The following is a 53,782-nucleotide window of genomic DNA, read 5'->3' as shown; positions in this document are numbered from 1 at the left end:
TTTATGCCGATTTTGGGTGCTTCTGGGGCCCCTGTTGAGTGTCTGTGTGTGAGGTTTCCCCTGTTTAGTGACCAGAAAGGTGCATTAGAAACAAGTTGAAAAAAACTGAAAAAAATGACATACTAACCCCTTATGATGTCTGTTTTGTTTTTTAAACATGTAGTGTGTTATTATGGTTGTTTTGTCTCAGTTTTGTCTCAGTATAAGTGTTGTGCTGCTATTAAAGAAAGGCGTGTTGGGTAAATAAATTTGAAGACATGAGTGCTGTCTTTTCGTTTGAGTTAAATTTCCACTTTATTTGGTGCTGTTAATACATCCAGTATCATCCTGTCATGTCTTTTATATTTCCTTCAATAACCATCATGGTAGCATATGTCAGACGTAATGCTGATTAATCGTGCTTAATTCATTTGATTGCTATTTGTAATCATTTGACAGCCCTAAAAATAGACAATAAAGTATTTTATATTCTTGAGAAAAGAATGAGATTTCAGTTGAATTTGACACAAAGTAAAGCGCCTGACATCATCACTCTTGTTGCTCGCCATCTTTGTTGATGACATTTTTGAAGAGCGCGATCAGCGGCCTCTGGCTGTGCTCGTCCCAACCTTTCATGAAGCCGCCGTAGCGTTTGGCGGCCGGCGGGGAGCCCCAGCGGAAGTGCTTCATCTTATAGGTGCCGTCTTTCTTCTGGTAGACCCCCCCTGAGAGATGCTGCTCATCCTCCTCCGGCTGCTCATCCTCGGCCGGTTCTCGCCTCCTCAAAACCTGCTTGGACTCCTCTCCCACATCGTTGGCGATGTACACTTTGATGGGGCGGCGTTTGAGGCCCACCGGCTTCCCCCAGCGGAAATGCTCCATGGAGTAGGAACGCTTGGAAAGAGGCAAAGGAGGCGGAGACTCAGGAGAGACCAGTTGCAGGTGAGCGTCACCCGGGACCAGCGGCCTCTCGGCACTGAGGTCGGCACGGGACAGCTGCATGTAGTCCTGGGGGGGAAGAAGGTGTCAATGACCTTTCTGTCAATTTGTTCACTCTCATCATCAGTAAAATGTAATATTATGTAATATTATGTAATATTACATGACGTCCAAATGAATAAATATTTGGGAAACCCTGGTGTTACCATCGCACTGTTCTCTGACTGGACCTCCTGACAATTGGGATTCTCCCAGTACTGACTGGCAGATCCCGTGGCCACGCCCACCAGCAGCGCCGCCACCAATGACCAAGTAGGACACATTCTCCTGCCGTGAAGATGTGATGGGTTATTTACACAGCAGTAAAATACCAACTTACATCTAAAAGCAGATGAAAAAATGGACTAATAAGCTATGAAAACACAGCAATTGTAGTTTTGAACAATAATAAAATACTAACAGCTTTGGTGAAGCTACATTTATTGAAGATAAACTTCTTGGATAAGCGTGGAAACGTAATAAATAAATGCCAGTGAAGTCAAATCCTAATGAAAAGACGCGTCAGGGAGACTCACCCGCTGTTCCACTCGAGCTGAAGCGTATGGATGAAGACGATTTTTGGTAAGACTGTCAACGCGGAACCCTTCAATTTATATCCTCGCCATCCAAGGACACACACACGATGACGTCATGCCTCCATTTTCCCCTTTTGATGCTTGCAATCAAATTAAAGGTCAGCCAAAATCCTGCAGACACACAAACATCTTCATGGTCAGCGTGGTCATCACAATAATTGGTACAGTGACACGCATGTGGTTGACTTTTCATAAATAATAAGTAAAGTTTAGATATTAGATTTACTAGAGATGCAAAATATATATTTTTATGTTATGAATATGATGTAATAATTCCCTCATATCAGCACCCCTGATTTTCATATATATATTTTTAACATGTTTGTTCTTCCACAAACATTGCAACTTATATAAATAAAATAAATAACCGCACCGGAAGGTTGTACGTTCCATGAAATGTCAACGTCGGTCTGCAAAACAAGAAGATTAGCACTACAGCGTCACCTCGTCACACCTTCCTGTCGCCTGTCCTCCTCGCCGCCGCACCTGCTCCGTGTCACATGGACGCTCGGCCGCAGTGGACAAAAGAGGACGCGTCCCCGATGAGTCCAAAGGTCAGCGATGAAAACAAATACATCAGCAGTGCTGAGCCACGTTTTCTCTATCCTTTCTATTAAAAGCACATTAAAGCACACAAGGCCACAATGAAACTTCCTTCTTGGCTTTTCTGCATCTAATGGAGCATCTGGAAGGTAAACAGGACGCTAGCTGCCATTAGGGGGGCCTTGAACGTCCATTAGGTCCCGACGGAAGAACAAAACTAATAGCATGATGATGACACACACGGGGGTCAGCAAGTTAGCCCGCCAGACTCAACTAGTGTGGTAAACATGTACAGGTGTACCTTCAAGTACAGGTGTACCTTTGTCTTTGGTGTATTTAGCACAGCCACGGGACGACATATAATCTCATTAAATGTGCTCCGATGCAACAATCCCCTGAGAGGATTGTTGCGATGAGATGAATGCACGCACGCCCAACGCTAACACGGCCTCATGCGTCTCCGTGCACACACAGGTAGGACTGTTACGCTTTTATTCGTAGTATTAGTCAGAATTACTTGAAATCAATAAAGTTGTACATCTAGCCCGGGTTCGGTCCCCACTGAGTGCGTCCTGTGATTGACAGCTGTCCAGTATCGGGTGTACCCCGCCTCTAGCTCAAAGTCTGCTGGGATAGGCTCCAGCTAAAGTACGCTTGAACAGGATAAGCGGTATAGAAAATAGATGATTAATTTACAGGGTTTACCTAAAGTCGGGACACCTAACTTACAGTGGTATGAAAAAGTATCTGAACCTTTTGGAATTTCTCACATTTCTGCATAAAATCACCATCAAATGTGATCTGATCTTTGTCAAAATCACACAAAAATGAAAAAACAGTGTCTGCTTTAACTGAAACCACCCAAACATTTCTAGGTTTTCATATTTTAATGAGGATAGCATGCAAACAATGACAGAAAAGAGAGGAATAAGTAACTGAACCATCACATTTAATATTTTGTGGCAGCAATAACTTTAACCAGACGCTTCCTGTAGCTGCAGATCAGTCTGGCACATTGATCAGGACTAATCTTGGCCCATTCTTCTTTACAAAACTGCTGTAGTTCAGTCAGATTCTTGGGATGTCTGGCATGAATCGCTGTGTCTGCTTTAACAGAAACCACCCAAACATTTCTAGGTTTTCATATTTTAATGAGAATAGCATGCACACAATAACAGAAGGGGGAGGAATAAGTAACTGAACCCTCTGCCTAAGGAGACTTAAAGAGCAATTGAAAGCAATTTTTACCAAACAATTTAAGTCAGGTGTGTGCCCAATCACTGATGAGTGGCTTAAAGCTGCCCTGCCCTGATGTGCACTGTGCATTGTCTGAAGACCTGCAATCAAGAATTGTTGATTTGTATAAAGCTGGGAAAAGGACCGGAAGGCATTGCAGAGAGTAGTGAAATCTGCCCAACGCATTGCCGGAGCCCCACTTCCTGCCATCGGGGACATCTACAGGAAGCGTTGTCTCAGGAGGGCATCATAAATTGCTAAGGACTCATACCACCCAGCGCACAGACTGTTTGCCCTCCTACCCTCAGGGAGGCGCTATAGGAGCTTACGGACAAGAACCACCAGGTTCAGGAACAGCTTTTTCCCAACAGCTGTCTCCTTGTTGAACTCTGCCCCCCTTTGCCCACCCCTTCCACTACTTACATCCCCCCGCTGATCTATAACCCCCCCTCAATCACTTGATTGCACTACTTCATTGCACTATTGTACATATTACTGTAATATCTTGTTGCATTCATAGATCATACTGTTTATAATTTATATAATCTGCAATAGCCATACTCTAGTCACTTCATTGCAATACTTTACATACTGTTATTATATATTGTCACATCCATACTGTTTATAATCTGTATAATCTACAATAGCCATATTATAGTCATTCATATCCCTGTACATATCCTCACTGTATTATAGTCATAGCCTGTTATAGTTTTTTATCTGTCCATTTTTTCTACATTTACTTACTACTAAGGTATTTATAAAATTGCACTTCTGGTTGGATGCTAACTGCATTTTGTTGCCCTGTACCAGTGACATGAGCAATAACAATAAAGTTGAATCTAATCTAATTTAATATAAAAAACATCTCTAAAAGTCTGGATGTTCATCAATGGACAGTCAGAGAAGTTGTCTACAAATGGGGAGAGTTTGGCACTGTTAATTCTCTCCCAAGGAGTGGCCGTCCACCAAAGATGACGCCAAAAGTTCAGTGCAGAATACAGATAAAAAAAAGAACCCTAGAGTGTCTGCTAAAGACTTCCAGAAATCACTGGCACAGTGCAGTATCTCTGTGCACACATCAACTATATGGAAAACCAAGAATGGTGTTCATGGGAGGACTCCACAGAGGAAGCCACTGCTGTCGAAAAAAAAACATTGTTGCTTGTTTAATGTTCGCAAAAAGGCACTTGGACACTCCACAGAAGTTTTGGCAAAAATATTTTGTAGACTGATGAAACCAAAGTTGAATTGTTTGGGAGGAATACACAATGTCAAAAATGGAACAGCTCACCAACATCAACACCTCATCCCCACCGTGAAGCATGGTGGAGGATGCATCATGGTTTGGGGCTTGCAATCATTAATGGAAAAATGAATTCAAAAGTTTATCAGGATGTTTTGCAGGAAAACCTGAGGCCGTCTGTAAGACAGTTGAAGCTAAAAAGAGCCTGGATGCTGCAACAAGACAATGATCCAAAACACAGAAGTAAATCAACTTCAGAATGGTTTCAAGAAGAACAAAATACACGTTCTGAAGTGGCCAAGTTAAAGTCCTGACTTGAACCCCATTGAGATGCTGTGGCATGACCTCAAGACAGCAATAAAGTTGAATCTAATCTAATCTAATCTTCATGCCAGACATCCCAAGAATCTGACTGAACTACAGCAGTTTTGTAAAGAAGAATTGGCCAAAATTAGTCCTGATCAATGTGCCAGACTGATCTGCAGCTACAGGAAGCGTCTGGTTAAAGTTATTGCTGCCAAAAGGGGGGGGGGGGGGGGGGGGGGGGGGCACAAAATACTAAAAATGATGGTTCAGTTACTTAATCCTCCCCCTTCTGTCATTATTTGCATGCTATCCTCATTACAATATGAAAACCTATAAATGTTTGGGTGGTTTTAGTTAAAGCTGACACTGTTTTTTCATCTGTGTGATTTTGACAAAGATCAGATCACATTTGATGGTGATTTTATGCAGATATGTGAGAAATTCCAAAAGGTTCAGATACTTTTTCATATCACTGTATTTATTTAATAAGTTTTTTTTCTGTATTATTCTTTATACTGTATTATAAATACTTCCACTATGTTTAATTATCTAATTGTACAACATCCATCATGTACCAACACTGACATCGGTTGTTAACTGAACATTCTGCAATTATAGTATGTGTGCAAGTCAGTTCGCACACTTCCGTACATTTTGAGTGCAAAATGTGGCCCGCAGGACACCAGTTTGAGGCCCCCGCCTTGATATGAAAGTTTAATGTTAGTGCGGCCCGCGCAAGTTTGATATGGATGCTGTATGGTATCATGTACCCAGAAAAAATTATTACGTTTGATTAGTGTTCATGTTAAAGGTTAAATAACTGTTAATAGTTATTCTCCCTATCCATGTGGAAGTGGTAAGTTTTTGGCTATTTAAGTTTCAAGGAAATAACTTGAAGGCTACCGTTTAGGTCGTTAGCTCTCTAGTTTGCGAGTTAGCATGTGTCTCAAGACCCTGCAGTTGCGCAATATGTTGTAAATAAAAAGAGTATAAATGTGACTATAGTCGTGTTTTGTCATGTCTACAGGGCTCTAATAATGCTTCGTTCATTTTAATCTGAAAAAAATAATTTGTCTACCCACCAACTATATGTGGTTTCTTAAGTTTTTATTATTTGCTGTTTTATTATTATTATTATTATATTTATTTATTACTGATTGATTGATTTTCTTTATTCTTGATTTGTTTATTTATTTTTCATCTTGTTTTGTGTAGAAAAATAAAAAGTAAGATATTTGAGAACAGTGGAATGTTTTATCAGAGCTTTTATTGTAGAAAATTGGAACCAAAGCAAAGTTTTTTTTTATTTTTTGTTTTTAATAAATGCGTTTTTTTGGTGTTTTTTGGAAAACCTGATGCGGCCCAGTCTCACCCAGACCTGAGCTCCAGTGGCCCCCAAGTAAATTGAGTTTGAGACCCCTGACTTAGACTGAAGTGTGTATTTGTACACTTCCTGCAGTTCAAAGGTCAAGCTAAGAGGATGAAGGTGAGAGACTTTCTTGTAGCCATGGCCCTGCTGACTGGCCGTCATGTCCAACTTGCATCTGGTTCTGATTGGTCAGACGTTGGACACGATGAGGACGTCCATGCCAACACTCTTAGAGAAGCAGATGTAGAAGGGGCAGACCTACACCAGGACAACAATGAGGATGCAGACTGGCATCCTTCTCGTGTCCTTGAAGAGACCCCCACAGACATCCACCGAGAGGGCTGGTTGGACACAGGCAAACCCAACCCACCAGGTCAGCCTGGCACCTTTGCGGTGGCAGACTGCGATGAGCACAGCAGCCAGCTAACTTCTGAGGGTCACTGCAGACTGAGAGCAACGCTGCCCCCGATGGGAAAGGGGCAGAAACGCTGCCCCGACATGTTTCGCTGCTCAGATGATGTTTCCTTCTGGCTTCGTGAGAACCAGAATCGCAAGGAGCAACTGAAGGAGCTGAGGGAGACCATGTCGGAGCTGCAGGAAGAGCTCAGGAATCACAGTCATGGACTCCAGGTCCTGGAGATGCAGGTAATATTTGTTATACGGATGCCCAATAAGCCCCGGGTGACCCTGCAGGCTAACAGGATTAGATAAGTCTCTCTTGGTGGCTCCTGCACATTCACACGCCCCACACACCGTGACACAAGTCTGTTGGCTCCAAGAGGGAAGAAAGCGCTCGTCCAAGATGGACCTTCCACCAGCGTTTGCGCCCACTGGAAGCGCGGCACGATGAGGCCAGAGCACTGCTGCACGTGCACGCAGAGCTGCTGCATGAGCTGCAGGCACACGTCCACAACTTGTCGAACGATGTTCGCCACATGAGCGCAAGAACGGGCTGCACGGCCAACGACATCCACTCCCGCAGGCCGCTGGGCTTGAGGGACACTTTGGTGCCAGGTACATGTGACCAGACAAATTATCGAGAGCAGTATCACGTTACTTAGCGTAATCTGGGTGTCTCCTGCAGACAGACATCATGTGTCCATGTGTCCATCCGATTGTGCGTCTTTGTATCTCAGTGGTGTGCGACATTCCGGTGTTTACACCATGGTCCTGTCACCGGGTGCAAGTGTGCCAGTCTACTGCGACATGGAGACAGAAGGTGGATTTAAAGTGAATGCAGTATCGATACACCCACAAACACCCAAAAAAGGAACAAAGAACATTTCTGTTCCTACTGAGTGTTCAATGTGCCTACATGAGGTTCTGAGGGTTCTGCGTGTCCACCAGGTGGAGGTTGGACGATGCTCCAAAGGCGGCATGACGGCTCGTTGAGCTTCAACCGCGCCTGGTCCGAGTACCGCGAAGGCTTCGGTCAACCCAGGGGAGAACACTGGCTGGGCAACCAACAGCTCCACCTGCTGACCAACCAAGGCCACTACAGCCTCCGCATAGACATGCAGGACTGGAGCCACGCCCACCGCTACGCCCTCTACAACAACTTCAGGTCTACAGACACTTTCACAACATTACATGAAACAGGAAGTGAGTGGTGGGCTGCACGGCAGTCAAGTGGTTAGCGAGTGTAGCGTGCAGACCTCACAGCTAGGAGATCAGGGTTCAAGTCCACCCTCGGCCATCTCTGTGTGGAGTTTGCATGTTCTCCCCGTGCATGCGTGGGTTTTCTCCGGGTACTCCGGTTTCTTCCCACATTCCAAAAACATGCTAGGTTAATTGGCCACTCCAAAATTGTCCATAGGTATGAATGTGAGTGTGAATGGTTGTTTGTCTATATGTGCCCTGTGATTGGCTGGCAACCAATCCAGGGTGTACCCCGCCTCTCGCCCGAAGACAGCTGGGATAGGCTCCAGCACCCCAGCGACCCCCGTGAGGATAAGCGGTAGAAAATGAATGAATGAAGTGAGTGGTCACCACAGGAGGGAGCAGGGCGTTACAGAGACGATGGCGTGATTACCTTGCAGGGTCGAGGATGAGGAGAACCAGTACCGCCTCCATGTGTCTGGTTTCAGCGGGACGGTGGAGGATTCTTTCGCTTGGTACCATGACCAGCACGACTTCAGCACGCCAGACACAGGCAACGTGTGCGCCGAAATCAGCCACAGCGGATGGTGGTTCCACCAGTGCTTCCACGCCAACCTCAATGGTGTCTACTACGAGGTGAATTCAATATTTGATACGTGAAAAGTGAAGAACATCAATACTCACACGACATCTGCTTGTCCTCAGGGAGGTCGGTACTCTCTGAAGGCTCAGAACCTGCTTGGCCCAGACGGCATCGTCTGGTTCTCCTGGAAGGATTCAGACTTCTACTCCCTCAAGGCTGTCTCCATGATGATACGACCACACAACTTCAGGTCGCGAGTGTCTCCATAGCGAGGGAAAGCTCAGGACAAAGCTTCCATGGGTGCTTCACAGCAGGTTGTTGGTGGAGGTGTTTGAGAGGCCCCAGAAAGAGGCCCTGTGGTACACCTCAAAGTCTACCGGTAACAGAATGTATTTGTTCAATGTGAACAACGCTGTCACGCATTTCCCTTGTCATCGTTATCTTTATCTGCAAGCTTACAAGTTATCTGCATCATAAACAAGAGAGAGGCGTTATTTCTTTACAGGTTTATTTAGTGACCGTAGCAGGTAAGGAGCCACGCACCTACAAGGACTGAGGGGGATGAGGAGGTGCTCTTAGCCACCAAACGTGCACAAGAGAATTTCTTCAGAAAGTCTTTACAGACGAAAGGGAGGGGGTGTTTATGTGGGGCGTTCCCTGGGGCGGGTGACGTACTGCCACCACAGAGGGGGAAGGTCGCCCTCCTGGCGGGCTGGAGGGAGGGCTTCAGACTTGGGCCCACCGGCTGGAGTCTCGGCCTGCAGCTGGGCCACCTGGAAGCAACAATGGGAACACATTTGATGGCCCGCTCGTTAGCTGACCAGAGGGATTCTACACCCTGGAGATTCCCACCTCTTTATCCCAGCTCTGCATCCTCAGCTTCTTCCACTCCTCCCTCTTGGAGAAGTAGTCAGGGTACATGGCCTTCTCTGATGGGTGCCACTGATCCAGCACCCACTCAGGAAGCTTCAAGAACAAAATAGAGACATTTTATCTACAAATATCAAGGTGCCCGATGTTCCCACCCTTCTTTTTTGTTTGTTTTGTTTTGTGTAAGATTCTGTGATTATACACTACCGCTCAAAAAATTTGGGATCACTTGGAAATTGTTTTGGCCAGTCTGAGATATGGCTTTTTCTTGGCAAGCCCGCCATGAAGTCCAGCATCCTGAAGTCCAACATCCTGAAGTCGCCACTTCTCTGTTGATACTGACACTGGTGTTTGACAGGTACTATTTAGTGCAGCTGCCAAGTGACGACCTGTGAGGCGTCTTTGTCTTAAACTACACACTCTCAGATATTCGTCTTCTTGCACAGTTGTGCATCGTTTTTCTGTCCTTGTTAGACCCAGTTTGTGCTCTCTGAATGAAATAGTTAACAGCATGGTTTTTAGTTTTAGATTTTAGTTTAGATTTTTAAATGGGTTTTCTAATAATCTATTAGCCTTATAAAATTATCAACTTGGATTAGCAGCCATACCAGGAGATTGATGCAGAGGACTGACAGTTGTTGATAGTAGGCCTCTATGCAAAAATGCAGATCCTTCTTTGAAAATCATCTGATTAATTTTAATTGTTTGTGAAATTGAAAAAAAATGTTTGTGAAATGCATGAAAATGTGTTTTTCTTTGGAAAGCAAAGAAATTTGCAAGTGATCCCAAACTTTTGAGCGGTAGTGTATGTGTGGAAAAAATCCCTCACTGAATTGGCAACTGCTCTGGCGTGGAGAAGGGGTAGGATTTAATAAGCTTACCTTCTTCCTGCTCCTTTTCAGACAAGTGTAGCAATGAAGTGTATATTGTATATGTGTACATGTGATGTACATGTAACATTATATTCATGTCTGAAATAAATTAAAAAAGACAGAACAAATAGACTAACGTAAACTTGAATTTCACTTTGGTTGAATTTGTATAATGAAACTAAACTAGGTGTGCACGATAATTATCAGAACAATATGAGGGAATTTTGACATCATACTGATAAATCAGTGCTGTTTCTTACATTTTTTCAGCTAATTTACTAGCACGAGTGGGTCAGAGTGTAATGCCTACTGCCATCCCGCAAGGCCAGTCTCACCTTGTAGCACTCATAGCGCTCGTAGGAGGTACCCCCAGGAGAGTCAGGGAAGATGTATGGCTGTGGATGCTGCTTGTCCCAAAACTCCTCCTCTCCCGCCTTCAGCATCATGGTGGCCTTCATCATGTCTTTTTCATTCTTGTTTTCGTCAAAGCGAGCACGCAGCAGGCAGGCATAGAAGCGATATTTGTCCCTAAATGGCAAAAGCACACAAGTTACATTGCTTTTAAAGACAACAGCAACAGGAATATGCATATGTATGATATCAAAAAAATTGCTTCCAATAAATAATTCTAATAATTGAGATCCTTATGTCAAGAAAATGGGCTGCACAGCGATCGAGTGGTTAATGCACAGGCCTCACAGCTAGGAGACCCGAGTTCAATTCCACCCTCAGCCATCTCTGTGTGGAGTTTGCATGTTCTCCCCGTGCATGCGTGGGTTTTCTCCGGGTTCTCCGGTTTCCTCCCACATTCCAAAAACATGCTAGGTTAATTGGCGACTCCAAATTGTCCATAGGTATGAATGTGAGTGTGAATGGTTGTTTGTCTATATGTGCCCTGTGATTGGCTGGCCACCAGTCCAGGGTGTACCCTGCCTCTCGAACGAAGACATGCTGGGATAGGCTCCTGCACCCCCATGACCCTTTTACCCACAAGCGGTAGAAAATGAGTGAATGTCAAGAAAATACTTTCACTAAAAGGGAACTGCTTTATGCCTTGTGGAGGCTAACCTTTAGCATTTGTATCTACATAAGGAGCATACACCAGCCAATATGTCAAGCGAATTGAAAAAAAAACATGAGTTTATTGTTGGAAGCACGGAATACAAGTCAAAGTTGGATTGTCCAGTCTGACTCGAGCAACGAGTGACCCGGCTAGCAGTTAGCTTAGCTATTAGCTTAGCTGCATTAGCAAACACAGAGCGCCGGCTAACTCCGCAAACAACTATCATCCCCTACAAAATAAGAGATCCTACCGAAAGATACACCACGACTCAAGGTGTCTCAAGGACTTTTTGTAGAGGCGCAGCACTTTTTGCTGGTGAGTTAGAAAGGCAGAGGCCATCCTTGGTGTCCTCTGTCACCTTCTAGCCGAGCGAGGCGCAAAGCATTCTGGGATTTTGTGGCTTGACATGTTTTGACCGTAATCCTGACCTCAAACGCGCAACATGAGTCTGAGTCTGGAGTTAAATGTTTGACAAACCAATTCAGGCTAGAGTTGCTATGAAATTATACTGACCCGAGTTGTTTGTTTGTTATGTTTACGCAAAAAACAGGGCAAACTAGGTGTTTGTTAAAAGAAGTGTCACCCCTTCTTTTATTATACTTACGGTATTCCCACACTTATGGTGCTGGTAAGGGCTGCATGCATTCTTCTTTCCCGGAGCAGAACTCTCTCAACTATGGCACAGCACAAATTCATCGGTAAGATAGACGTTTTGGGATAAATAAAACATAAATAAAAAGGTGATCGGGCTTTAAGTAATGAGCTCAGCTTGCGTAGTTTGTCTGGGGAGCTAATGGTGTTAGCAACTGTGTGGAGCACTGCTGCCTTGTTTTGGTGTCTTGCAGGTCCTGATTGATAAATTATATTTATCAATCTTATTTCAGACTCCAACTGCATTTAAAGCCGGATGCGAAAGCCCAGAGAGTAAAGCAATGCAATGCTGATTTAAATATACCTGTAGTATCAATTATTAATGTGCTGTACATTATGCACAGTTAATGTCACATACTGTAATTGAAAAAAAAGTATATCCATGACAGATATTGGCGTGAATCTGACGGCTCCAATGTTCCGAGGACTCTACAGAGACAAGCGGAAACACGACGGTGAGCATCTCCTTCCTGACTTACCTCTCCACTTTGCCTGAGAGCACCTGTGTCGTGTTCCTGTAGATGACTTCGATGACATCATCGACAGAGCTGTCAAAGCTGGCGTTGAAAAGGTGCATCCGTCCATTCAACCCCTCTCATGTCTAGAAAACCCAACCCCCTCCCTGCTGTGGTTAATGTGTGTCTCTTTCAGTTCATGATCACGGGAGGAAGCCTACAGGACAGCAAGGAGGCCCTCAAACTGGCTGAGACCAGAGGTAACCGTGACGACCCAATCCACGAGCCTTATGTGATCCGTACTTTATCCTGTCGCCATTGCTCCTTCAACACAGACAACTTCTACTGCAGCGCCGGCTGCCATCCGACCCGCTGCGGCGAGTTCGAAGACGGCGTAGCCTCGGAGTACCTCTCGGAGCTGAAGCGTCTGGCGATGGAGCACCGAGGAAAGGTGGTCGCCATCGGAGAATGCGGACTAGGCCAGTGCAATACAAACATTTTCATGGCTGACGTCGTGCATGAAAGTATTCACTGCGTTGTTTTTTTCCGCTTCAGATTTTGACAGGTTAGAATTCTGCCCCAAAGAGACTCAGCTCAAGTAAGTCTCTGCTGAAGGTGTACCATCATAAAGAAAGTGGACAAAGCCAAGCCTCTTTGCAGGTACTTTGAGAAGCAGTTTGAGCTGGCGGAGGAGACCAAGCTGCCCATGTTCCTCCACTGTCGCAACGCACATCAGGACTTTGTGGGTGAGTCATAGCCGCCTGGGTGAGGCCTGGGTGTGTCTCGTTGGCTGAGCGAGTCTTTGTTTCCAGACATCATGAGGAGGAATCGAGACAGATGCGTGGGGGGCGTGGTGAGTAGACTGATGGTTTGAGTGGAAATACAATATTTACATTTCATTTAATCTATTACCGTATTTTATGGTCTACAAGTCGCACAAGGCCAAAAATGCATAATTATGTAGAAAAAAAACATACATAAGTCACACTGGAGTATAAGTCACATTTTTGCAGGTAAATTCTAACATTTGTAAAATAATAATAAATAAAAAACAGGCTGAATAGGTGTAAGATATGCTAACACAATGGTTATTCAGCTACACAAAAAATAAAGATGAACAGAAAAGGTGTCCAGTGTTTATGGAACATAAACCGTTTTTTTTTCATTTATAAGTCGCTCTGGCGTATAAGTCACAGGATCAGCCAACCTATGAAAAAAAGTTACTTATACTTATAGGCTGGAAAATACGGTATTTATTCATGATGATATATGCTAATTGAATAGTACAATTCAATTAAACATGACATATTTAATAGTTAATTTAATTTGTAGAAGGATTCCTATAGAATTGTATTTTAATTGCATATTTAAGTTATATTATAATTTAATGTAATTTGTGTAGAGCAAGTAAATATATTAAGGATAAGTGAATAAATAAAAACAGGAGTAATCATGCACATACAATTCACAGTTGTTTTTTTTATAATGAGCATATATAGTCTGCAGTGTTAAGGAAAAGAAGGAGATAAAAATGTTAAATAAGTTAAATAATACAAGAAAAAATTGGAACAAATAGAAAAATAAATTATAATAAATAAGACATTCAATTACTGTAAAGAAAAATGCATTAACAATAAAATAATAAATAAATAAATAAAAATACAAATGGCCAGAAATGCACAATCCTTAGCTGATGAGACAATAATGGATGGTCTGTGAAATATTGAATTATAATCCATTGATGACGAATGCAAGCTGCAATTTGTTTTTCCACTTTGAAGTCAAATCCTCTGTTTAGGTTCACTCGTTCGATGGGACCGAAAAGGATGCCGCTGCCCTCATCGACCTGGACCTCTATATCGGAATAAACGGATGGTGGGCTGGGACGTGGTTTTCCAAGGCACCGTGCCATGTGCAACAATGAACATTCTGTCATTTTCACTTTCAGTTCCTTGAAAAGTGAGGCCAACATTGAAGCCATGAAGTCCATTCCCACTGAGAGACTCATGATAGAAACTGGTGCGATATCTCCTGGAGGGCAAATCTCTCCAATCTTTGCATCTGGTCACGTGTCTGTCTATATGTCGCCGCCGCCAGATGCTCCATGGTGTGGCGTGAAGAACACGCACGCGGGCGCCAAATACATCAAAACAACTTTCCAGACTAAGAAGAAATGGGAGGCGGGGCACTGCCTGAAGGACAGGAACGAGCCGTGTCACATCATGTGAGTGGAACCTTTGCAGATCACGTCACCTGTCACTGTTAAGTCAATACCGACGTATTTTATACACGCCGACGTCTTTATACACGCCGACGTCTTTATACACGCCGACGTCTTTACACACGCCGACGTCTTTATACACGCCGACGTCTTTATACACGGCGCCGTCTTTATACACGCCCCTCAACACAAACAAGCAAGTATGCCGAAAGTGACTTCTTAAGCGGTAGCAACATAAAAGGCAACAAAACAAAGCTTCCCACCACAAACATACCATAAAACGGGGGTAATAAGGGACCATTTTTGGGGTAATAAGTGACAATTTTCGGGGTTAATAAAGGACAATTTTCGGGGTAATAAGGGACAATTTTTGGGGTAATAAGGGACAATTTTCGGGGTAATAAGGGACAATTTTCGGGGTAATAAGGGACAATTTTTGGGGTAATAAGGGACAATTTTCGGGGTAATAAGGGACAATTTTCAGGGTTATAAGGGACAATTTTCAGGGTTATAAGGGACAATTTTCAGGGTGATAAGGGACAATTTTCGGAGTTAATAAGGGACAATTTTCGGGGTAATAAGGGACAATTTTCAGGGTAATAAGGGACAATTTTTGGAGTTAATAAGGGACAATTTTCGGGGTAATAAGAGACAATTTTCAGGGTAATAAGGGACAATTTTCCGGGTTAATAAGGGACAATTTTTAGGGTAATAAGGGACAATTTTCAAGGTTAATAAGGGACAATTTTCAGGGTAATAAGGGACAATTTTCGGGGTGATAAAGGACAATTTTTGGGGTAATAAAAGGACAATTTTTGGGGTAATAAGGGACAATTTTTGGGGTAATAAGGGACAATTTTTGTTTTAGGGTCATAAGGGACAATTTTCAAGGTGATAAGGGACAATTTTCAGAGTTAATAAGGGACAATTTTCGGGGTGATAAGGGACAATTTTTGGGGTGATAAGGGACAATTTTCGAGGTTAATAAGGAACAATTTTCGGGGTGATAAGGGGCAATTTTTGGGGTGATAAGGGGCAATTTTCGGAGTGATAAGGGACAATTTTCGGGGTGATAAGGGACAATTTTCAGGGTGATAAGGGACAATTTTCGAGGTTAATAAGGGACAATTTTCGGGGTGATAAGGGGCAATTTTCAGGGTGATAAGGGACAAATTTCGGGGTGATAAGGGACAATTTTCGGGGTGATAAGGGGCAATTTTCAGGGTGATAAGGGACAAATTTCGGGGTGATAAGGGACAATTTTCGGGGTAATAAGGGACAATTTTTGTGTTGCTTTGTGTTGTTTTTTTCAAAGAAGCATAAATCGTTCAAAAAACATTTTCCCAAAAATTGTCCCTTATTACCCCGCTATCCCTTATAACCCCGTTTTACGGTACTAAAATTTTCACATATGGGGGAAAAAAAAAACTCCACACGAAGATAGACTTCATCCTGACAGTCAACACCCACTGAAAGATTCAGTCTGCAGCGTAAATCCAAACGGAACAGTCCAAAATGGTCTGCGTTCCTACAAAGTCCTCCTCCTTTTTGGACATGTTCCATGGTGAAAATAAGCCATACCGTGTTGTTTCTTGCAGACAGGTTCTGGAGGTCATGGCGGCAGCCAGGGAGGAAGACCCTGCAGAACTTTCCGGCGCCATCTACAACAACACCATCCAAGTGTTCTTCTCATCCACTTGATGACAACAAAGCTCCGGTGGACTTTGGGAGGCGAGCCGTGTGCTGACGTGATGGACAAAGCAAGAAAGTGAAGCGTTTTAATGCATATGCACATTTATTTCAATAAATATCGTCTTAAATTCAAATGCATTTCACTGCAAAGAGACACAGGAAAACACGGCAACAGGAGTTTTGGTCTTGAAAAGTCCACAGAGCTTCTTCAGTGCAGTCCGGTCACTCAGAGGTAGAACTGGATTGGGGGTCCGGTTGGCTAGTTGATGATGATGACATAATGTTTGCGGCGGCTCCCAACACCCATGTCTGTGGAAGATGCTGTGGGGAATCATCAATGTCCTGTTCTAGAAGTTCTTGTCTATTCACATTTGGACCGCAGTATCCATTTCAACCGCAACTGGGAAGGAGAAATGAGTCTCTGAAGGATTTCCTAGGCCACAGAAGACCAAAGAGGGGTTGCACGTGGTCTAGGACAGAGTGATTCCAATTCCAAAGCCAAACACGGCACACAGCGTCATGGCCAAGGGGAAGGAGATCCCCCAGCACGTATCACGAATCTTCCTCCGCGTGCACGAGCTTGTCCCCACCGTGGCCCTGGGCGGCACGTTGGCCTGCTCCGCCACCATCTTCATCCTGTCGGAGAGCGTGCACAGGTTCATTTTGACGTCCTCCCACTCCTGCCGCAGCGTGGCCATGCCCTGAGCCTCTTGGCGGAGCCTCCTTGACTCTTGGCGGAAGACCTTTATTTCTCTTTGAATCACGTTGTTGACTTCCTGGCGCAGGGTCTCCAGGTCCCTTTGTGTCTGCTCCCTGATCTCCAGGCGGAGAGCCTCCATGTCCTGCGGGTTCATTCCCAAGTTTTTCTGCACCTCTTGGCGGAGATTCCTGGCTTCTTGGCGGACCACCTTGGATTCTCGATGCGTCTGGGTCACAGCATTCACCACGTCCTGGCGGAGAGCCTCGATGTCCCTCTGGGTCTGAGCGTTGATATCCTGCACGTTTTGGCGGAGGGCGCTGAATTCTGCCATGGCCTCAACCTTCATCGTGGCTTCCATCCTTCTTCTCTGCGACAACTCTAGAAGAAACCCTGCGTGTTTTCTGTGTGTGAGCACATCTTAGCTCCTTCAGCCTGTAGTTGAGAGTCAGGCAAAGTCCACGACCAAAGGCGAAACACATGATGAGCCGCTGTGTGATGTCATGTCACAGACATGTTGTCATGGCAACCACAGCTCTGGCTCGCTAGTAGCATAGTAACATGCATGTAATGAGACGGTATCCCCCTTTTTTTTTAAATACACCAGCTTGTCCCATGAACACGCCATTAACACACTTTCTATTATTAGCTTTTGTATATAATCTCAATGTAAAGTTGCGTGATACCATATGCTGATTTATATCAAATATTGGTCCAATATTAACAAAAAAATATATCTGCCTGCTTCTAAAATCCCACATACTGCGTATCAGTACTGAAATATCAGAGTAATATTTCTTTATCTTATGTGGTGTAAAACTAAGACAGGAACAACAACATACAGTGAAGAAAATAAGTATTTGAACACCCTGCTATTTTGCTATTTCTCCCACTTAGAAATCATGGAGGGGTCTGAAATTTTCATCGTAGGTGCATGTCCACTGTGAGAGAGATAAACTAAAAAGAAAAATCCAGAAATCACAATGCATGATTTTTTAACAATTTATTTGTGTGATACAGCTGCAAATAAGTATTTGAACACCTGTGTATCATCTAGAATTCTGACCCTGAAAGACCTGTTAGTCTGCCCATTAGAAGTCCACCTGCACTCCATGTATCATCCTGAATCAGATGCACCTGTTTGAGGTCGTTAGCTGCATAAAGACACCTGTCCACCCCATACAATCAGTAAGACTTTAACTTGTAACATGGCGAAGACCAAAGAGCTGTCCAAAGACACCAGAGACAAAATTGTACACCTCCACAAGGCTGGAAAGGGCTACGGAGCAATTACCAAGCAGCTTGGTGAAAAAAGGTCCACTGTTGGAGCTATCATTAGAAAATGGAAGAAGCTAAACATGACGGTCAATCTCAATCGGAGTGGAGCCCCATGCAAGATATCACCTCGTGGGGTCTCAATGATTCTAAGAAAGGTGAGGAATCAGCCCAGAACTACACGACAGGACTTGGTCAATGACCTGAAAAGAGCTGGGACCACCGTTTCCAAGGTTACTGTAGGTAATACACTAAGACGTCATGATGTGAAATCATGCATGGCACGAAAGGTTCCCCTGCTTAAACCAGCACATGTCAAGGCCCGTCTTAAGTTTGCATATGACCATTTGGATGATACAGAGGAGTCATGGGAGAAAGTTTTATGGTCAGATGAGACCAAAATAGAACTTTTTGGTCATAATTCCAATAAGCGTGTTTGGAGGAAGAAGAATGAAGAGTACAATCCGAAGAACACCATCCCTACTGTGAAGCATGGGGGTGGTAGCATCATGCTTTGGGGGTGTTTTTCTGCACATGGGACAGGACGAGTGCACTGCATTAAAGAGAGGATGACTGGGGCCGTGTATTGTGAGATTTTGGGGAACAACCTCCTTCCCTCTGTCAGAGCATTGAAGATGGGTCGTGGCTGGGTCTTCCAACACGACAACGACCCGAAGCACACAGCCAGGAAAACCAAGGAGTGGCTCCGTAAGAAGCATATCAAGGTTCTAGCATGGCCCAGCCAGTCTCCAGACCTGAACCCAATCGAAAATCTTTGGAGGGAGCTCAAACTCCGTGTTTCTCAGCGACAGCCCAGAAACCTGACTGATCTAGAGAAGATCTGTGTGGAGGAGTGGGCCAAGATCCCTCCTGCAGTGTGTGCAAACCTGGTGAAAAACTACAGGAAACGTTTGACCTCTGTAATAGCAAACAAAGGCTACTGTACCAAATATTAACATTCATTTTCTCAGGTGTTCAAATACTTATTAGCAGCTGTATCACACAAATAAATTGTTAAAAAATCATGCATTGTGATTTCTGGATTTTTCTTTTTAGTTTATCTCTCTCACAGTGGACATGCACCTACGATGAAAATTTCAGACCCCTCCATGATTTCTAAGTGGGAGAAATAGCAAAATAGCAGGGTGTTCAAATACTTATTTTCTTCACTGTATTTAAAAGCACAAAATGAGTAGCGACCCACCGTCGGCGGGCGAGTGGTTAGCGCGCAGACCTCACAGCTAGGAGACCCGGGTTCAATCCCACCCTCGGCCATCTCTGTGCGGAGTTTGCATGTTCTCCCCGTGCATGCTATATGTGCCCTGTGATTGGCTGGCCAGCAGTCTCGCTTTGGAATGTGACCACCCGCTAACCTAATAATAATACATTTTATTTGTATAGCGCTTTTCAAAATACTCAAAGACACTTTACAGAAGAATGGCGTTGAATAAAAGCAAGAGTAAAAGATACAACATTCATTCGTTAATACACAGTTAAAACATGAGAAAAAGCGGAGTCAGGAGGATGAGGAGCAGACATGAGGCAAAGGTCCAATGACATCACTGTGTGGTTCTGTGAGACCCACAAAGTCAGTCAGGACAAATCCTCAAGTCCGCTTCATCCATGCATGCACATGGCGATATATGGAGGCCGGCAAAATCATCCAGTTCATTGGCATTCATTATTATTTATTTATAGTGTGATTTTTCTTGTCACATTTTAGCCTGGTGAGATCTTTCCTGGTGACGTTTTCTCCGGGTACTCCGGTTTCCTCCCACATTCCAAAAACATGCTAGGTTAATTGGCGACTCCAAATTGTCCATAGGTATGAATGTGAGTGTGAATGGTTGTTTGTCTATATGTGCCCTGTGATTGGCTGGCCACCAGTCCAGGGTGTACCTTGCCTCTCGCCCGTAGACAGCTGGGATAGGCTCCAGCATCCCCCGCGACCCTCGTGAGGATGAGTGGTAGAAAATTAATGAATGAATGTTTGATGTGGCTAGCGTGCGTGCGCATGAAGTAACTCATTCGGACAAATATTTACATTAGCACTCAATAAATATTCATAACGTCATCAAATCTGACCTTTATGCGATCCCAAATAGTATCAGCATTCAGGCGCAAATACGAGGTGAAAGAAAAAGAGGGAAAATACAGTAGAGTCGAGGGTTGGAGGATTGTCGCTCTATTCTGGTTCTACTGCTAGTAGTGTTGTAGTAGTAGTTACGTTATATTTGATAGATTACGTTATAATTGTTAGTCAAATTCTACTTTTGTTCCAGTTTTAACTCCAGGTGTGATTAAACTGGCTAAATCGACGTTTAGGGTCGATCGACTGCATCATAGCGTCTGTCTTGAGAAGCAGAAAGCGGTATCGGTTAGTAAAAAGGATATCGTGCACCGCTACTTCCTAGTCTTCGGCAGAACCGGACCGCTTGGTGAGCAAACCGTTTTAAGACGTTCACAAATGCCCCCTCCCCCGAAAAGTTCAAAACATGCACACAGCATGCCAACTTGGAGGTAGCCGTTAGCTAGCAGTTAGCGTTGCTTGTGTTAGTAAACAGTCATTTCAAAAAAGGGGCTGGTAGTGTCGGACAGAAAGTCATCACTCTGCCGTCAAAATATCTGTCCGGCAAAAGTGCCTTGAGGCAGGAAGTGAGGTCACTGCCTGGCCATGAGAAGACATCAGTGTGTCCAGTGTGTGTTATGGCCACCCATTAGGAGCGCGATGCCGAGCTAGCAGGGTGCGCCGCCTTTTCCTCGTCATCGCCGATGAATAAGAGGGGGAACATTCCCAAAATGCAGCCGATGAAGACGCCGATGGCTTTACCCTGCAGGGGAACGGAGAAGGGTAGTGGATCGTTTCGGACAGTGGCGGCTCGAGTTCTGCAGCCTCACCGAGTGCGAGCTGACCCTAGTCTGCCACATGTCCGCCTGTTTGGGGGTCAGGTCCGGAACCTGCATGCCCAGTTTGGACGCCAGGGCCTCCACGTAACCTGCTAGGCTGCAAACACACGCTGTGGAGATGCCAGGGAAACACACACACATACACATACTGTCCTCTTACCCAAGACCCGCCAGGTCTGACACCAGGTTCCCCAGGGCGGCAGCTGAAGACACACAAAGACAAACTCTAAATATTCTAAAAAGATCTCGAGAACATCTCAGCACGTTCTCCTAACAGGTTGAATTAATCATCACAGCAGCCTCATTTGCACTTTGCAGATGGTAACCATGGCAACAGAATGTCAAGCGGCGCACCAATGAGACACGGTGATGACCCTCCAGGCCAGCAGGGGGAGCTCGTCTGACAACGTGTGATGATTTTGAAAGTGCAGGTTCTTACCAGCCATGGTGGAAATTCCCAGCGTGACTCCGATCGAAAGCTCAATCTGCGTTCCCTGCAGGGAGAAGGAAGGAGGGCAACGGTCAACCGACAGGTGGGACACGGCGGTCTAGTCACTTACGGCTGAGATCATGATGGCGTTGTCCAGGAAACCGAAGCCGACGAAGGGAACGGCATTGTGGAATATGACTACATGAAAGACATGAGACGGTTTTACTCATGTTACTGCAACATGCTACACTGTGTGTTTTTGTGTGTACACGTGTAGCCCACCATATCGTATCTGGGCTGCGGTGGGGGGCGAAGTCTCCAGAGTCTCTGAGGAGGACAAAATAAAGTTTTTGGTCACAGTAGATCCTCAGGGGTAAAAAAAACAAAGGATTTAAATGAGAATCAATAGCAGATTTCAATCAATTGTATGTGATAAAAGCAAATAATGATATTATTTTGATGATACTGTGAACATTTTTAAGTATTAAGTATCAGTATGGGCAATAATAGTCGTATATTTGAATATGTAGTATTGTCCACTATAAATAAGTACTTACTAAAGGAATAAATGAAGTATTGGCAAGAGTAAGATGATTTGATGTTTCCACTGACTCACACTTTAACGTGACCATTGCAGTGACCAATCACGACTAGTTCACGCCAAGACCACGCCCATTGGCCCCAAGAAGCTCCGGTAAAAAGAAAGGAAGTGACCTTTAACCCGAGACGCACCTTGAGCAATGGCGATGGACTCAAAGTTTTGAAGCTCTTTTAGCAAACATGTCCTCTCCCTGGCCTGGAGGCGGTAGATAAACTCCTTGGCTCTCTTGGGGGAGTTCAGCGGCTCCCTCGGCTCGTTCCTGCCGTGAGTTCCCATTAGACGACGGGGAGTGTGTCGCCTTCCTCCCGGCAGCCTCGGTGCCGTCGCGCCCAACGATGCCGCCGGTAACTTAGAGCCGAGAGCTCGGTGCAGACACAACTTGAGCATGGCGGACCAAAAAAAAACAACAAGGACCTGTATAAAATGTTACAATATATCTTCCAGCGGCACTGCCTGAACAAAGAGTTTAATGCTGCTCTTCAACAAGAAGAAATCGTTGCTGGTTAGCAGCAGGAGTTTGTTGAAGTGAAGAACCGTCAAGTCAGCTAGCATCACATTTCCGGGCCATTTCAAAATAAAACTAATTACTTCCGGCTTCGTCACAACAACGATGTATTGAGGTGAGTGCGGAGGTGGGCGATACATGTTACTGTTTTTCAAGATCCTTGAGTGATTTAGTGAGTTTTGCCTTTAAGTAGTAGATTTTAGAGAAACTAAACAATTTTAATCAACAAATACATTTGAGAATAATATATACATACAATAAGAGATATTTAACAAACAAAAGTACAATTATTCCCTTGCGTTATTAGAGCCATGTAGACAGGAAATAACACCCCTATAGTCACTTTAACACTCCTGCTATTCTTTGTTTACGCCACATTGCTCAACTGTAATGCACAGGCTACGGGATCAGTGGAGGGACACACAAGATGGCCATGGCTTTCAAAATAGTAAGCAAGCCTCAAATGTATTTATTTTAAACATAAGCCAAAAACCTAACCACTTCCACTCAGGGTGGGAGGGCATCTTTTTTTGCTCTCTCAAACAGTGTCAAGGTCATGTAATGCCTCAATGTGACCAGAATACGCATGACTTGTATTCAAGTTGTGTTTTGACTAATAATCATCCTTGCGATGGAAAAACATGATATAGTGAAGGAGTCATAATAGAACCAGGATCATTCCAGGCTGAGTCATGTGGGGGAACCGAAACCTTGACATGTTTGAATCCCACCAGATCTTGTGACACCCCATAGATATGACAATAACTATTAGTGTATCGTCCCATGCAAATTGTCTTGTGGGTGATATTCAAAGAGGAGACATGGACAATATCAAATGTGATTTTAATTACAGCCATTAAAAAGAAGAAGAAAAAAAAAGACAGCTTCCAGCCTTGTCAAAAAGCTTTCCGCACAATTGTCTTCTTGAGCCGAAGTCCCTCTCAGTGCTGTTTGGCCGACCCAACGCCATACTTTGTGCTTAACGCCTCAGAACCAACGGATGAAAAGTGCTGCTGCATCTTCTTCTACACAAATACGTTAATCGCTCTAGCAGCATAATTCTCACTTTGCCCGACACAGTAGTTTAAGCCTGGAAATTAAAGTAGTACTATTCTCGCAGGCCGACAACGGGACCCTGAGACTAAACGGTCTGGACCTCGGTAGAGGTCACCTTCAGCTCCTTTGGTGAATTCTGGCAACACAAGCATGATTAACACACACACTCTGCTTTCCTCCCTCTCAACACAATCAATCACATGACAGCATGTTTTAATTTATTTGGGGAAAGCGCTTATCAAAAGTACCTCTTATCAGAACCGGACTAAAGACTGACTGAGAACGTGTCAGCGTGTTTGCTTTAATTACATGTACAAGAACGTACATAAATGCAGGCACGGTCACACAAGAGACCAGTAGGCCATCATCAAGACGCTTCCGCTTCACTCCGATTGGCCGAGAAGGGGACATGTGACACTACCTGAGCTCCGGTCCATCAGCGAACGCATCATTACAGCAGACTTTTTTTTTTATACAATCAAGACATTCTTTCAAAATGGACTGTGTGTCCGGCTACGGGTTCCTGTGTCCATGTTGGTGCAGAACACACTTGTGGAACACGACAGAACCCTACGCTCTGGAGATGTGCTGAAGTTTCCTTTTAAAAGTGACATGGAGCAGCGTGGCGGCGCAGGAAGAGAACGTGCAAAGATCAGAACGAACGGGTTGGTCGTCACCACGCAGCTGTCACACACGCGCTTTAAATGGATGGTTGGGAATTTTTGGACATATCCGACATCCCCGTCAGCGGTGCGTCCCGTTAGTCCTGGTTGTTTTTTTTCCGTGTGCTTGGTGGGGTTACTTGTGTTTTGTGTGAAGTTCCATCTGTTTCTTTATTACCAAAGCTTTTCTTAGACGCTGAATTTTTTTGCTATGCTGCACGGTGGTTGAGTGGTTAGCGTGTAGACTTAACAGCTCGGAAACCAGAGTTCAATCCCACTCTCGGCCATCTGTGTGGAGTTTGCATGTTCTCCCCGTGCATGCGTGGGTTTTCTCCGGGTACTCCGGTTTCCTCCCACATTCCAACAACATGCTAGGTTAATTGGCCACTCCAAATTGTCCATAGGTAAATGGTTGTTTGTCTATATGTGCCCTGTGATTGGCTGGCCACCACTCCAGGGTGTACCCTGGCTCTTGCCCGAAGACAGCTGGGATAGGCTCCAGCACCTTTGAAGCCCTAGTGAGGATAAGCGGTAGAAAATTAATCATATTTTTGCTTTTGGATTTTGATTAAATTTATGCTGCAAATTTCAATTGAAATTGTAAACAAAATGCGTATTCATTTTCTATGCTGCATGTCCTCACATTGGTAGCGGGGACGCCGGAGCCTATCCCAGCAGACTTTGGGCAATGGTCACCAGCCATTTAGAGTTGCCAATTGACCTAACATGCGTGCTTTTGGAATGTGGGAGGAAACCATGCAAGCTGCACAGACGGGCCCAAACGGAGATTTGAACCCACATCTTCCCAATCTACTGACATGCTAACCACTAAGTCTCCGTGCGGCCATGTTTTTCAATTTCACTTCATTAAAGTTCAGTGCATAGGGCAGCTCATTAAAAAGAGCTTTGGTAATAACATCAACAAATGAACCTTCATTATGCCCCTCAAAAGTGATACATTTGCAGCACTAAACATAACGGCATCCCTTTGGCTTTGTGCTAAAAGGAATGTCGCCATCACTTGTTTGGTAGTCAGACATGTTTACTTTCACTATGCCAGCAGTAAACAACGTGAAGCAACTGCTGTCATGTGATGGCTGGTGTCAGCACGCAGTGGTGCGAAGGGAGGGAGATTGTGAGGTCTGACTCTTTCATTTTTGTGATGCAAATGTATTGCTCTTGAACGCATGTTGTGAGCCTCACCTCGCGGAACTACGTTCTTGAATTCTTCAGTGGAGGCAATGTTTCTGCTGACGGGGATGTCAGAAACATCCCAACGATCCCTTTAAAGGGCAACCCTAAAGAAACTGAAAAATCACATCCCTGACATGTTTCAATTAAAATGCTGAATTTGTGTTGCTAACTTAAATAAAGACGTCAGTCCTCTGTGGAGTCTGTGTCATCGTTCAAATACTCTTCTTCCACGGGTGTGCCGCCATTTTGCACCACCCACTCGTCGTCGTCGTACTCGATGCTGTCGTTGTCCTCCAGCAGCTCGTGGTCCAGCCCAGCTGGCTCGCCAGCACCCGCAGCATCAGCAGCCGCCGCCCCATCCCGGTTCACGGGCTGGCCGTCGCGAGGCTCGTGGCGCCGGTTCTCCCTCACCAGCAGCGGGGCTGCATCATTGTTGTCCGGCGGTGCCGCATAGCCACCGTTGTTGTTGGAGAAGGCATCCCTGTCTTGGCTGTCTTCGTCCACGTTGACCCTCTGATGGCACATGGGGCAGGTGTCCTGGATGTACAGCCACTTGCGGAGGCACAGCGCGTGGAAGTAGTGGTGGCACGGCGTGATGCGGGCCGAGGTGGCGAAGTCCTGGTAGCAGATGGCGCACACGTCCTCGATGTCCCTCAGCTGGTCGCCGCGCAGCTCCGGCAGAGAGTTGATCTTCTTGACAGCCGTGCGGCGGTTGATGAACGTCTTCCAGCCGTTCTTGGCCTGCAGGTAGATGTTGAAGTAGGCGTGCAGGCACATCATGCAGGCGCGGATCTTGCTGCCCGACTCGAACATCATGGTGTAGGCGCCGTTCCCGAACATCACCACACCGAACAGGAACTCGATGATGTTGCCCGTGGAGCGCACATAGTAGACGTAGTCGTCCAGCTTCTCCCACAGAACGTTGGAGAAGCCGTCAGCCATGAAAAGGCCATAGACTGTCAGCGACACCACCACCTGGAAAGGGGAGCCGCCATGTTTTGTCACTTCTTCCTCAGCAGGAATGCGTTGGAAGAGGCATACCTTGAGGCAGAGCTCCACGCAGAAGGCGGTGACGGCGAAGAGCCAGGTGTTGAGGGCGTAGTGGTGCCACAGGGCATGGCTGAGCACCACCGGGAGCACAAAGAGCGCCGCCGACACCAGCAGCACAGGGAAGTGGCGGCGGAACGAGGAGACGTGCGAGGCGCTGAGGGACATCAGCACCGGGTCGGTCATACCTTGGATGAAGTGCAGGATGGCCGTCAGCAGAAGGCACATGTTGCGGCTCAGACGGACCTTTCGATCAGAGCGGGTTCGGATCAGCAAAACGACCACAAACCAACTCAGCGTATTTCCATAAAAAGGGACCTACCAGCCGTTCCCCGGGGTCCAGACTGCTGAGGCCGGTCTGCAAGGCCAGGATGAAGAACAAAACTGGAGCCACGAAGCCCAAACGTTTGTCCTCCTCCTCAGTCGAACCTGACAGAGATGCAAAGTTCGAAAAAGGGAACATTTTCTTTTGACCACTTGCGGCGTCACTTTCGTTTACCGATGAAGGTGAGGATGCTGAGACCCAGGTAGTGCGCCACAGACGAGATGACGGCACTCATCCCCAGAACCGTGAGTGTGGAGTCGCATCCGGAGATGATCAGGTTACTGGTCACGTCCCAGAACACATCCCAGCTCAGCAGGTAGCCCTGCGAGGACCGTGGAGACGTGTTACACCTCACAAACACTCTGAAACACGCACTCGGATTCAACCACCACCTGCGAGTCCAAGTTCCCATCTGTTGTCACTCCCGTGGCATCGCCGCTCTCCCTCCGCACCGCCCGCACCACATAGATGAGTATCAGGGCTTGGGCGGTGACCCGGGTCAGCCAAAACACTCGCAAGACGTCAGGGAACCTGATCCTCTTCCAAGTGTCCTTCAGCAGCAGCTGTAGACCGTACATCCGGTACATGTGGCGGACCAGCAGGTAAACGTAGCGACACGAGTAGTAGAACCACTTGAGCCTCATGGTGAGGCACACCACCGTGTTGAGCGCCAACGCCATGCCCGAGAACACAGCCACCAGCCGCCGCACATCCAGCGGCAGCTCGATCATCAGCCCCCATACGGGCACCATGATGTCCAGGACCACCAGGGCGGCCAGCGACGACTGCAGGTTGAAGAGGAACACGTAACCCACCCCGAAGACAAGCTGGATGGCCGCCACGCCCAGCCACAGCGTAGGCCCATTCCTGGGCACCAGTCTGAAGCCCAGCGCCGCTTTGTAGTAGGCGCTGTAGAAGTCAATGTGAGACGTGGCGTGGTAGTTGATGAGGACAGCCGCCGCGCCGAGGACGACGGCCAAGAACAGCGTGTAGAACTTGAACAAGGCCTTCTGGGAGAGCAGCAGCACCACACTGGAGATAAGGACTCCTGGAAAACAAGCAACAACTGTTCAAGACCACCATGAAGTCAACATTTGTGTCCCTCGCTTTGGATTTTAAAAACCCAGATAACGCATACATTTATTTAAAAAATAAAATTAAAAAAAAGATATCGATGGAATGACTCAACAAATGTTTGTCGTTGTCTACAAAGAGCGACACAAAGATCTAAGAGGTTAGCAACTTGATAACGAAAATGGCAACAACGATCCAAGTCTTCTCAACAACATCTGCGTTGTTTCAAGTAAGCATTAAATCAGAGTTTCGGCTGCGGTGTAATGGAACTAAAAAGTAAAATACGTCAAACTAGTGATGTTTCCACGGAGCTGCCATGTTGTCGTCGCCCTCTCTGACTGACAGTTACGTCAGGCCGCGGCTCGGAATCAGGCGGCTAAAGTTAGCCAAGGAAGTGTGCGGTCCAACACTCACCCGACACTCGGAACAAAGCCTTCCCGACGGCACCGGCCCATCCCGGGCCGGGGTCGTAATAAGAGTTAAAAATTGCGTCGATGATAAAGATGCAGGGGACTCGTAGAGCCACATCGAGCACCGCTAAGGCCTGCTGGCCTATTCGGGCTTGAGCGGACGCCATTCGGCTTAAGCGAACAGCTCAGAGTCCCAGCGAGTCCGGAATATCCATGAAAGATGAAAACTCATCGAAGCTCATTAGAAGCAGCCTCTTTTGCTCGGCTTAGCTCAGGCTGGAGCTCAACTGGCAGCTGGGGACAGCATCCGCCATGTCTAGCTAACTTTCCTGGTACGTCTTCTTCGCTCGGGCGAAGTACTTCCGAATGACGCTTTAGTGCCACCCAGCGTACGACATCAGTATTGCAACATCCATGAATTAGTTGAGTGTGGTCACTGCAGTAGCTGAAATATGTCTTCTGTTTTATGTCCGGATTGATATATTTTCACCAGTTGTTCCACCTCCTCCAAAAGCAGGATAAAAAAGAAATAACAGGCCAACTTGTGCTGAGCTTGCATTCAAAGTCTTGTCCTTAATATGACATCACATAGACGCTCATCACCTGACTTGTCTTTCGTCATGAGGCAATCTGTCCTGTGTCATGCTATTTTGAGAGCTGGGCCAGGACATGTCTGACTCTGTGAGAGGCCACCCAGGCCCTGCTGTCTCCCCCATGACTCTGGAGGATGGAAGTCGCCTCACCGGACATTGAGGCCTTCCGCCGTGAGATGTTTGTGGTCACGAGGAACAGCCAGCAGGTCAACGTGACTCTCTACCAAATGATCCTGGAGATCAAGAGGCAGACCCAAATGGACTTGGATGACCTCCGGCAGAGCCTGCGTCAAATCGGCGCCCACATCCGCGCCATCTCCGAGAAGGTGGACCAGCTGGTGGAGCCATCGCCCACGTGGACGAGAGTGTGCCGCAGCTGCAATGACATGACTCCCGCTGCAGTCATGACTGCTGGGCTTGTGCTGGGCTGCGGATTCTACTACCTTCTCCATTAAACTGTCACAGTTAGTACAGTTAGTACAGTTAGTACACGCACGCCGGTAGTCACAGACAAACTGCAATCCCACGCCTGACTGGACAAGTACTTTATTTCCTGTTTAAAGAAAGAAGGCCGCCGTTCAGCTTCATCTGCTCAGCGCATCAGCCACACAACTCTTGGAGGCCCCCGGCAGAGTAGAGTGATCATTCAGGCATGAAACCGCTGTCACACTTTGTAGTAAAACAGAAACCAGCTGCACATCTGAAATGTCATTTGGTCCAGCAGTAAACTTAAAAGAGGACAACACTTGTCATGTAATGTGTTCTAGAATCTAAAAAAAAATCAACCGTAACATGTCGATTAGAGATGCACCATTTGTTTTTTTTATAATTCCCTTATAACAGCCCGATAATTATTGTAGTACACTCTAATGTCAGTAAATACATAACATATTACAGTAAGAGTTGTGTCGTTTAGCTTGTAACACTCATCACACGCTAACATAATTTAGCTTTAAACAATACTGCTCTAAGCTGTCAAGAGGTTAATATTCTGTGTTTGTAGCATTTTAAACACTTTGGACTCTGAAGATAGTTTATGTTTTAAAATGTTTTTGAGCTATAACACAGATGATTAGGCTAGCACGGGGTGTCCATTTCTCACTTAATATATTAACATTAATGATTATTAATGATATATATTAATAATCTAATTTGCTTTGTCACCTAGAAACACAAATCTTAGATGTGGACGTTTTGTTCAGATAGCTTAGCATATATTGACCTACATTAGATTGCTTTTAGCGTCTCCTCGCAAAGTCCGCTAGGAGGCGACACTTCAAACGAGCATTCTATGCTTGCTGTGCATTCTTAGTTGTCAGCATATATATGCCGCTTCCGTACATGTCCACCAGAGGGTGCTGTTGCCACTACTGTATTTGTGCCTTATTACTTTTAGGCCATTAGTCTATAACACATCAGCTCAAAAGCGTAAAAACTATTAAATTACACTTAAAAAATAATACGCAAAAGGTACAAAGCACGACAACATGCTAAAGCCACTTTTAGCTTGAAGTTTTTAGAGGCGAGGCAAAACTAAGTAAAAATAAAGTATCTTGTTTGGCACTTGATGCGGGAGCGTGCAAAAGCAAACATTCAAAGAGTTGATTGACACATTTCAGCCACACGCCTCCCCGTGTGAGGCACACTTTGCTCACGTTTGGCACAAACAGGAAACGATCCTTGCAGTGGAACCAACATGTCTGCCTCGTCCGCTTAAAGGGAAAAGTGCTTCAGTCGGCATCCCTAAATTGTTCCCCTTTATTCCAAGAATAGAAAAGAAGGACTGCAGCATTTTAAAAAGTGTTATTGTGTGTTGACTTGCAGATGCCTTTGCTCCCACAGTCACAGTACAGCTGGGAACACAAAATGAGCGCCACCAGACGGGGCTTCAGTGGATCCTTGGTGCCGAGCGGTCGTTTGTGGTGGTTTTCTTCAGCTTGACGCCTCGCCGGATGGCCACCAGAAAGTCTTCCACGCCTTCGCCGTGTTCGCTCTCCTCGAGCAGCTCCGGAAGAATGCGCCGCTCCAGCTCAGAGCCCCATCCCGTCTGCGGGGGTGGCGTGGGTGGGTCGGAGCCCCCGCCGCGGTGCCGCAACTCCCAAAGATCCAAGTGAGGTGAAAAAGGTGACGAGAAGGGAGTCTTTGGGGGGCTCACGGGGGTCCGCGGGTTGTTTTCATCCTCGGACGGCCTCCTGCTGGGGAACCCGGGATGCTCCGGCACAGTGGGGGTCTTGACCGGGATCATGGGGGGCTTGATGGGGATGGGGCCCAAAGTGAGGCCTGCCGATGGCCGCCGGAGGTTGGGTTTGGAAGACGGTGTTCGTCGGATGGTGGCCACCCCTGGCGGGACGACAGCAGAAGGGCTGGGGGGCACGCAGACGGACGGGGGACGCTTGGACTGGAAAACGCGGCGGGAGGACTGAACCACTTCACCGCTCCGTTGGACGCCGGAGGTTTTGTCAGAGTCAGAAGTCTGCTGGTCGGCCTCCTGATCCGCCCCCACAGAGAAGTAGTCGCAGTCTGCCGAGGAAACAGGAAGTAGTAAACCGGTTAGATTGGAATATGAATCTTATACTTATTGCAGATCAGAGAGTCACACCATGTGAGGGGGCGGCATCCTCGGAGCAGCACGGCGTGTTGGTCTGACTGCTGTAGCCGCTGGAACCCTGCAGGGAGTCCCTGCTAGAGCCGTGGAAGTCCAGGTGGAGGCTGCGGGCCAGCGCTTTAGCTAGCTCCTCGTGTGCCACCCTGTCCTCCTGCAGACGTGCACATGTTGTAGAAGTTGAAGGACAAATAAAGAAGTCCACGTCTAATACATTTAATACATAAAAAAATATATATATATATTTTTGTACATATAATTCTAAATGTTAATTATTTTCATTCATTCATTTTCTACCGCTTTTTCCTCACAAGGGTCAGGGGGGTGCTGGGGCCTATCCCAGCTGTCTTCGGGCAAGAGGCGGGGGTACACCCTGGCCAATCACAGGACACATATAAACAAACAACCATTCACACTCACATTCATACCTATGGACAATTTTGAGTGGCTAATTAACCTAGCATGTTTTTGGAATGTGGGAGGAAACCGGAGTACCCGATGATGTTTAATTCCTGACCTTTGGTGATGTCACAGAGGGGCTTCCTTTGACCCCTTGTAGCTCCTCCCCTGGGGTGGTGACATCGGCACCCGCCTCTCTCCTCTCCTTGGTCCTCCTCAGGGTGCTGAGCATGTGCTGGTCGTATGGGCCCGGCTTGGCCCACTCCTACAGGACGAGGCAAGACGTTAGACGTTAGTGCTGTTAGCATATCGATAAGCTCTGTTTTCACTTTGGTGAGAGAGGCACAAATGAGAGGCACCAGGAGGACAGTAAGCAGGAGGTCGAACCTTCCAGGAAGGGACCCTGGATGATGGGATCATGGAGGAGGACCAGACGGGAGAAACAGACGAAGAGGAGGGCGGGGACATGGGTGAGGTGGCAGTGGAGGTGAAGTATGGCAGATGGAAGGGGGTGGCCTGTTGTACCACACCAAACAGCCAGGAGGCGGCGTGAGGGTCAAAACCATTTGACAGCTACAAGGTGATTGGATGAGGGAAGGGACGGAAAAAAATGATTTATGGCCGTGAGGACTAACACGGACTTTTCACAGGTTCAGTGTGGAACCGCTCCTCACCTGTAACTGCTCCGGAGGCATGGGGGAGGGCGATTTAGACTGAGAAGCATCCTGGGAGATGAAACCAGAGTCGTGGGAGGAGACAGAAGAGAGGCGGGCCGGCGTCTGCAGCGGTAGGGCCGAAGATGAGGACGAGGAGGTACGGTAACGGAAGTGGGAGGTGGGGGAGTGGCAGTGGGAGCCGCTGGAGCGGGAGTCGCTGCTGTTCACGCTGTTCAGGCTGCTGTGGAGCAGGAAGGAAAGAACATGAGGAAGGAACCAGGCAGGAGCAGGGGGAAGGTCTCTCCGCCAGGACAAACCATCAGTTGAACTGGATGAGGTGTTGCTATGGTGACCGACCTGCACATGCTGGACTTTCTGGACACGGTGGTGCTTGGGGATGAGGGCGGAGTCTGATAGGACCACGTGCACTCTGAGGCCTTCAGGTCAACAATCACCTGTGAAGGAGCAAATTAGGCAAGGAGAATAGGAGAGAGGAAACTTGACGTACCTGCTCGCTGGAGGGGGGCAGCTTGTGGGGGTCCATGGTTAACATCTTGAGGTCCTCAGTAAGAGTCTGAAGGTGGGTGATCTCACCCATCATGGACATCTCCTCGTCCTGACACACACACACACACACACGTAAGCGACTATAGACGTGTTCAAAAGGCTAAAGGCTGATGTTACAAACTGACCACGACGGGCCGCAGCATGGACACCAAGCAGCAGAAGCGACTCCTCTCCTCCACCAGCGCCCTCCTCACCGCCTGCTTCTCCGCCTCCTCCAGCAGGAGGTACTTGTCACTGACGTCCTGCTTGGCGCTGTCCAACTGCGGCTGGATGTCTCCGCGGCCTGGACGCACATAAGATCACCAGTGGAGAATACCACATATCATCACAAGGTCTTTGAATGCATCTTCTGAATGTTTTCATTTGAGCTGATTTAGACATTTTTATGCTTGGAAATACATAAATTTGGCAAACAAACATATACATATCCTACCACTCTTCTGTATGCTATGTAAAAACAACTGAAAAGAAAAAAAAGAAAAAACACCATCCGCTGAACGTGGCGCCGCAAAGTACTGACGTGGTCCAAGAGGACCGGCAGTGAAAACAGCGTGCAGAGACGCAAGCCAGCACTTGACGGCTTCCAGACAGAGTCAGAGCCACCAGGAATGCTGACAAACGACTCCAGGAGTCCAAACCCGCAGCAGACTATTAACGACACCAGAACCGCACATGCAGCTGGACCTGCTGGCATCATCAGAGGAACATCTCCTTCTCAGTGGGGCCTCCTTCTGGTCCGTTTTTTGTGCACATACAAGAACGTCTGATGTGTGGAGGTGACCGGAACCGTCAGGGCCGTCAGAGCCAAGAACTCAAAAGACAGGAAAACGTAAAAAAAAAACGACTTACCGAATACGTCAGCTGCAGATGAAGTCCCAGAAACAGAGCAGACAAACACAACATCATCATTTTTCATTCAATCTTCTGACTGAGAAGTCGGATTGTTTCCTTGTCACCTGACCTTTCTTAGCTTTCTTCTGCAGCTTCAGAGTGTCAGATGACCTCTTCTTGATCTCCTGACGAGCTTTCTTGTACTCTGTTAAACACACACACACACAAGCGATGAATGCAGGCCAAATGGAAGTACACACAAAGCGCCCCCTAGTGGAAAGAGGTCGTCGTTGCAGTGTGTTTGGACCTTTGGCGTGGTCCTTGTCCAGAGTGTTGGCAACTCTCTTCCACTCCTCCATCTGCTCCTGGAGGGGGTTGATCAGGCAGTCCACAAACAGCCTGCACGTAAAACAACAATTAATGTACAGTCGCTGCGGAATGAGATGGAGGATGGGTGGAGGCGGGGGTTGCCATGGAGATCCGGGAGCGAGGCTACACCTGTTCCACACACACATACACTTACGTGGAGAACTGGCGGAGTTTGGCCTCGATGCTGCGGTGCCTCATGCACATCCTGGTGAGAGCTGAGCCAATGTCCCTCGTCGCCCCTAACGACAAACGACATTCATCACATTTAAGAGATACAGTAAGTACATTTTTGACATAGCCCAAAAAAAAACATGTGTAAACGCCACGTTAAACATACTCAAATGTGTCTTTCCATTCAATGAATAAACATGTATTCATTGCACATACTGTAGGTACAACATTTACTATATGCAGTACAATAAACATACCCAATAACATACAAGGAACATGAGATTAGCATTATAGCTATTCTGATTAGGAGCCTATCCCAGCTGTCTTCGGGTGAGACTGGTGGGGACTGGTGGCCAGCCAATCACAGGGCACATATAGACAAACAACCATTCACACTCACATTCATACCTATGGACAATTTGGAGTGGCTAATTAACCTAGCATGTTTTTTGGAATGTGGGAGGAAACCGGAGTACCCGGAGAAAACCCACGCATGCACGGAGAGAACATGCAAACTTCACACAGAGATGGCTGAGGGTGGAATTGAACTCTGGTCTCCTAACTGTGAGGTCTGCGCGTGAACCACTCGACCGCCGTGCAGCGGTTGTTTAAAAGTTTATTCATTCATTCATTTTCTACCGCTTTTCCTCACAAGGGTCAGGGGGGCTGGAGCCTATCCCAGCTGTCTTCGGGCGAAAGGCGGGGTACACCCTGGACTGGTGGCCAGCCAATCACAGGGCACATATAGACAAACAACCATTCACACTCACATTCATACCTATGGACAATTTGGAGTGGCCAATTAACCTAGCATGTTTTTGGAATGTGGGAGGAAACCGGAGTACCCGGAGAAAACCCACGCATGCACGGGGAGAACATGCAAACTCCACACAGAGATGGCCGAGAGTGGAATTGAACCCTGGTGTCCTAGCTGTGAGGTCTGCGTGTGAACCACTCGACCGTCGTGCAGCCCCCAGATAAATCATCTTCATGACAAATAAAAGATACAAGAAAACTTGCAAAAAAGGTGTTTGCTACTTGGCGGGGCAGGACTAGTGTGTTAGGGTGTCAGGGTGTGGCCGTCATGCTGCATTGCACCACTGACACCTCCCCTTTCTCTCCTCCTCCTCCTCATCTCCTCACACGCTACGTTTCCACTGAAACACCCCACTCTGCAGTTTGCCATGAGGTTTGGACTGTGTGGTATGGGTCGAGTTCTTGCGACATCAGACTTGCACCATGTGTCTGAGGCGGTCCGGTTAGTGGACGAGTGGGGTGGCGGGGGGACTGAGCGGCACAAAAAAACCCCACAATGGGCTGACCCAGTCCATTGGGGGGATGACTTACCATCACAGTTTATTAACAAAGATGCCAAAATGTCAACATCTATGGAAGTTTCATTAGTCGATACATGAAAATACTGATAAATGTACAGCATCCATTCACAGTAATCCCTCATTTATCACTGTTAAGTGGTTCCAGACCCAACTGTGACAAGTGAGATTCCGCAAAGTAGGATTTCTTATTAATAAATATTTTTAGAGTTGGAGCACAGAAAATCTTTTTACGACTTTTTTTATACAGTTTTTAACACCCTAGCACCCTAGATGTGAACTAACCCCTATAGTCACTTTTACACCCCTTTTACCCAATATAGTACATATAAAAAGAAAAATGGCTGCCAAAAAACAACGCTGTTACTGAGCATTTGAATTTCTCAGTTCAATGAAGTTGACTCCCTTAGAGGAGTTAAGACAATTCCTGGTGGGAGCAGCGAGGTCATACGAGCCAGGAATACCACACACACACACACACACACACACACGGGGCAAGGAGATGCCTGGTGGTGTTGGGATGCCTTATGTGGGAGTGTGTGTGTGTGTGTGTGTGGGAGGGAGTGTGTGTGTGCTGAAGCGGAGTCTTGGGATTCTTTAAATAAGTGTTGTCTCCTTTGGTTTAGGTATCAGCTGGCACCCGTTTGGAATTCCGGCCATGGTGTGTCAAGTGGCTCCGCCTCTTTTGCCATGGATGGATGACACTCCCGGGATAGTCGGCCATCTTTATTCATCATTGTCATAGGTTATTTATACTGTATGCTTGGAACAGGTGGGGTCTTTTTAAACCGGAGGTGTTTGTTCAGTCATTTGTTGACTTACCTATTACGATAGGAATGTAAGGAAAAGTACTGGTTCTAGTGCGTTGAGGGAGGCCGTGGTGTTTTTATACACTCAGGAACTTAAAAGGTGAACTGGAGCTCTCTTATTACAGTCGTCATCTGCATGTGAGACAGGCAGCTGCTGCGGTTGCCATAGCAATCCACACGGGCCAACGTCATTCTTAATGAGAAGCCTGGGCTCAGTCGCTAACAAGCTAAAGTTTGATGTTTTTAAAGTTAAACATGAATATTATAATATATATAACATTATTATAATGATTGATTGATTGATGGAGGACGCTACCTCACTGGAGGTATTTAAAGGAGTGTAACTGAAGCCTGCCGGGACACCAAAATAGTTGCGCAGAGAGTTCTGAACTTTTAACCCACGTGGTCCTGCAAGAGTAGAACAGACGCAAGGCCTGTTTTTACTTGACAGATGGGACCAGACCTTCTGAGGGTCTACACTCTCCCATCATCCCCCTTTGGCTCATTTCCCTGGACTGAGTACAGTCGGTCCCTGCATATTCCAGACCCGCCTACCTTGAAGAGAAACTTGGAAATTAGAACTTGGAAAACTACGCGGACCTCACAGCTAGGAGACCAGGGTTCAATCCCACCCTTGGCCATCTCTGTGTGGAGTTTGCATGTTCTCCCCGTGCATGCGTGGGTGATCGGTCCATGGTCAATTAAATTATGTCTAATATGTTATGAAAAAGGTCTAGTGGTTAGCGCGCAGACCTCACAGCTACAAGACCAGGGTTCAATTCCACCCTCGGAATTTGCAGTTTGCATGTTCTCCCCCCGTGCATGCGTGGGTTTTCTCCGGGTACTCCGGTTTCCTCCCACATTCCAAAAACATGCTAGGTTAATTGGCCACTCCAAATTGTCCATAGGTATGAATGTGAGTGTGAATGGTTGTTTGTCTATATGTGCCCTGTGATTGGCTGGCCACCAGTCCAGGGTGTACCCCGCCTCTCGCCCAAAGACAGCTGGGATAGGCTGAGGATAAGCGGCATAGAAAACGAATGGATGGAACCAGTGGCGTCATTAGACGTCATTAGGCTGAAGCCCCCCTAAAAATGTTCTTAAGCCCCCCTATATAATTTGATATTTTTTATTGATTTTTTTAACAAAAAATCTCTGACAATTTTCATATAATAGGGCACCCTAAAATGTTCTTAATACCCCCAAAATAATTTTATATTTTTATTTATTTATTTACACAAAAAATCTCTGAAATGTGTCATTTAATAGGGCCCCCTCAAATGTTCTTAAAAGCCCCTAAATAATATGATATTTTTTATTGATTTTTTTAAACCAAAAAAATCTCTGAAATTTTTCATTTAATAGGGTCCCCTTTTTACAAAAAAAATCTCTGCCAGATTTCATATAATAGGGCCCCCCTAAAATCTTCTGAAAAGCCCCTAAATAATTTGATATTTTTCACTGATTTTTTTATAGATTTTTTAACAAAAAAAAATCTGACAAATTTCATATAATAGCCCCCCCCCAAAATGTTCTTAAGACCCTCTAAATAATTTGATATTTCTAATTGATTTTTTTTACAAAAAAATTCATTAAAAATTTCATATCATAGGGCACCCTAAAATGTTCTCTTCAGGGTGAATGAATGAATGTTCTTAAGAACATAATAGGGAGGCCTTATTATATGAAATTTGTTTATTTGTAAAAAAAAAAAAAATCAATAAAAAATATCAAATTATTTAGGGGGGCTTAAGAACATTTTGAGGAGGCCTTCAGCACCCCTAAAATAGGCCTAATGACGCCACTGGTTCCATCCATTCATTTTCTATGCCGCTTATCCTCAGCCTATCCCAGTTGACTTCGGGCGAGAGGCGGGGTACACCCTGGACTGGTGGCCAGCCAATCACAGGGCACATGACAAACAACCATTCACACTCACATTCAATTTGGAGTCGCCAAATGAACTGGATGATTTTGCCAGCCTCCATATATCGCCACGTGCATGCATGGATGAAGTGGACTTGAGGATTTGTCCTGACTGACCTTGTGGGTCTCACAGAACCACACAGTGATGTAATTGGACCTTTGCCTCATGTCTGCTCCTCATCCTCCTGACTAGGTTAGCGGGTGGTCACATTCCAAAGCGAGACTGCAGGCCTGCCCTTTAAGCCACGAAAGCGCTTTCGGAGAGCAGGTCGCTATGGTAACCGTGGCCCAAGGCACAGAATGCATCAGCATCCTCTCAAATCTGAATTTCATTCACATTGCTCGCACCTCCTCTTCCTCCGCCCTCACGTACACTGTGCAAGCGAGCCCGCAGGAGAAAAAATAAACGCCCATCAGGACTGCTCGCCGCTGTCGATCAATCCAGGAAGTGACCTTCATCGACTATTCCAGTCTGGCGCTCATTGATGCTCAACTCAATTCAAAAAGCTCAGGATGATGAAAGTGTACATCCTGACAGCTAGCCAACACTCAAAAGGTTTGACGGACAGGACACCCGTCCAATGGCGAAAGCGAAACACCGACACAGCTCTCACCTACCTCGACTGCCGGTCGCCATGTCGGCCACCTTCTGGAAGGCGTCCAGGAAGGCTGCAACCGCCACCACCGTCGTCCTGCAGGACATTAGAGCACACTTGGGTTCCCAAATCAAAATATCGATACTTTTTATATTTCAGTCATTTGATGCAACGTTGGCTGGTCGTAAACGGAGCCATGTGTTTTTGTCAACACAAATATGGATATATTTGTATATATTTGTGTTGACATGGCCCCAAACCCTCACATGTGATGGCCAATTATGTCAAGTAGACACCACAGGTAGATCGCAGGCCTGTGGGGAAACACTGTACTGTTTATTTCCATTCTTGCTTTCATGTTTTTTCTTTCGTTTTCACGCTTCTGACTACAGCAACACCCGTTCCCTGACGACGTGTTTTCCCATCGCGTGTGTGAACGCAGCCCTTAAAGAGACGTCAGATCCAGTTTACCTGAGCTGTGACTGAAGCTTGCTGGCTTTGCTGATGAAGTCTTCCCAGACAGGATAACTGCCCTGTAGGGGAAAGAAGATGAAGATGTTCATGTCATGCTAAAAATAAAAAAAACCTACAAGCTTTTAATGAGAAAGTCTGAGTGTGTGTGTGTGTGTGTGTAGGAGCCATGTTTAACGGTGCGTGTCTTCTCTTGAGCTCTAAACGCATCACTAGCCAACAGATGAATCAATAGCATCGATCCATAAGCCCCGCCCACGCGGCCTTCACACTGCAGCAAAAGTATTGGGACAAGTACATTCATTCATTTTCTCACGAGGGTCGCGGGGGTGCTGGAGCCTATCCCAGCTGTCTTCGGGCGAGAGGCGGGGTACACCCTGGACTGGTGGCCAGCCAATCACAGGGCACATAGAGACAAACAATCATTCACACTCACATTCAAGTACAGCGAAGTGAAAAGTGCATAAAATGTGTCCTCGAGTTTTTCCACCCCAAAAAGTTGAAAGCATACAATTGTCCAAAATGTCTCGCCCAGGGACAACTCGAGATGCAATAGTCCAACCTCTCATTGACTCAACCACTGATTGAGAGCAGTGTCCGTACACTTTTGTCCACATCCGGAGGATACGAGATAACCTAATCTACTACACCACTGCATGAACCCACAACAAAGGAGCATTGCTTCAACACAATAGCCACGACTCCATCTTGTCTCAGGTGTTCACGTCAGCTGACAGCATTGTGTGTGTGAAAGAGCGAGAGAGAGAGAGAGAGAGAGAGAGAGAGAGAGAGAGAGAGAGAGACGGCATCACCGTTCCTCTCCAGCAGTGCTCTCCAGCTGTGCCGAGCTGTTTATGAGCCAGCGTCAGCGCCCGGCCGCCGTCACTATGGCAACACTGCTGCTGCTGCTGCTGCTGCTGCAGAGGAGAGGAACCGTGGGGAGGAGCAGACACATCGACCACACGCAAACACTGTTTTTATGTCAAACCGTTCCTTTTTTTTGTTGTGGCTGTTTTTCTTCTAGTCTGCATGGGGCCCCTCCCTATAATCCCCCCCCCCTTAATGCAGCTAATCATGCATGATTGTCTTTGTTCCGTTAGGCGGAGCGAGAGGGCAGCGCGCCTCATCAATCAGCCAGGCAGGACATAAATTGTCACCGTGGCAACAGAAAGGTCCTTCATGTAGCCATGTGTGGATCGATACTGAAATAGCCATACCTGAATTTTTTTTTTTAATTCTCAAATCAAAACATCCATACTTTTGATATTCAGTCAATTGAGGTCAATGAGGTCCCCTTTTTCATTCATTCATTTTCTACCGCTTTTTCCTCACGAGGATCGCGGGGGTGCTGGAGCCTATCCCAGCTGTCTTCAGGCGAGAGGCGAGGTACACCCTGGACTGGTGGCCAGCCAATCACAGGGCACATATAGACAAACAACCATTCACACTCACATTCATACCTATGGACAATTTGGAGTGGCCAATTAACCTAGCATGTTTTTGGAATGTGGGAGGAAACCGGAGTACCCGGAGAAAACCCACACATGCACGGGGAGAACATGCAAACTCCACACAGAGATGCCCGAGGGTGGAATTGAACCTGGAGGTCCCCTTTTTTGATTTCTTAATTTAGTATTTTTTCTTTTGTGAGAGCCATAATCCACAGAGGGCAAAAACATGGATCAGTGGTGAACCTTCCCAAAAAAATGACGACAGGTGCACAGCAACGACTTATGCAAGATAAGACCCCTCAACACCCAAAGAACTGTTTGCCTCAGTTAAGGTCAGTGTTCATGACCCCACCATAAGAAAGACAAAAACGGCATGTATGACAGAGTTCCAAAGCCAAGACCACTGCTGAACAAATAGAACATTAATTTTCGTCTGAATTTTGTCAGAAAACATCTGGATCCCAAAGACCTTTGGGAAAACATTCCGCGGCTTGACGAAGCCCAAGTTGGACTTTTTGGAAGGCGTGTGTCCCATTGTATCTGACGTAAAAGTAACGCTGCATTTCCAAAAAAAACAACATCCTACCAACAGTACAATATGGTGGGGGTAGTGTGATGGTCTGGGGCTCTTTTGCTGCTTCTGGACCTGGAAGACTTGTTGTGATAAATGAACATAAATCCTGCTGTTCAACTCCCTGTCCTGTCAAACTACAGATGCTGGTATCATCTTGTGTGATACTGCTCCTTTATTGACGTGGTATCACCTCCTGTCTGAACATAGCAATGAGTGTTAAAGGACATGAAGTGTTGCTTCATGCCGTTTTGCCATTTGATGAAGCAACACCGCCAGCGAGGTCTGCTGTGTTTCCATGGCGACTGCAAGACTGATACAGCAGTTTCAGCCCCCAGCCCCCTTTTCCCCGCCTCCTTTTACTGGCTTATGAACATTCTCTCAGACTTCACTCGAAAAAAAAGAAATAAAACCACATCATCGAGGCTCAAACATCACAAGTTGCCTCCAATCCTGCAAAGGGAAGGGAAAGACGATAAAGAAAGAAGATTTCCACTACACGAAACCGGAGGACAATTAGCTCAGCAGACTGGCGTCTCCTCAGCAATGACGCAGGAAAACACACACACACACACGTGCTATTAGAAACAGTGGAAAAAGGGCATGCTGCCATTCCTGCTAACTACATTAGATACACGTTTGATGCCATGACAGTCTGAAGGAGTGGAAAATGGTCTGATTTGACCTTTCACCTCAGAGACCGGACCCGGTGCATGAAAAATCAACAGTGTTCTTGCTCTGACACATGTTGAATCCACACTGAACCCACTCACTAGTTTAATCTTCAGATAATTCATCTGTTATTGATCTATTATATTGGCTTGTCATGGGAGAGAGTCATGTGACCTGCCCCCCCCACCCCCGAGAGGAAAGAAACATGGGGGATATATTCAAGGTGTGGCAGCTTCTTCAGAAAAAAACACCTGTGTGCTATGACCCCCCCCCCTCCCCCATCCCCTTCACCTGATTCATCAATAATAAATGAAAGTTAAGCTGAAAACAGGAAGTAAGGCTGATATACAAATTGTACCTATTGAGTGATGAATGATCGGTACCTTCATGTCTCCTATGACGGTCTGGAAGAGCCCCCCCAGGGCGCTGCACTCCCTCTCCATAGCCGCCTCCATCTTGGCTCTGTGGGCTTTGCGGTCACTCCGAGCTTGTGTTGTCCATAAATCACACAAACGTCGTCAAAGCGGATTGGAGGGCGCCGAGGTGGCTTTTCTCTCCGGATGGTGGCGCGACAAATCGGGCAGAAGCAGCAGCAAGGGCGCCTAGTTGACACCCACGGGGGATCGAACCCGTATCCGAAGGAAGAGCATGCTGGGGGAGGCAGTGAAGCGCACGGCGCGGACGGAGAGGATCGTCATCATCCTCTTCTTTTTTGGCCCCCTTCACCCGCTACAAGAGGTTAGCGCCGGGAACGCGCCTGGGCTGCCGTGACCGCGCATCATCTTGACCACGCCCTCTGATGAAGCCATTTTTTCTTAATGGACGGAGGGCGGGGTTAGACGCATTTATACTACTGTGAATGTCAAACGTTTAAACGTGTACGGAAGCAAACGAGGGACTGTAATCCTACAAGGACTCGCGTTTTTAACATTTTTTTAGCATTTTAACTGTCGAAATTGCTCGCACAATTACACATCTATATTACACATCTATACTGTACGTCATCTGTTGCTGGCGTCTGGCTGAGAAATTGAAGACGAACAGCACCACCTGGTGGCTGAATAGGTGTTGTGCAACGGGGTGTGATTTGTCTTGACAATGGAAACTTTATTGTCATGTGTTTTCTTTTAATGTCACGTTACATTACCACAAACAAACAATATTGTTTTTGGCTTCTCGTCGCGTTTGTGGGTCAATTCAAGTGTTCTACATAACTTCGAGTTATTATTGCTACTACTTTTTTAATGTCGTGCATAATATTCCGTTTAACACTCCAGTAGGTGGCGGTAATGCACCTACTAGCTGCCAAAACCCGCGGAAAGAAAACAAAGATGGCACCCATGGCAGCCAACAGCAGTTTGCTTCTTTTTTAAAAGACTATGGCACGCATAGCATAGCATAGCATAGCATAGCATAGCATAGCATAGCATAGCATAGCATAGCATAGCATAGCATAGCATAGCATAGAAACACAACATTATAGCTGCTTATTGACCACAAAAAGTACAGTTAGCGTGTCCTTCGAGAAGGCGAAGCTCTGTTAGCTTTAGCTTGCTAGCTGCATGCAAAGAGAGGCGGAAGTAAGCCCGTGGAAAGCGTCAAAAATGTGCAAAGTCCAAAATCTGAGAGCGTTGTCGAACGAACGGCTAGCTGCTGCCGTAGAGGAAATGCGTGGACTGTTTGAAAAACACCCACAATCTCACGCCGGAGACAAAACTTTCAGCTGCGCGTTTTACAGCCAAAGATTCCAATTGCGCTCGCTGTTGGAGCGGCACGCCCGGATTCACACGGGGGAGAAACCTTTCGGCTGCTCACTGTGCGACTCCACCTTCAGCCGGTGTTGTGATCCTCCAGCAACGGGCTGAAGGGCTTGGAGGATCACAACACCGGAGAGAAGCCCTTCTGCCAGCAGGCAGTCAGGGGGACGCACATGCGCACAAACATCGACGAGAAGCCGTTCGGCTGTGGCGCATGAGATAGACGGTTTGCGAGGAAATCCCAGTTGGACACCACTGTGCCCCCAATTCTTCTTCTTCTTCTTCGTCTTTTGGTTTAATGGCGAGTTGCATCCATGACTTTAAAAAGGTGCATACCGCCACCTACTGTACCAGAATATGTATCTATGGCCATTTTACTTACTTTATGTTCGGGTGAGTAGTAGAGATATCATATGATATTACTACTAATAATAATGTTAATAAATATTCTAATATTATATAATCATGATAATTGTAATAATTATTTTACTTATATATGTTCTTTTATACAGTTATGTGTCCTTGTTGGAAGAATTGTACATAAAGTTATTCTATTTTTACTATATTCTTATGACCTATTTTTACTATATTCTTATGACCTATTTTTCTTATGACCTACAAACATTTCGTATCACTCACATAACAAAGTAAGATTAACGCTGTACATGTGCTTCATATCACTCACATAACAATGTAAGATTAATGCTGTGACGCCTGCACTTGTGGTGTACATCATGATTAAGGGAAAACAGAACATTCCTCAGCAGATAGTTTTAACACCCTCAGGGGACATAGGCACAGGTCAGAAGGAGATATGACCTCAAGGTGTATGTGTGTGTGTGTCCCCAGAGAATCACATGCCAAGGATGAGATATCCACACATTATGGATAACATGTTGTGCAAAGAAACTGGTTTCAACTGGAATAATTAAACCCCCCTTCCCTCAGCCATTGAAACCTGATTGTAACCAGGGCCTTCCTTCAATAAAAAGGCAAGAGGGCAGGAGCTGCTTCAGAGTGAGGTGGCGAATTGTTACTGAACGGTTCCTGATCACTCTCCTTGCAAGTAAAAAGAAACTCACCTCTCTGTGTCTTCTTTTGTACAGGCAGTGTTTTTTACAAGTGTCGGGGTTTTGAACCTGACAGTCCTTTAAATACCTTATCACCTCCCTCTGTATTTTTCTAACACCCTCACCAACTGTCCCTAATAAACTGTCCATTCTCCAGTCATTTCTTATTTTAATCATTCTTTCCCTTAGCTTAATTCGCTCTTCCCTATATTTCCTACAATGTAGTAGTACATGTTCCACATTTTCTATATGGCCTTACAATTCTATACATACTTCACATGGGCTTTTGCTTACTAAAAACAATGTTTTATTTAACCCAGTATGATCAAATCGTAACCTTGTTAAGGCAGTTTCCTCTTTTCTTTTTTTCAACTTCACCCCTTGTAGTATTGCCTTCCCTTTTTATCCATATCCCATCTGCTTTGCTATTTTTCCATGATTGTTTTTTTGATAATTGCCTTTATTTCTCCTTTACCCATGGGTATATTAATCATGTGCACCATTCTTAATTGGAATAGGCTTTGGTGTATTTCCAATAATAAATCCTCTCTACTTGATTTCATACTTTTAATACTGTATAAGGCTGACAAAGAATCTATGCAACATACCACTCTCTCTGGTTTAACTTCCTCTATCCATTGCAATCCCATAATGGTATTCTTTTTGCAACACTATAATTCATTCCCCACCTTCCCTTCTTCGTTTTTTGAGTCATCTGTATATATATCTAAATAACTATAATATTTATTTCTTGCATCACCAATTCGTGACACCTCCCACACTTTGAACAATTGAACTTGGGTTGGAGATGTAATAGTATTTTTTTCCACATTGACTGGACTCCTGGTAATTACTGGTAATTGTCACATTAATAAACATAACACTTGCTGGTATATTTGATGAAGGGCTGAAGAAGAATGAGATTTGATGTGACTGTCTTAGCTAAACATGTAAAGTGAATATGTCATACACAAAAATCCCGCCTCCTGTCCTTAGTTGTTGTTTGTTTTGTTGCATCTCCATTAAAAAGAACAAATTGTTGTGAAACATTTTAAATTCCATCTCAAATCAAGCTTTGATCATTTTATTAATACATTTTGATGTGTACAATGGCAAAAAAACAACAGCTGTATACTCTATTACTACATGAAATGTACACTCCGGTACAGTAGGTGGCAGTATAAAACCTGCAGGTCAGTTAAAAATGGATGAACTTCCGGGGCTTTTTGGCTAGATCGAGAAGAACGGAGCAGAGCACCTATTCTTACTCGTTGCAACATTTCGTAAATATTTAAGACGTCCCGAAAAAGCGAAATAGAGCCTCTTTCTACTCATCTGAGTCGACACTGCGACTTCAACGCGCGTTAGCTGGACTCGCTAGCTGTGAGGCTAACACCGGAAGTTAGCGTCACATGCTAAAGCAGCGCGCTCTGCTGCGAGTGTTGTGTCCAAAATGTGCAAAGTCCAAAAGCTGCGGGCGTTGGTGAACGAACGACTCACCGCCGCCGTGGAGGAAATATTAGTAGCGTTTGAAAGAACCATAGCCGAGTACGAGGAGGAACTTTGTCGGTCGAAGGAAGAGCTCGAGCGACAGCGTCAGCTACTGGACGCCTATTTAAAGCCTCGTTTAAAGACAGCAGGTTTGTTATTTTAAATATGGATCTCTTCGCACATGTGGATACCTTCGCTTATTGTTTTCTAGGCATACTTTGCTTTAGAAGACGTAACTTTCCGTATAATTGATTCTTTAGGCGTCATTTGCTGTGCTATGCCATCTAGTGGACAAAACGTATACAGCAGGCCCAATTGTTTTTATATGAATACAACTATAACAATGTAAACTATAAAAACTATGTACAATACTGTGAGAAGGGGCACCACATGAAACTGTTCCTAATTCCCACATGCGTCTGTGTTCTTGTCCAGAAGATGTTCCTCCTCCTGTGCAGCAGCAGAAGGAGCCGCAGCCCCCCCACGTTAAGGAAGAAAATAATGTTACAGGGCTGGAGGACGTTGATATCAGCGCTTTCCATGTGAAGAGTGAAGGTGGAGAAGAAGAGCAAGCCGAGTGGTCGCACCTTCATCGCCACTCCAGCGAGGAGGAGACGAGGCCTCACATCAAGACAGAAGATGGTGGTGTCGGAAAAGAAAGGGACGCCGGTCCACCGTCGGACTGTGAGGACACTACGACAACATCGACAGAGACCGATGACAGCGACGACACAGAAGAAGTCTTCAAGAGAAATAACGATTCCAAAGGGGAGAAGACGTTCGCTTGCTCTTTTTGCAGCAAAAATTTCAATCGGAAGGACAGTTTCATCAGACACATCAGAGGGCACACTGGAGAAAAACCTTTCAGCTGTTCCATCTGTAGCAAAAGTTTCAAATATCGTTATGAAATTAGCAGACACATGAAAATCCACACAGGGGAAAAACCGTTCAGCTGCTCAGTTTGCGGGAAAACCTTTGGTCGCCGGGAGCACTTGCTCTCTCACATGAGGAGTCACACTGGGGAGAAACCTTTCAGCTGCCCAGTTTGCAGTCGAGGGTTTAGCCAGCGTTCGCACTTGGCTGCGCACTCCCGGACGCACACTGGAGTGAAACCTTTTCCTTGCACGGTTTGCGGAAACACGTTCTCGCTGAAGTGCGTTCTGATTGCGCACATGAGAACGCACACGGGAGAGAAACCGTTCACCTGCACAGTTTGCGGCAACAAGTTCACACGCAAAAGGCATTTGCTGATGCACATGAGAAGACACACTACGGAAAAAAGCGCTCAGTTGCAGTGTGCTTCTTTAAAGAATGGCTCCAATCCAGATTAAGACAAAGCGCTAGTGTAAACAGAAATTTAAATAAACTCTAAATTTTTTAAGAAAACAAACTTCAGCCAGTTCCGAGCAACAATGATGGTTGCACATCCTTTTTTTTCATACATGTATTCAACATGTTGGAATCAAATATCAAAAAATGGACTTCAAACCTTTCAGCTGTTGCGTGTGCACCACAGCGTTCACACGCCACTCCAAACTCAACACATATGAAAACCCACATCCGAGACAAAACGTATGCATGCTCCGTTTGCGGAAAACTGTTTAGCTGCATAGGCCACCGCCTAGAAAAACCGTTTGGCTGCTCGTTATGCGAAAAGACTTTCTGGCAGCTGCACTTTGAATTCACATCATTCTCACACCAGAGAGAAGCCTTTTGATGACATGTAAAAGTGTCACATGGGAAAATACACAGGGAAAAAAAACATGGACAAGTTTTTCTGGAAAGGGGCGTTTGATTGCACATGGGAGAAAAACGTTTCAGCAATGGTCAGAATAAAAGACCAAAATAAAATACCAAAAACTCCAGACCCTCTTGTGTGTTATTGAATGTCTGTATTCAAATGTCATTAACTTCAAATCAAGCCCTGGCAATATACATCGTCCTCACACAAATTGAATTTAATGAAATGGTGAATTTTGGTATTTTTTATGAGCTATAAAGCTCTAATTCAAATTATTAACTTTTCAACGCAGCTTGAGTTTTATTATGTTTCGGTATATTATAAAAATATTCAGAAGATATGCGGCATCACGCTAACTTGCTTTGTCACCTACTATAACACTGTTTTGTTCAGATACTATAGCTTAGCATATAAGCATATATATATACATATATATATACCTGCATTGCTATATTGCTATCAATATTGTTTATGTAAATCTAGATACATTAAAAGGTATTTGGACGGTGAGCGTTTTTTGTTTGTCCTTCAAGCTACGGTTGTACGTTTCTACCATGACTTATTGTCTACTGACTGCAAAAAAAAACTACAGCTCCAGAAGAAACTTTGTTGCTATGGTAACATTGCTGTGTTGTGTAATTATAACATAATCAAAACAATCTGGAAAACGTGATCTTGGATTAAATGCAAAATGGATCAATATTTTTTTACATGGGATTCCAGCAGGTGGCAGTATTGTAACTATAAGGTTGGAGAAGGCCTTCAAAGAAGACGCAGCCGGAAGTTAGCAACACCTCGCTAATCCGAGCCAGTGTGAGTGAAAATTCTCCGTTTTCCACCATTCCGACCCCCTTTGTTGTCATTCCGGTGCACATTTTTGACATTTAACAGACGCGCAGCACCAGAGATTATCTGTGTCGGGTTAAAGTCCGCGCCGGAAGAAGCTCAGATTAGCATTGCTTAGCTTGGCCGCAAACAAAGAGACGCGGAAGTTAGCAACAGCAGACGCTAAGGCAAAGGGGCACAAATGTGTAAAGTCCAAAAACTGAGAGCGTTGGTGGAGCAGCGGCTGACTGCGGCCGTGGAGGAAATCTTTGCACTGTTTGAAAGAACCGTAGCAGAATACGAGGAGGAACTTTCTCGAACAAAAGAGAAGAGCATGCGGCTGGACGCCGTTTGCAAGGTTCGATCGCCCGAAGAAGGTTTGTTCGCTTCTCCCTCGCCAAGTTATCTCAGATAGTTAGTTTTTTTGGTGCTTATCGCCCTAAATCCCCGTCGTTACCCCACTTGAGGGTATATCAAGATGCACAGGTGTGCTTTGGGCTACAATAAAAGGCCACCCCAAATGTAGAGATGTCCACCAGCATGATATTTAATATTTACATTTCCATTCTGCAGACGTCCAGCAGCAGGAGTGGCGCCCCAGCATGGACAAGAAGGAGCCGGAGCCCCCCCACATTAAAGAGGAAGAGCAGACGGAGGAGGCCGACATCGGGAAGTTCCAAGTGAGGCACGTCATTGTGAAGAGCGAGGAAGATGAGGCTGAAGAAGGTCCAGCTCAGTCGTCACGTCTTCGCCGTAAAGACGGATCTACTGATGGGGACGTCCGTCGTGTGGAAGCGCGCACCCGCTCGGCGCGACCCACGCAGTCGCATCCTCCGGTCGAGCTTCCCGAGCCCAAAACCGGAGCTGCTGGTGACTCTGCGGATCCCAGCGCCACTTTGTCCGGCTTGAACTACATAAAAAATGGCCGCCGCGCCAGTGAGAAAACATTCATCTGCCCGTTTTGCGGTAAAACCTTCAACCAGAGGGTCCATTTGTCCCGACACCTGAGCGTCCACACGGGAGACAAACCCTTCCACTGCACGGTTTGCAGTAAAATGTTCGCCACCAGGGACCGTTTGCGCTCCCACATGAGGATCCACACCGGAGAAAAACGCTTCAGCTGCTCCGTTTGCGGCAAAACATTCTTCCATCGCTCGCACTTGGTCAAACACTCCCACATTCACACGGGCGTCAAACCCTTTCCTTGCCTCTTCTGCGGCAAGAGGTTCTATTCCAATGGGGATCTGATTAAGCACACGCGGACGCACACGGGAGAAAAACCCTTCACCTGCTCCATCTGCAACACCAGCTTCAGCGACAGTTCCACGCTGGGCAAGCACAAGCGAAGGCACACGGGCGAGAAGCCCTTCAGCTGCAGCGTCTGCGACAAACGCTTCCCGTTCAAGTTCCAGGTGAAAAAGCACAAGTGCGTCGGCTCGGATGGCGCCGATAAATGAACGGCGGCGTGTTTAAGCTCGATAACGTGTACCGTGTTTCTCCTCCTCAAAGTGACACCACGTAACGTCCGATCTGACTTGCAACATACACTCGTTGGATGCCTTCTGGGAGGACTCAAGGAGTTGTAGGTTCGAGACCCACTGAAGGTTGGACTCCCAACGACCCTCAATGACGTTTCTGCATGCTGCATCCTGCTTTTGTATGTACTTCTGTGTATGTCCGAGCATGTAATAAAGGATCTTTTCCTTGGAGTCCAGCTCGTTTCAAAATGGAGACACTCGTTTCTCATGATGACGCTTCGAAACGTTTGTTGGACCATTGAACTGTGATGCAAAAGGACTACTTGGTGATCGGTGCATTATGTGTAATATGTTATGAAAAAGGTCTAGTGGTTAGCGCGCAGACCTCACAGCTAGGAGACCAGGGTTCAATTCCACCCTCTGAATTTGCAGTTTGCATGTTCTCCCCGTGCATGTGTGGCTTTTCTCCGGGTACTCCGGTTTCCTCCCACATTCCAAAAACATGCTAGGTTAATTGGCCACTCCAAATTGTCCATAGGTATGAATGTGAGTGTGAATGGTTGTTTGTCTATATGTGCCCTGTGATTGGCTGGCCACCGAAGACAGCTGGGATAGGCTCCAGCACCCCCGTGACCCTCGTGAGGAAAAGCGGTAGAAAATGAATGAATGAATGAAAAACACACATTGAAGTTGTTAAATGGCCTGCTGTTGCCATGTTTTACCGGAGTAAACAAAAATCATCAGCTTTGCATTGCAGGCCCATAGTAAAGATGAGGAATTTTAGGATGAGTTGTGCTCAACTGGCAGGCCCATAACAATGAAGAATTATAGGAGGGCTGCAGCGCTTTGCAGGCCCATCCATACTTCATCTCAAAAGCAGAAGCATGTTGCTATGAACCTCGGGGTCCACTCGAGGGTGCTGTTTCTTATCCTATTTCTTTTTCTTTTGCACGCTGAGCGAAACTGTAGACGGGAATAAGTTGGCTCCACGTGGTCAGAACTTCATCATACTTCATCATATGATCATGACCCCACCCCGAAGGTCCCAATAGGTCACTTTCTGATTTCTTCGCAGCGCCACCTATTGGCAACAGGATAAAGTTTGTGATCTACATCAGCTCTTTTCTGGCAGGAGATTCATCAGATGAACATCAAGGTCACAAGGTGACTGACTGACGAACTGATGAAGTCTATTGATGGACCATGACGTCTGTAAAGCACACGGGGTGGGCGTGGCAAGGCGGCGAATGGTCAAGCCTCGCCATTGACCATCAAAAGGTGATAATTTGCCCGCAGAAGGTCGCATGTGGTTGAAAACTTATACGGGAGGTCAGAATCCAGGCCTGAGCGCCCCGGTGGGGGTCCTATATGAAACCAATCCAAATTGACTCACTAGCGCCACCTAGAAGTTTTAAAACAATTATCTCTCACCACCTGTTGCACAGATTGTCATGATTTTCGGTGGAGACATCACTCATGATATGACGCACAAAAAAGTCTGAAGAACCCATGTTCAAAAGCCAACAGGAAGTCGTTCATTTGGAGGCAAAAGTAGGGGTCGTATCTGGACGAACTCCTCCTAGGGGTTTTGACCAAATGAGCCCAATGTTGCATCATCGGACACTAGATGGATGGACGATGTTAAATTGTAAAGGATTTTGGGCTGCTCCATAGGATGTGGGCGTGGCACGCCACCAAACTTCGATGGTTGGATTCTGGTGTTGCCTTTTGGATTCTGGAGTTACCTTCAACCCGATGGACATCAAGGTCAATACACAGTACAACAGACGGACTGATGAAGTCTATTGATGCAAAGTTTTAACGCAAAGTTTTTCAGTCATGACAATCAGCAGTGCCTGATGTTGACATTATGAAATAAAGCTCATTTTCACGTAAAAAAACACAGGTGAACAATAAAATACATAGTAGCACTGGGACTGCCAACCGTCCCTTTAAAAAGTTTACTTAGAAACAAAAGTACATGGCTTCTATTGACGGGACAAGGGAAGTACTTTGTGCAAACTAAAAACCATTACTCACATAGGGGTGGCAATAAGTTGATTACATGAACTGTTTAGACAGCCAGTGGGGGAGCTGGGGAGTGACCAGGGGTGGCCGTGGCTTGTAGCTCCACTGGAGAGAGGAAGATGGCGGACCCATCACTTCTGATGGGCCCTGTTTTGTTCAAATGAATCACGTTACCAATGTTACCAAACATCTATCTTTTCTCAGCAAGAGTTTTGGAGGGGACTCTTGTGGACTCCAAGTTAACTCAACTTAAAATAATTTGTAACCTCGCTGCCTTAAAATTTGGATTAAATCTAGCAAATTATTTCAGGTATTTAAACTCACAACTAAATTTCTCCAACTTAAAAGATCAAGTTCACGTGAATTATTGCTTTGTTTTGGGATTTTTCTTTATTAGGTGAAATAAACAAATATTTCTGTTGTATCAACAATAGAACTCAAGTAATCTCAACTCACTTTTGATTTAGTCTAACTAATTAGCTCAAGTAAATTCAACTCACAATTAAAGTGAAATTAATTGAAATAATTTGTTAACCTGATTTGAAAATGAGTTGAGATTACTTGATTGACATTGTTGATACTCAGGATCGACCGATATATCAGCCGGCCGATATTTGCATTCTTTACTTCAATCGGTATCGGCCTATACAGGCATGGGTTCGCCAATATATTTTTTTGCCGCATGATTTACAGACAGGCATCCGACTATGGAGGACCAAAACTGCCAAAATAATAAATAAATAAAAGTGGAAATAAAAACAAAAATGAAAAAAAAATCAAACAATTAAATACAAAAAATAAATATAAATGGAAATAAAAATTAAAATAAAAACAATTTTAATTTTTGAATCTTGTTTTATATTTTTGTATTTATTTTTGCTTTTATTTATTTATGTATATATTTTTTTATTTTTGTTTTTATTTCCATTTAT

General features: G+C 45.7%; 8 protein-coding genes across 12 annotated transcripts; 3 read left to right on the top strand and 5 right to left on the bottom strand.

Moving 5' to 3' along the window:
- Window positions 1–269: 269 nt before the first annotated feature.
- pomca (proopiomelanocortin a) lies at window positions 270–1,664 on the bottom strand. Its single transcript, XM_058047245.2, has 3 exons — window positions 1,494–1,664; window positions 1,125–1,245; window positions 270–987 (listed from the first exon to the last, which is right to left on the bottom strand). Exons 2-3 carry the CDS (start codon window positions 1,239–1,241, stop codon window positions 529–531), a joined length of 576 nt encoding a protein of 191 aa, XP_057903228.2. The 5' UTR covers window positions 1,242–1,245; window positions 1,494–1,664; the 3' UTR covers window positions 270–528.
- An 804-nt stretch (window positions 1,665–2,468) lies between these two features.
- On the top strand, window positions 2,469–8,844 carry LOC131101855 (angiopoietin-4-like). Of its 2 annotated transcripts, none has more exons than XM_058047239.2 (7): window positions 2,469–2,570; window positions 6,344–6,898; window positions 7,033–7,267; window positions 7,338–7,472; window positions 7,601–7,817; window positions 8,293–8,488; window positions 8,558–8,844. In XM_058047239.2, the coding sequence occupies exons 1-7, from the start codon at window positions 2,514–2,516 to the stop codon at window positions 8,702–8,704; spliced, it is 1,542 nt and encodes a 513-aa protein (XP_057903222.2). In that variant the 5' UTR covers window positions 2,469–2,513; the 3' UTR covers window positions 8,705–8,844. The 2 variants fall into 2 exon arrangements, with proteins under 2 accessions (XP_057903222.2, XP_078648228.1); XM_078792102.1 differs by having other exon boundaries at window positions 2,496–2,570; window positions 6,251–6,898.
- An 82-nt stretch (window positions 8,845–8,926) lies between these two features.
- ndufb9 (NADH:ubiquinone oxidoreductase subunit B9) lies at window positions 8,927–11,640 on the bottom strand. Its single transcript, XM_058047246.2, has 4 exons — window positions 11,491–11,640; window positions 10,513–10,705; window positions 9,288–9,401; window positions 8,927–9,208 (listed from the first exon to the last, which is right to left on the bottom strand). The coding sequence occupies exons 1-4, from the start codon at window positions 11,577–11,579 to the stop codon at window positions 9,077–9,079; spliced, it is 528 nt and encodes a 175-aa protein (XP_057903229.2). The 5' UTR covers window positions 11,580–11,640; the 3' UTR covers window positions 8,927–9,076.
- Window positions 11,641–11,785: 145 nt separating this feature from the next.
- tatdn1 (TatD DNase domain containing 1) lies at window positions 11,786–17,549 on the top strand. Of its 3 annotated transcripts, none has more exons than XM_058047242.2 (12): window positions 11,786–11,938; window positions 12,281–12,346; window positions 12,413–12,462; window positions 12,543–12,606; window positions 12,682–12,825; window positions 12,902–12,944; window positions 13,007–13,092; window positions 13,159–13,199; window positions 14,145–14,221; window positions 14,295–14,365; window positions 14,444–14,570; window positions 16,170–17,544. In XM_058047242.2, the coding sequence occupies exons 1-12, from the start codon at window positions 11,860–11,862 to the stop codon at window positions 16,312–16,314; spliced, it is 993 nt and encodes a 330-aa protein (XP_057903225.2). In that variant the 5' UTR covers window positions 11,786–11,859; the 3' UTR covers window positions 16,315–17,544. The 3 variants fall into 3 exon arrangements, with proteins under 3 accessions (XP_057903225.2, XP_057903227.2, XP_057903226.2); XM_058047244.2 differs by having other exon boundaries at window positions 11,790–11,938; window positions 16,166–17,531; XM_058047243.2 differs by having other exon boundaries at window positions 11,882–11,938; window positions 12,327–12,346; window positions 16,170–17,549.
- A 2,151-nt stretch (window positions 17,550–19,700) lies between these two features.
- Window positions 19,701–22,737, bottom strand: tmem65 (transmembrane protein 65). The gene is made up of 7 exons (XM_058046753.2): window positions 22,301–22,737; window positions 21,851–21,895; window positions 21,699–21,766; window positions 21,578–21,632; window positions 21,299–21,341; window positions 21,130–21,235; window positions 19,701–21,062 (listed from the first exon to the last, which is right to left on the bottom strand). The coding sequence occupies exons 1-7, from the start codon at window positions 22,554–22,556 to the stop codon at window positions 20,949–20,951; spliced, it is 687 nt and encodes a 228-aa protein (XP_057902736.2). The 5' UTR covers window positions 22,557–22,737; the 3' UTR covers window positions 19,701–20,948.
- A 2,790-nt stretch (window positions 22,738–25,527) lies between these two features.
- Window positions 25,528–28,770, bottom strand: rnf139 (ring finger protein 139). The gene is made up of 6 exons (XM_058046747.2): window positions 28,447–28,770; window positions 27,351–28,006; window positions 27,133–27,280; window positions 26,956–27,062; window positions 26,628–26,879; window positions 25,528–26,561 (listed from the first exon to the last, which is right to left on the bottom strand). Exons 1-6 carry the CDS (start codon window positions 28,607–28,609, stop codon window positions 25,770–25,772), a joined length of 2,118 nt encoding a protein of 705 aa, XP_057902730.2. The 5' UTR covers window positions 28,610–28,770; the 3' UTR covers window positions 25,528–25,769.
- Window positions 28,771–29,571: 801 nt separating this feature from the next.
- Window positions 29,572–43,256, bottom strand: LOC131101505 (protein MTSS 1-like). Of its 2 annotated transcripts, XM_058046744.2 has the most exons (15): window positions 42,844–43,256; window positions 39,767–39,828; window positions 39,318–39,391; window positions 34,614–34,698; window positions 34,398–34,489; window positions 34,221–34,295; window positions 34,109–34,120; window positions 33,385–33,542; window positions 33,201–33,308; window positions 33,050–33,147; window positions 32,711–32,933; window positions 32,424–32,609; window positions 32,155–32,301; window positions 31,635–31,791; window positions 29,572–31,555 (listed from the first exon to the last, which is right to left on the bottom strand). In XM_058046744.2, the coding sequence occupies exons 1-15, from the start codon at window positions 42,913–42,915 to the stop codon at window positions 30,924–30,926; spliced, it is 2,181 nt and encodes a 726-aa protein (XP_057902727.2). In that variant the 5' UTR covers window positions 42,916–43,256; the 3' UTR covers window positions 29,572–30,923. The 2 variants fall into 2 exon arrangements, with proteins under 2 accessions (XP_057902727.2, XP_057902729.2); XM_058046746.2 differs by lacking the exon at window positions 32,424–32,609 and having other exon boundaries at window positions 42,844–43,247.
- A 3,231-nt stretch (window positions 43,257–46,487) lies between these two features.
- LOC131101509 (uncharacterized) lies at window positions 46,488–51,059 on the top strand. The gene is made up of 4 exons (XM_058046750.2): window positions 46,488–46,927; window positions 47,214–48,107; window positions 49,539–49,721; window positions 49,918–51,059. The coding sequence occupies exons 1-4, from the start codon at window positions 46,741–46,743 to the stop codon at window positions 50,799–50,801; spliced, it is 2,148 nt and encodes a 715-aa protein (XP_057902733.2). The 5' UTR covers window positions 46,488–46,740; the 3' UTR covers window positions 50,802–51,059.
- Window positions 51,060–53,782: the final 2,723 nt, after the last annotated feature.

Source organism: Doryrhamphus excisus, linkage group LG7 (genome assembly GCF_037039965.1).
Source record: "Doryrhamphus excisus strain RoL-2023G ecotype Guam linkage group LG7, RoL_Dexc_Guam_v1.1, whole genome shotgun sequence".
NCBI classification, from domain to species: Eukaryota; Metazoa; Chordata; class Actinopteri; order Syngnathiformes; family Syngnathidae; genus Doryrhamphus; species Doryrhamphus excisus.
The sequence above is the reverse complement of the archived record's forward strand: the minus strand, read 5'-3'. Positions and strand labels throughout refer to the sequence as shown.

Excerpts from the sequence above, each read along its gene's own strand:
- pomca (XM_058047245.2), bottom strand. The coding sequence starts at position 1,241 with ATGTGTCCTACTTGGTCATTGGTGGCGGCGCTGCTGGTGGGCGTGGCC. Across the intron at positions 988-1,124 it reads AGTCAGAGAACAGTGCGATG|GACTACATGCAGCTGTCCCG; the intron begins GTAACACCAGGG and ends CTTCCCCCCCAG.
- LOC131101855 (XM_058047239.2), top strand. The coding sequence starts at position 2,514 with ATGAATGCACGCACGCCCAACGCTAACACGGCCTCATGCGTCTCCGTG. Across the intron at positions 7,473-7,600 it reads CTGCGACATGGAGACAGAAG|GTGGAGGTTGGACGATGCTC; the intron begins GTGGATTTAAAG and ends CGTGTCCACCAG. Across the intron at positions 7,818-8,292 it reads GCCCTCTACAACAACTTCAG|GGTCGAGGATGAGGAGAACC; the intron begins GTCTACAGACAC and ends ATTACCTTGCAG.
- ndufb9 (XM_058047246.2), bottom strand. The coding sequence starts at position 11,579 with ATGGCCTCTGCCTTTCTAACTCACCAGCAAAAAGTGCTGCGCCTCTAC. Across the intron at positions 9,402-10,512 it reads AGCGCTATGAGTGCTACAAG|CTTCCTGAGTGGGTGCTGGA; the intron begins GTGAGACTGGCC and ends TTGTTCTTGAAG. Across the intron at positions 9,209-9,287 it reads TGCAGAGCTGGGATAAAGAG|GTGGCCCAGCTGCAGGCCGA; the intron begins GTGGGAATCTCC and ends TGTTGCTTCCAG.
- tatdn1 (XM_058047242.2), top strand. The coding sequence starts at position 11,860 with ATGGTGCTGGTAAGGGCTGCATGCATTCTTCTTTCCCGGAGCAGAACT. Across the intron at positions 13,200-14,144 it reads ACAGATGCGTGGGGGGCGTG|GTTCACTCGTTCGATGGGAC; the intron begins GTGAGTAGACTG and ends TCCTCTGTTTAG. Across the intron at positions 14,571-16,169 it reads AACGAGCCGTGTCACATCAT|GTTCTGGAGGTCATGGCGGC; the intron begins GTGAGTGGAACC and ends TCTTGCAGACAG.
- tmem65 (XM_058046753.2), bottom strand. The coding sequence starts at position 22,556 with ATGCTCAAGTTGTGTCTGCACCGAGCTCTCGGCTCTAAGTTACCGGCG. Across the intron at positions 21,633-21,698 it reads ACGCCATCATGATCTCAGCC|GGAACGCAGATTGAGCTTTC; the intron begins GTAAGTGACTAG and ends TTCTCCCTGCAG. Across the intron at positions 21,063-21,129 it reads CTAGGGTCAGCTCGCACTCG|GGTAAAGCCATCGGCGTCTT; the intron begins GTGAGGCTGCAG and ends GTTCCCCTGCAG.
- rnf139 (XM_058046747.2), bottom strand. The coding sequence starts at position 28,609 with ATGGCGTCCGCTCAAGCCCGAATAGGCCAGCAGGCCTTAGCGGTGCTC. Across the intron at positions 27,063-27,132 it reads CAGCATCCTCACCTTCATCG|GTTCGACTGAGGAGGAGGAC; the intron begins GTAAACGAAAGT and ends CATCTCTGTCAG. Across the intron at positions 26,562-26,627 it reads GCGTGGAGCTCTGCCTCAAG|GTGGTGGTGTCGCTGACAGT; the intron begins GTATGCCTCTTC and ends TCCCCTTTCCAG.
- LOC131101505 (XM_058046744.2), bottom strand. The coding sequence starts at position 42,915 with ATGGAGGCGGCTATGGAGAGGGAGTGCAGCGCCCTGGGGGGGCTCTTC. Across the intron at positions 34,699-39,317 it reads CATGGCGACCGGCAGTCGAG|GGGCGACGAGGGACATTGGC; the intron begins GTAGGTGAGAGC and ends GTTTGTCGTTAG. Across the intron at positions 33,309-33,384 it reads CCATGCTGCGGCCCGTCGTG|GACGAGGAGATGTCCATGAT; the intron begins GTCAGTTTGTAA and ends TGTGTGTGTCAG.
- LOC131101509 (XM_058046750.2), top strand. The coding sequence starts at position 46,741 with ATGTGCAAAGTCCAAAAGCTGCGGGCGTTGGTGAACGAACGACTCACC. Across the intron at positions 46,928-47,213 it reads GCCTCGTTTAAAGACAGCAG|AAGATGTTCCTCCTCCTGTG; the intron begins GTTTGTTATTTT and ends GTTCTTGTCCAG. Across the intron at positions 49,722-49,917 it reads GGTTCGATCGCCCGAAGAAG|ACGTCCAGCAGCAGGAGTGG; the intron begins GTTTGTTCGCTT and ends TCCATTCTGCAG.